The 70,440-nt window shown below is 47.3% G+C and overlaps 4 protein-coding genes across 7 annotated transcripts in view; all 4 read left to right on the top strand.

The window, feature by feature from the left end:
- ralyl (RALY RNA binding protein like) overlaps positions 1-13,454 on the top strand; it is a 61,144-nt gene extending 47,690 nt beyond the window's left edge. For 2 of the 3 annotated variants that reach the window (XM_049012375.1, XM_049012377.1), the window contains exons 6-9: positions 7,033-7,146; positions 7,604-7,761; positions 8,142-8,175; positions 11,101-13,454. In XM_049012375.1, the coding sequence (XP_048868332.1) occupies positions 7,033-7,146; positions 7,604-7,761; positions 8,142-8,174 (305 nt within the window). In that variant the 3' untranslated portion in view covers position 8,175; positions 11,101-13,454. Of the gene's footprint in view, positions 1-7,032; positions 7,147-7,603; positions 7,770-8,141; positions 8,176-11,100 lie in introns of all 3 variants that reach the window. The other variant, XM_049012376.1, reaches the window with a different exon arrangement.
- A 4,689-nt stretch (positions 13,455-18,143) lies between these two features.
- On the top strand, positions 18,144-28,379 carry lrrcc1 (leucine rich repeat and coiled-coil centrosomal protein 1). 2 transcript variants are annotated; one of them, XM_049010650.1, is made up of 20 exons: positions 18,144-18,242; positions 18,599-18,712; positions 18,831-19,036; positions 19,117-19,182; positions 19,328-19,495; positions 19,683-19,849; positions 20,609-20,779; positions 20,903-21,114; positions 22,492-22,669; positions 23,187-23,329; positions 24,194-24,377; positions 24,700-24,839; positions 24,922-25,123; positions 25,273-25,458; positions 26,070-26,244; positions 26,723-26,886; positions 26,993-27,201; positions 27,373-27,510; positions 27,598-27,733; positions 27,975-28,379. In XM_049010650.1, the coding sequence occupies exons 2-20, from the start codon at positions 18,669-18,671 to the stop codon at positions 28,083-28,085; spliced, it is 3,000 nt and encodes a 999-aa protein (XP_048866607.1). In that variant the 5' UTR covers positions 18,144-18,242; positions 18,599-18,668; the 3' UTR covers positions 28,086-28,379. The 2 variants fall into 2 exon arrangements, with proteins under 2 accessions (XP_048866607.1, XP_048866608.1); XM_049010651.1 differs by having other exon boundaries at positions 18,147-18,242; positions 18,635-18,712.
- A 699-nt stretch (positions 28,380-29,078) lies between these two features.
- e2f5 (E2F transcription factor 5) lies at positions 29,079-33,389 on the top strand. The gene is made up of 9 exons (XM_049010652.1): positions 29,079-29,224; positions 29,811-29,920; positions 30,041-30,204; positions 30,496-30,537; positions 30,912-30,976; positions 31,251-31,518; positions 31,932-32,006; positions 32,132-32,170; positions 32,247-33,389. Exons 1-9 carry the CDS (start codon positions 29,099-29,101, stop codon positions 32,354-32,356), a joined length of 999 nt encoding a protein of 332 aa, XP_048866609.1. The 5' UTR covers positions 29,079-29,098; the 3' UTR covers positions 32,357-33,389.
- A 2,575-nt stretch (positions 33,390-35,964) lies between these two features.
- Positions 35,965-43,518, top strand: LOC125740014 (carbonic anhydrase-like). The gene is made up of 7 exons (XM_049010653.1): positions 35,965-36,273; positions 36,611-36,808; positions 38,044-38,162; positions 38,279-38,371; positions 38,739-38,801; positions 39,421-39,576; positions 43,350-43,518. The coding sequence occupies exons 1-7, from the start codon at positions 36,240-36,242 to the stop codon at positions 43,467-43,469; spliced, it is 783 nt and encodes a 260-aa protein (XP_048866610.1). The 5' UTR covers positions 35,965-36,239; the 3' UTR covers positions 43,470-43,518.
- Positions 43,519-70,440: the final 26,922 nt, after the last annotated feature.

Below are 70,440 nucleotides of genomic sequence, written 5' to 3'. Positions count from 1 at the left end.
AGTTTGCAGAGCCAAATTCTGTATCAAATCAATTAATTTTGTCTGGCTGCACAACAACTGTTTACAGAATTTATACATTTGTGTTCATGTATAATATATCCATCCATCCGTCTACTAACAGTTCATCCGGGTCAGGGGGGGTTGGGAGCCTATTCCAGTCAGCACAGGGCAGGGCTGGTCTAGCTATCAGCGAAATAGTTGCCTTTGGCTCCTGAATCACCTGCGTTGCAGAAGCAGTGAAATGACCATCGTTTTTCCTGGGGCTGGGGTACGCCCCGAATAGGGAGCATGCGTAATAAAGACAGCATTAGCACCAGGGGTTTTGCGGTTCATCGGATGTGTGCTTATCACCGGCGGGATGGGGGTCCACCGGGTGATTTCACAGACAGTGAGAAGGGCCCCGGCGTTCTTAAGATGCGGTTCTATCCGAGAAAAAACACGAGATGTTTATTTTACGAAATGAATCAAACAGCTGAGGATTTTTTTTTCTCCTTCCCAGTCCGCTCACATCCTGCTCTTTCTCCCTATTATTACATCGTCTTCTTTTGAAAGATTATATTTTATATTTTTTTGGTGAGTTTTATCTGTGATTTGTAATATAATAAACACTGGCTGATTTGTGTGTTCAACACTTATGTTCTTGCCTCCAGTAAGCATGTTTTGTTTATGGATGTGTGAATCAGTGTTTAATTAAATCTTCCGTGAGGATTTAGTCACCGCCTCCTCCGTGATAATTTTAGATGAAGAACATCTGACGGAGGGCAGGCAGTCAAGCAATACAGGCGAATAGCGACCATTACCAGATTTTATGTGCTTACGTTTCACTGAGGCTAAAATACTATAGAAAGCTCCGGTTCTCATCTGAAGGAGCAAGAACCTCCACATCCAACTGCATTCTCAGCCTTGAAAAAGACCGCAGTGGTGATCGTTCCTAATAAACAGGATATATTTCCCACTGCAACCCACACATGTACATACGTAAATCTATTCTGTAACTCTCATCCTACCTCCTCTTACTGCCAATTTTGCACACCATGGAAATTTATAATTGTTTAATCACTACTGTCTGTAGGTGCCCTGCGATGGGTTCCCTGCTTTGCATCCATAGCCCCCAGCATAGGCTCCGGACCTCATATGACCCTGAACAGGGCAAGCAGTTTCAGAAAATGGATGGATGGATGGACAGATGGATGGACAGATGGATGGACGGACGAATGGATGGATAATGTTTGTTATTACGTTATGTTTGTGATAACACTTTCATACTAGAAACAGTGAGATCATAAGTGGTATGTTAGATGCAGGTCTAAAGGTTATGATGATCCTGAGCCTTGGGTGTATAAACCATAATGAGATGTCTGTTACTTTTTGGGTACATTTTCAGGAAATATTAAAAGCTTGGCTGTAATTCCATCCATCCATTATCTGTAAGTGCACATCAACCAGAATCTCTCTTTAGCCTCATTAGACAGTAAGACAGCTTCAGTCATGAAAAGTTAGTCACCTGTCTGCGGATTTCCCCCAAAATGCTTTTCTAGTAGTCATTCTGAAATCAGAAATTGTGAGCGGTGGTTCCCAGGGTGGAGTTTCTGCTTTGGAGGTCGCCAGCTGTCGTCCGCGGATTGCTCCAACAATCTGTTTCAATAGGGGGGAGTGTGATGGCGCCCTCTACCTGGCGGGATGTCCACTGCACATATGGCCCTGTGTTTAATTAATTATCGCCGCAACATTGGAGTGCTGTGAATTTAACTCAATGTGATTTTTTTTCCATTTTCTGGCCTGAGGGGCCAATGACCTTTTCAAATTGCTGGCCAAACAACATACAGTCGCTCCCTTTAGCATGCTGTTTTTACCGATTACAGTACATCGCAAAAGTCTAGCTTAGTACTGTTTTGCTTGCTGTTTTTTTTTTTTATTTATTTATGAAGGATGTATATCATCACCGTCCAATGAAAAACCCGTACTGTATCTTCAAAACTCCATTATTTCAGGAGTGTGGAAAAAATGCATTTTCTCAGAAGCTACTTTACAAAATAAACCTAAAACAACGTAATGAGACACCCTTAGCGCCACAAATAGAAACCTACTACAGCCATAAGTGAACAGTCTACTGTTTTAAATGGACTTTTGTGGATTGTTACCAGAGAGGGAGATCAATGTCAACAAGATACAAAGAAATCTCACTTTATAATTTACAATTAGCAATGATAATAGTTAGCTAGTTATCTAGCTATCAACGTTAAGTTGTTAGAAATACCAATATAAGGTAATGAATGCAAACAACCATCATGAATATAAATATAAATGTTAATAACCACAAAAGAATCTTATTGGATAGATGACTTCATAAAACATCTTTTCGATGGTCACTTACATGTCGAATGCTATCAGTAGACAGAGGTGGATGGGCGTATTGCATCTATAGTAAAAAGTCATCTTCAAAAAGATCAGAGAGTGACAGTATAGAGGTAGAGGGTGATATTGTCACGGGACGAGGTGAGCGATCGCGAGCAGAGCGGCGATCGTGCGGGAAAGGAGCAGGCAGGCAACAGTATACGGGAAAACGGGGGTTTATTCTGGCTTCGGGGAGCCGGGAACACTGGACGCAGACTGACTTCAACTGACATTAATGACAGACAACGGGTTAGTACAAAACAGGAACTTAAATACATGGAACAAGGCAGCAGGAAACAAGACACGACTGGGCACGATCAGGAAATCACACGTGGGTAATTAGGGGGCGTGGCACACACGAGGAGCGGACGGAGCGGGTGTCACAGAACCCCCCCCCAAAGGCGCGCTACACCGGGCGCGCCCAGGAAGGGGGCGACGGACGGGACGAGGGAGAACAGGACCTGAAAGACAAGAGCAAAAATCAATGGGGAACCGGGAACAAGACAGACAGGCAAAACTGACACAGAGGCAGGAGCCAGGACAGGACACTACACAAGACAGGAAAGGCCGACAGACAGACCAGGAAGGGAGAAACAGCGGGAACAGGAGGAACAAAAGGACCAGGAGTGAACGAAGGGAACAGAGGAGGACGAGGAGCAGAGACGGGAGGAACAAATCGAGGGGGAGCAGAGACAGGCGGGACAAAGAAAGGGGAAGCAAACGAAGGAGGGACCAGGGCAGGAGAGAAGGGAGAGAAGGCGGGGGAACAAAAGGGAGCCCGTGGGAGCCCCAGCGGGCGACGGGCGGCAGCCGGAGGGGCCGCAGACGGCCGGGACCTCGGAGGGGCCGAGGAGGAAGCAGGAGGGAGCACCGGGGAAGGGGACGAGGGAGCAGGAGGGGCCCACGGCGAAGGCCCGGAGGGGGGAGCCGCAGCAGGCGGCGACGTCCGGTGGAGGGCCGGAGGTAGGGGCCCCGCAGGCAACCGAGGAGCCGCCGTCGGGGAGCCCGTAGGCGGCCGACCAGGCACCGGAGGGGGGAGCGAGGCGGGGCGACGAGGTACTGGAGGGGAACCCGCAGGCGACAGCCGACCCGGAGGGCCAGGACCCGCAGGCGCCAACCGAGCCAGAGCGCAGGCGAGGGAGGGCGAGCCAGGGGGCAGGGCGGGAGGGACCCCAGTCCGACGTCTGTGTCCCCTCCCTCTGCGGGACACAGACATACCGACCCCCGGTCGGGGTCGATGTCGCCGGGGTGAGGGTGAAGGAGTCACTAGTGTGGTCCCCGAGGGGTCCCATTCAAGCTCCTCCACCTCCGAAGAGGGAGGAGCCACGATGGAGTCCTCCGGGACCACCTCAGGGACCAGGGCGACAGGACTTGGAGCTGCTGCAGGCGGAGGGGGCGCCTCTGGAGCTGCAGCAGGGGGAGGGGGCGCCTCTGGAGCTGCTGCAGGCGGAGGGGGCGCCTGCCCGGGAGCTGCAGCAGGCGGCTGCAGAGGGGGCGCCTGCCCGGGAGCTGCAGCAGGCGGCTGCAGAGGGGGCGCCTGCCCGGGAGCTGCAGCAGGCGGCTGCAGAGGGGGCGCCTCTGCAGGAACAGGAGCACGGTCAGGAACAGGAGCACGGTCAGGAACAGGAGCACGGTCAGGAACAGGAGCACGGTCAGGAACAGGAGCACGGTCAGGAACAGGAGCTGGCTGCAGTGGGGGCGCCTGCCCGGGAGCTGCAGCAGGCGGCTGCAGAGGGGGCGCCTGCCCGGGAGCTGCAGCAGGCGGCTGCAGAGGGGGCGCCTGCCCGGGAGCTGCAGCAGGCGGCTGCAGAGGGGGCGCCTCTGCAGGAACAGGAGCACGGTCAGGAACAGGAGCACGGTCAGGAACAGGAGCACGGTCAGGAACAGGAGCACGGTCAGGAACAGGAGCTGGCTGCAGTGGGGGCGCCTGCCCGGGAGCTGCAGCAGGCGGCTGCAGTGGGGGCGCCTGCCCGGGAGCTGCAGCAGGCGGCTGCAGAGGGGGCGCCTGCCCGGGAGCTGCAGCAGGCGGCTGCAGAGGGGGCGCCTGCCCGGGAGCTGCAGCAGGCGGCTGCAGAGGGGGCGCCTGCCCGGGAGCTGCAGCAGGCGGCTGCAGAGGGGGCGCCTCTGCAGGAACAGGAGCACGGTCAGGAACAGGAGCTGGCTGCAGTGGGGGCGCCTGCCCGGGAGCTGCAGCAGGCGGCTGCAGTGGGGGCGCCTGCCCGGGAGCTGCAGCAGGCGGCTGCAGTGGGGGCGCCTGCCCGGGAGCTGCAGCAGGCGGCTGCAGTGGGGGCGCCTGCCCGGGAGCTGCAGCAGGCGGCTGCAGTGGGGGCGCCTGCCCTGGAGCTGCAGCAGGCGGCTGCAGTGGGGGCGCCTGCCCTGGAGCTGCAGCAGGCGAAGGCGGCTGCGCAGGCAGCGAAGGCGGCTGCGCAGGCGGCTGCACGGGAGCGGGGTCCGCCGGTAATGGCGGCTGCACGGGAGCGGGGTCCGCCGGCAATGGCGGCTGCTGCTCGGGCTGAGCAGGGGCTGCAGGCACAGGAGGCGGCTGCTCGGGCTGAGCAGGGGCTGCAGGCACAGGAGGCGGCTGCTCGGGCTGAGCAGGGGCTGCAGGCACAGGAGGCGGCTGCTCGGGCTGAGCAGGGGCTGCAGGCACAGGAGGCGGCTGCTCGGGCTGAGCAGGGGCTGCAGGCACAGGAGGCGGCTGCTCGGGCTGAGCAGGGGCTGCAGGCGGCGGGACCGGCAGGTCCCGTGCGGGCAAGACGGACGTGGTCCCTTTAAGTGCCCGGGGCACACGCGGGATAGCGTCCCGCACCGCGCGGGCCCCCTTGTTGGCCAGCCGCTCCGGCCGGAAGTAGTACCGCTCGAGGGGCGGTAGCAGCTCAGCGGCGGCTGGGTGCTCTCCCCGGACTGGGGAAGCTGCCAGCGCAGGCAGCTTAGCTGCGGTGATGACGTCGAGGTCAGCCGGGGAGTCCTCCAATTCCCCGGTTAGGAGAGAAGCGGGGATGAGCGCGCACGCTCCCAAAACGATTGCAGGGGCGATCGCGTGCTTCTTCTTCTTCTTCTTCTTCCTCCTCTTTGTCACGGTGTCCGCGGGAGGCTGCTCCACGTCCGACAGGACGGACGGCTGGGGAACAACCTCCGGGACGCACCGTGCGTCCAGCCCCAACCTCCGCGCTGTTAGGCGCTGAACCAGCTGGTTGAGGTGGGAGCGCACCTCTCCTAGACGATGCCCGCCCTCCGATGGGGACATCGCCAGCAGGAGATCGCAGCTGTCGGTGGCCAATTGCAGCGCGACGGGGTCCTCCTGGACGTCGGGCTGGTTCAGCCAGTAATGTACCTCTTGCAGCAGACCGAGACGTTGGCTCTCGGTCTGCTGCTGTGCCTTGTTGAGTGGGTCTGTCATTCTGTCACGGGACGAGGTGAGCGATCGCGAGCAGAGCGGCGATCGTGCGGGAAAGGAGCAGGCAGGCAACAGTATACGGGAAAACGGGGGTTTATTCTGGCTTCGGGGAGCCGGGAACACTGGACGCAGACTGACTTCAACTGACATTAATGACAGACAACGGGTTAGTACAAAACAGGAACTTAAATACATGGAACAAGGCAGCAGGAAACAAGACACGACTGGGCACGATCAGGAAATCACACGTGGGTAATTAGGGGGCGTGGCACACACGAGGAGCGGACGGAGCGGGTGTCACAGATATAATGATGCAAATTAATTTAAGGGGGAATTCACCTTCGAAGTTTTACTTATGAAGATGAGAATCTGCTCGGTTTCATCCCAAATTAGGATGGACCGGCGCTGTCGCGGTTCCCTCTAAGCACCCGTCCAGGATGTGCTGTAGACGGATTCTCCATAGGAGCCAAATCAGGGAGTCTCTTTCATGCCTTCAGCACCTGGTTCATCCTGAACGTCTGCTTCATCCTCAAAGGCTCCCTGGAGTTTAGGCAGCCAGACTGATCACACCATTCCGCTGCTGTGACATTACATGTGACACGTGACACGCGTGCGTCACCTCGCAGGTGTCATCGGCTGTCATGTCAGGTGTCATGCCGACGTACCAATATCCTGAAATAAAGAAGTATTATCATTGTTTAACAAGAGTAAATCAAATAAGAAAAGTCAGTGTTTAATAATCCAAAGTGCACGGTTCCGTTACCTGCTTTTGTTGAATTAATAACAGGATTATTAATTGATCAGAACTGAGGTTCTCAAACCCTGACAGAGTGGAGGTTCTGGTCCACTGCCGGTATAGCAGTGGAGTTTTGCAAAGGGATTGGTTAATTTCCAAAAATTAAACTCTACATTTTCATGTTTTATGACCCCTCACGTTTCTGTCTGTTCGGAAATGTTATATTACGAAATTGTTGATCGGTCTGCCATTCCCCTAAGGTTAGGAAACGGTAAATTAGAGCAGTTGAGGATCCATGCTGTCCTGACATGTCGGTCATGTGACTGTCCTCACATGTGGGTCATGTGATGCAGAAAGCTTATAAAAATGGTGGCCCAGGGGCCTGGGCATTGATTTGTGTCTTTATTAGTTCAGTTTTTCTTATCAATCACTTAACCCTGAAATCTCCTTGGTGTTTTGATAACCGCGCCCTCGGAGTGTCTAAGCACTTGCGGTCTGTCTGCAGTGAAGACGGGCCAGCTGCAGACGATCAAGCGGGAGATGACGCAGATCAAGACCAAGATCGACTCGCTGCTCAGCCGGCTGGATAAGATCGAGAAGCAGCAGAGAGTCGAGTGTGGTAAGGGGAGGGGGCACACACTACGATTGGTCTTTCTGACAGCGTCGGAGATAAGGGTCCACGGTGCTCAGTCACTGGACACCCAAACGTGTCTGTCGGGGCTGGGGGGCGTGGAGGACCATTTAAAAAGAGAATTAAGGCAGCGGGGGGCATTAACAGAGGAGGAGATTGTCCACTCCAGACTGGCAGAAAATGAGTCAGTCATATATAGTCTAGACTCTTATCATGGGACAGCTTTGGGGATCAGATTACACTCCCCACACTCCCCAGATAAGCTGCCCCGTTGGCTGGCCAGTCGCCTGTCAGGTGTTACTGGGAAAGTTCCGTGGACATGCAGAGCGGCCCATTTGCGGGAGAATTCGTTATGACCAATCAGAGGAGGCAACATCCCAAAACGGTAATTACAGACATGTGGCCCCGCCCCCTTGTGGGGCGACTTCCTTACCCCTCCATTTAGAGGCTCAGAGGAAGTACAAGGACAGCTATGAGTCCCTGCAGGAGGAGTCGGTCTCGGAGACGGCGGACAACTCGGGCGAGGAGGCCGCAGAAGGAGCGGCCGGGGAGGTCACGGACGGCGGCGAGGATGACTTCGAGGACGAAGGCGGCAGCGATATGGTGATGAGGCAGGCGCAGAGAAATTGACAAAGGGCTGGTGCGAGAGTGCAGAAAGCATTCGATTCAGTTTACATTTATATAGCGCCTTTCACAGCAGAGTGGGACCAAGGCGCTTTACATGGGCGTGTTGTGATACATTACTACATCATACACACAGAATAATCCAAAAAACAGGGACGATAGGGAGAGTACAGCTATTATGTCTGTATTTGCAGATAAGGCAGAAAAGCAGCACAAATGTACAAGATTCAGTATCATCCATATGTGATGAGAAGCACCTTTAATTAATTGGATATTATATACTGTTAAAGGGATTTCTACAGGCTTCCCTGACTCTGAGCACTTTAGTAAAGTCTGGAGTGTTTTTACTTGTGTTTCAGATAGAGAACCACGCGTCAGACATCGACAACTGAGGTAAGGTTCTGTAAATGTCAGGCTTTGAGTGACAGAGACCTGTAGTATTGACACAAAGTCTCCTTGTCGTTATCTGTGTGTCATACGCTGAGATGAAAATCCATCGTGCAAGAAAAACTGTAAACAGAATATGAATATGAGAATAAAAGACATTTTAAACACTGATAATCTGACAGTTTGAACTTGATATAATGTACACGTAGCGAATTGACCTGCAGTGAATGTTTGTCTAATTAAGAATATTCAGATTGTTTTTGCCGTGCAAGTATATACGCGGGTCACCTGATTCCACGACAGGCAGAGGTGCAAAACAGCTGTGATTTAATGCCTTTTTATCTGAAGTAAAAAGGAACGTACAGCTCCTGCTGACTGATGCCCTGTCCGTCCCCGATTGCGAGTAATCGCTTTGATTTTCACTTCTCCTTGACCGAGAAGAAAAACCTATTACTTCGCTCTCATTCTTGCCAAGGGTGGGTCTTTGCTGAAATGGCCACTGCACTGTGCCGCTGATGACAACACGGAGATTATTCTGAACGCCCCCGAAAGTGCCCCCGTCAAGGAGGGAGGCAGCGAGCCCGCAGGAGAATTCGTCACGACCAACGAAGCGACCGAATGAATCAGAATTTCTGACAGCGTCAGAAATTTATCAGACCAATTTCTGATTCGTTCGGTAGCTTGTATGTGTTTGTTATATAGAAAAAGTGAGCGCTACATTCCCTTTATATATTTCTCTGCTGTGGAGCAGGGGTCAGTTGTTACCAGCAAGCTGCTTTTTAATAAGCCGCTTTTCGGCTACATCGATCTGTTTTTCCTTTTAATTCTGGCAACTTGGCCTTTTGAACACCAGACTTTTTATTTTTTCGCCGTATGGGTTTGGTTATGGTAGTAATACAGAGTCGTACTTCAAACGCGATTGTTCCTGCTGGAAAGCTGCAGAATAATCGTACCATTAAGTTGGTCCTGTGAAGTAGGTGAAACGTGACTGGAATTTTATTTAAACATGTGAGAATGTAAGATTCCTTAATTATTCCTGCGAAATGGTTTCCTTGTGATAAACTAATATAATTACCACACCGAGAACATTATCCAAATTAGTATAAATAATTGGCTAAAAGTTTAGCTTTTGATTTTCAAAAGGTTTACTGTGGGCAACATGTTAAAGACAAAAGAGATATATAACGCTTACAAAAGTCACCATAACATGCCATTAAACTGGCCAATTTCTGGTGCATAGGGACCTGGAATCTCATTAATACCTAGAGAATAAGCTCTTCCATTACTTCTTGAAAATGACTTTTGGATTTACTGAAATAAATGCAGATGAAACTGGCTGATTCTCAGTGGTGAAGGATCGGTTTTCACATACATCCAGTCCAGCACGTGCAGGGTTTGGCCAGTGTTGGGATCCTTGTACCGTGAGCTGCGGGGTTTGGCTGGTGTTCGGGATCTTGGTCCTGTAAGCTGCAGGGTTTGGCCAGTGTTGGGATCCTTGTACCGTGAGCTGCGGGGTTTGGCTGGTCTTCAGGGTGCTGGACCTGTAAGCCACAGGGTTTGGCCAGTGTTGGGATCCTTGTACCGTGAGCTGCGGGGTTTGGCTGGTGTTCAGGGTCCTGGACCTGTAAGCTGCAGGGTTTTGCCAGTGTTGGGATCCTTGTACCGTGACCTGCGGGGTTTGGCTGGTGTTCAGGGTGCTGGACCTGTAAGCCACAGGGTTTGGCCAGTGTTGGGATCCTTGTACCGTGAGCTGCGGGGTTTGGCTGGTGTTCAGGGTCCTGGACCTGTAAGCTGCAGGGTTTTGCCAGTGTTGGGATCCTTGTACCGTGAGCTGCGGGGTTTGGCTGGTGTTCGGGGTCCTGGTCCTGTAAGCCACAGGGTTTGGCCAGTGTTGGGATCCTTGTACCGTGAGCTGCGGGGTTTGGCTGGTGTTTGGGGTCCTGGACCTGTAAGCTGCAGGGTTTGGCCAGTGTTGGGATCCTTGTACCGTGAGCTGCGGGGTTTGGCCAGCTGGAGCTGAGCTGAACCTTGGTGATAGTGGCTGACTCTCGGACCCCCTGACTGAGCCAGCGAGAGCACGCACACCACGTGAAGCTAATTAAATTGCAGATGGCGGTCTGGTTGCCGTGGCCACCGGATGAGTCCACCCTAGCTCAGCATCCCGTAGCTAAGGCTAGATAAGCGGGAGGTTTGACCGCAGGCCTGTACGGGGCTCCTCTCGAATTATTTATGAAGCTAAAGACGGTGCTTTGAAGCTGTCAGCGTGCGCTGATCACTCAGGCCGTTTGGATTAAAGGCAGAGGAGTCTTACTCTATACTGACTTGTAGGGCTGTCTGTAATTTCCTACCTAAGAGTCACATTTTCTGCTATTTCGTCACCGTGTTTGCAAATGTATGACGGCATCATGACATCTACCACAAGCCTGCACTGGGTAGTACGGAGGATGGATGGATGGATGGATGTAAGATATTGAAATTGAGGTTTTGTTCCAGAATGAACATTAAATCAGTGAATCGGTTGGCTTCCCCAATCAGTCACAAACCATTGGATGAGAACGTAAGAAATTTACACATTAGAGGCCATTTGGCCGTCAAACTCGTTTGGGGAGATACTTACCTTAAAGTCCTTAAAATGTTATCTAACTCTGATTTAAAGGAACCCTATGTTTTAGCTTGCGCTACACTAGCAGGAAGACTATTCCATACTCTAAATACACGCTGTGGAAAGAAGTGCTTCCTCAAATCCAGTTTAAAATGTTCTCCCGCTAATTTCCACCTATGGCCACGAGTTCTTGTATATGACCTAATATTGAATTAACTATTTGGTTGGACAACATCTTCACCTCTTAGAATCTTAATACCTGGATTCTGTCCCCCCCCCCCCCCATGAAGTCTGAATTTTGCGAATAAAACCCGCTATCTTCTTTACAGGACTCGTTAGCTGAGGGTCAACACTGGCTGTTGGAGAAGGATATGACAGGTCTTATTGCAGAAGGACTCCACAATGTCTGAGGAACAGGACAAAAACAGAACCACCCGTTTACTGCCCCCCCCACCCCCCCCCCCCCACATCAACAGCCCCATACAGGACTGCAAATCCAACTTCCAGAGAGAACTTGGTGTAATCAGGTGTCGTGAGCAACTGGTGCTGTGTTCAGTAATAGTGTTCATCTATGTTAGTGTTTCAGTCTGAAGAAGCTTCTGGAATTTGGCTGCCAACTTTGGTTCTCCGAATATTTTGGAAGGAAATCGGAATGTGGAGTTTAATTATTCAGTTGTTTTGAAAATTCACAAAACCACCTGAAGTCTATATTTTGCTGTTGTTAATTCCATTTAATGGTGAAGTACATTGTCATTGTTTGTATATGATTTGCCACCTCAATAAAATGGTATGTATTATACAAATGTGGAAGTAAAAATAAATATATGCAGTCTGAAAGTCCAACGCTGATCAGGAGCCGAGGCGAAGCGGGGGACGTGGTGAATGTGACGGATGAATGCTGTCGCTGCGACCAGCACTGCTCGTTCCTGATTGGATGCAGTGAAACTGCAACGAATAAAAAATGAAGTCGGTGCATTGACTCATTAATTTAAACATATTCAAAGGGCCAGGTCTGCAAAAAGGTTACAGAACAAAATTGATGCATGTGTGCCGTCCTGGGCGTGCATGTGTGAGAGAAAAAGAAGGCAATGTAGTTATCATTAATCTCTGTTTATCCACTTACAGAAAAGACAAAAGTATTATTGATGAGATTTAGGCCGGGATTTTCGTGAGTTATGTATGGCTCTTAACATCTCATCGTTCTTTATATCTTTATTAAATCCTGTGGTTGACCATATAACAAACACACACATCCTCAGAGACATCGCCACTGCCAGCCTGTGACGAGATGATTTCGGATAAGCCCCGCCCCCCAGTCGTTTACCACCAATCATCTGGCCACATTGCACCCATTGACACCCTCTATAACCCTTATCACTCCATTGGGGGTAGTTTGTGGTTCAACAGGTTTGGATTCTGTGTCTGTAATCAGAAGACTGCCAGTTCAAATTCCAGGTCCAGCAGAGTGACTTCCCTGCTGCCCCCCTTTACGCCCAGTTGTTCCAGGGACTGACAAACACTGCTTTTTTGGGGAAAAAAAGCATCGGCTAAATGCTTCAGTGAAAACTTAACAGTGTTTCTCAAACTAGCCTTTGCTCCCCCCCCCCCCCCCCCGCCTCGCCACATAGCCAAGATTTTGGGAGCTGGGAGGGAGAAAAAACATGGGGCCCCAAGGACCGGGTTGGGAGACCAGTATGTTTGTCTGCAAGATGAGACCAATGCACATCTTTCACCGTTAACAACAACTTGATTAATTTCCTTTGTTTCATGTCGATAATAACTGCCTTGATAGCCTAGTTTTTTTTTGAAGAGCCCCACAAATGTATTTGTGAAGGCTGAGAATGATACTCTTGGCTCTTTATTTTTATATAGTGAAACATTGTACCTTTGGACACAAGTGTGCTGGTGGATCTACCCCAGAACATTCCTGTTTGGTATTATGCTATAGAGCAGTATTTCCCAACCCAGTCTTCAGGAACCCCCAGACAGTCCACGTTTTTGCTCCCTTCCAGCTCCTGGTAGGGATCACAAATGTGGACTGTCTGGCAGGGAGCTGGGAGGGAGCAAAAATGTGGACTGTCTGGAAGGGAGCAAAAATGTGGACTGTCTGGCAGGGAGCTGGAAGGGAGCAAAAATGTGGACTGTCTGGAAGGGAGCAAAAATGTGGACTGTCTGGCAGGGAGCTGGAAGGGAGCAAAAATGTGGACTGGCTGGGGGGTCCTGAAGACTGGATTGGGAAACAGTGCTTTAGAGCAACAACTCATGTTAAAAAATAATGTATAAACAGAGTGAATATTTCAAATATATGTATGTGTCAGCTATGGTAATGATGTATGTTTTTTTAACAGTAATACACATAGTACAATATAAGTTTTAATGTTTATTTTCATGTATTTATGCAGATTTTGTTTTGCCAATGTGTTGCTTATCGAAATACTTCATACATAAACATATTCAGATACCATTCAGTAAATAATTAATGACAAAGGGATTTAAAACCAGTAATACATTTCCAGCGTTTTTCCAAAATACACTTGTACAGAAATGTAAACATTTTGTAAAGCTATTTTTATGATAAGCATGTTGTTAATTGTTGTTATAATGCATTTTTGTTTACATTTGTTGTATGGTTATTGATTCAGTTACATAGGAAATAGGATGAATTAAATTGTCATAATTTATATACTGGCCTTTCTCATTACATCCCATCATGTCCAAAAATTCTTTTTCTCTTAACGAATACAAGAATATGTTTGATTTTATTACAAGGGTGACCAAAGACTAACTGCAAGATAAAGTATAAATGTAAGTGCTGTAGAAATATCGTGGAGTAGGGTAGAGGAAACTGGGTTCCGCAATTCTCCCCATTAAAAAAAATGCTTGAACAGACTTAATGCATCTTTAGTATACTGTACCACAGTTATAATTGTGATGGGGCCTGCAATGTGAATCACAGCATGTGTACATGGAGAACAAAGAACGTAATGAACAAGCTTCATAATATGAACAAATTACTCTCAATCTTGGCTAGCATGAATCCTCTTTCGTTATTGTAGTTACACCAACGTGGACCGATTTGTCTTTGTTTAACCAGAGTAAAACAAATGACTCAGTGTGCACATGGCATATATACTCCATGTACTGTTTCTATTTAATTTATATATTACAGGGGAAATATGCATTTTATCAACGTATGTAAGAGAGTGTCTTTTATATTCCAGAGTGATTTAAGTCTTTGTTAGGTGAGAAATAGCGAGTGGGAGCAGGTTGGGCGATATAGTTACGTTCAATCTCTATTACTGACCTTGTACAGCTGTCATTAACGACAGCTGACAGTGTTCAGCAGAGGTGCAGAAAGTCCTTCCCCAGAACAGGACTATAGAAAGGCAGTGTAGCGGCAACAGATGGCGGAGCTAATTCGCCCAATTAATCAGCACCAGAATATAATGTTCTAAGGTTAATGAGGGCCAGTGGCTGCACTGGAGGTAATTGGCTAAATCGATTTTGTCTGAAAGCCAAGATTGCAAAACCAATTATGCAGCTGCTCTGGTATAACCAATATTTTATGCCATGTGGCAAATATAAATCCTGATTGTGTATCGTAGATTTAAATTACTATCACAATGACGGGCAAATATGAAGAACGTAATTGTGTTGAGAATTTTTTTTAATGAATGGCCTTTGCAAACTTGTTTTAAAGGATCAAACATGATTTATCTGATCGCCGATCCGTTAGACAAGTTAAATACCTTTAGTCTGTCATCCGGTCACCCAAGTAACCTCTCCACCCCTTTTGGTTTACTCCGTATTTCACTAGTATCCTTCCTGACTGGTTAGTGGTTAGTTACACAGTGTGCCAAGCTGCACATGTTACTGTTAATTAAAATTAAAACGAAATAGGACAAGGAAAATTGTATATAGCCATGTGACACTAAATGTAACAAAAACAGTTGTTTCTACTTTGTTTTCAGTATTATTGCATCATATACATTATATGGACGAAACATCGAGACACCTGGCCATTACACCTACAGGAACTTCTATGACATCCCATTCTAAATCCATAGGCATCGATATGGAGTTGGTCCCTCCTCTGCAGCTATAACAGCGGCCACTCTTCTGGGAAGCCTTTCCACAAGATATTGGAGTGTTTCTGTGGAAGTATTTGCTCATTCATACGTAAGAGTATTTGTGAGGTCAGGCACTGATGTTCGACGTGAAGGCCTGGCTCGCAGTCTCCGTTCTAGTTCATCCCAAAGATGTTTGATGGGGTTGAGGTCAGGGCTCTGTGAAGCCAGTCAAGTTCTTCCACAGCAAAATCACCCAACTATGTCTTTATGGACCTTGGTTTGTACACAGGGGCACAGTCATGCTGGAACAGAAAAGGGCTCTTCCCCAAACTGTTCCCACAAAGTTTTAAGCATAAAATTGTCCATAATGTCCTGATATGCTAAAGCATTTTGAGTTCCCTTCACTGGAACTAAGGGGGCTAACCCAACCCCTGAAAAACACCCCCATACCATTATCCCTCCTCCACCAAACCTTACAGTTGGCACAATGCAGTCAGGCAGGTAACGTTCTCCTGGCATCTGCCAAACCCAGACTTGTCCATCAGACAGAGAAGCGTGATTCGTCACTCCACGGCAGTGTTTCTCAAACCAGTCTTCAGGGACCCCCCTGGTGGTCTACATTTTTGCTCTCAATTCCCCGGGGGTCTCCAAGGACTGGGAGTCCCCGAGCACTGGTCCGAGAAACGCTACTCTATGAACGTTTCCACTGCTCCAGAGTCCAGTGTCGGCGTGCTTTACACCTCTCCATCCGACGCTTGGCATTGTGCTTGGTGATGTGAGGCGTGCATGTAGGCGTTCAGCTATGGAAGTCCATTCCATAAAGCTCAATGGTACACAGTGTTTCTGGTGGAGTTAATGCCAGAGGAAGTTTGGAATTCTGCAGCTACTGAGTCATCGAGAGTGTTGGTGACTTTTACACAATGTGTGCCTCAGCACTCAGCAACTCTACTCTGTTACTTTGTGTGGTCTGCCACTTTGTGGCCGAGTTTCTGTTGTTCCTAAACACTTCCACTTTGCAATAATACCACTTACAGTTGACTGTAGAATATCTAGAAGGGAGGACATTTCATGAATTGATTTATTGCAAGAGTGGCATCCGATGACAGAACCATGCTTGAATTCATTGAGCTCTACAGAATGACCCATTCTTTCATAAATGTTTGTGAACCTGACTGTATGGCCGAGTGCTTGATTTTATACACCTGTGGCAATGAGTCTGAATGAAACACCTGAATTTAATGATTAAAAGGTGTATCCCAATACTTTTGTCTGGATAGTGTATGTAGATATACACATACCGATCAGCCAATATATTAAAACCACCTGCCAAATGTTGTGAAAGTGACCTTACTGCCACCAAGTCTTACCCATAAAGGCATGAACTCCACAAGATCTCTGAAGGTATCCTGTGGCATCTGGTACCAAGATGTTAGCAGCAGATCCTTTAAGTCCTGTAAGCTGCGAGGTGGAGCCTCCATGGATCGGGCTTGTTTGTCCAGCACATAATAATAATAATAATAACAATAATAATAACAATCCATCCATCCTCCAAACCGCTTATCCTACTGGGTCGCGGGGGGTCCGGAGCCTATCCCGGAAGCAATGGGCACGAGGCAGGGAACAACCCAGGATGGGGGGCCAGCCCATCACAGGGCACACTCACACACCAGTCACACCTATGGGCAATTTAGCAACTCCAATTAGCCTCAGCATGTTTTTGGACTGAGGGGGGAAACCGGAGTACCCGGAGGAAACCCCACGACGACATGGGGAGAACATGCAAACTCCGCACACATGTGACCCAGGCGAAGACTTGAACCCGGGTCCCAGAGGTATTAGGCAACAGTGCTAACCACTGCACCACCATGCCGCCCCTAACAATAATAATCCATCCATCCATCCATCCATTTTCCAAACCGCTTATCCTACTGGGTCGCGGGGGGTCCGGAGCTTGTCCCGGAAGCAATGGGCACGAGGCAGGGAACAACCCAGGATGGGGGGCCAGCCCATCGCAGGGCACACTCACACACCATTCACTGTCACATGCACACCTAAATAATAATAATAATAATAATAATAATAATAAGTTTTATTTATATAGCACCATTCATACATTCAATGACCCTTCATAAAAACACATTCCAGAGGTGCTTGATTGGATTGAAATCTGGGGATGTTGAAGGTCAAGTCAACACCTTGAACTCATGTTACTGAACCATTCCTCGAGAGGTTTCGCAGTGCGGCAGGGCGACCACGGCCTGCTTTCATCCCATAATGTGGAGTTCCACTGTTTCGGTCCTGCAAGGCCAGAATCCAACACGGTTTACAGATTTCTCTGTTCAAGTAACACTTACTCAAGCTGGTAATTAGCTGATAATGTGTTGAGTTTGGAAACCTGCAAAGACCGGAATTGGAGAGCCCTGCCATACTTCATCCTTGTGCCATCTCTCCCCCAGGTAAATGACACACACGTGCCCGGCTGTCTATATGATGTAACAGAAGACGTAACTTATCAGACCAGGCCACCTTCTTCCGCTGCTCCATGGTCCATTTCTGAAGCTCACATGCCTACTGTAGGCCTTTTCGGTGGCGGATAGGGGTCAGCATTGGCACTCTGACCGGTCTGCAGCTACGCAGCCCGATACGCAGCAACCTGAGATGCACTTTGTGTTCCGACACCTTTCTATCATAACCAGCATGAACCTTTTCAGTAATTTGTGATACAGCAGCTTTCTTGTGGGATCAGACCAGATGAGGCATCCTTCGCTCTACACGTACATCAGTGAGCCTTGGACACCCAAGACCTCGTTGCTGGTTCACCAACTGACCTGATCACTTTGTACTTGGCACTGACTACATACTGAGAACACCGGACAAGACCTGCCATTTTGGAGATGTGCTAACCCAGTTGTCAAACCATCACAGTTTGGCTCTTGTCAAAGTTGCTCAGATCCTTATACTTACCCATTTTTCCTACTTACAACTTTAAGAACTCACTGCCCACTTGCCTAATGTATAATGGCACCTTTAACAGATGCCTTTATAACAGATAAACAATGTTATTTACTTCACTTATTAGTGATATTTGGTTTTAATGTTATGGCTTGTATATGTGTGTGTGTGTGTGTGTGTGTGTGTGTGTGTGTGTGTGTATATATATATATATATATATATATATATATATATATATATATATATATATGCGTGCGTGTGTGTGTATATATATATATATATATATATATATTATCGGTATCCTTGGTAACGTATAGCCGCGTCCATATAACCAGAAGTTGGTGGGCGGGGCTGTGACGTAACCGGAAGGTAGCAGTCATGGCGGCTGGTTTGAGTGTCCGAGCTGAGCGGTTCTTCACGGAGCGATACCTGTCTTCCCTGTAGATCTGGTACCGGCGCTCACTCCTTGTTAGATTTTAAATTCACGTCTCTTGTATTCTGAAGATAGCAAAAGAAAAAATAAAAATCGTTTGGATGTCTATGGACAGCTGGTAGTAGGTAGCCTAGCTAGCTAGCATACGGCTCTTTTCAGTGAGTTTGTTTTGAATGTTTCAATAACGTTATGGGTGCGTTACTGCAAACCTTTACACCTTATATTAGTATGTGGAGAAAATTACGATATAAATGTACCTTATAAATGTACAATTTAAATGACGAATACAATGCCTCGTTACGTAATTTTGTGGCTTGGCCGTATTGTAAAAATAAACTTTTTTTGTGCTTTCTCAATCGAAACGCTTTAAAGTAAATTTTCCCTGGGTGACATTATAAATTATCAAAGCCACGACTGTACCAGCCCTTAAAATTCGCGGACGATGGCGGATGGGGAGCTTAGTCTGATTGACAAGAACATAAGAAGGTAACCGCTGAAACTCAATTACACTCGCTTCCCTAAGTCAATGTATGGTTGCATGTAAGGCGGCGTTTAAGTGAAATTACTTTTCAACGTATCCGTTTCTTTCATTTTATCTCCGTAGCTTACTGGAAATCCCAATTAGTCCGAAGGTCAGATCTCTAAACCTTCACTGCAACCGCATCTCTAAGATCGAGGGGCTGGCTTCTGCTTGGCATATACGGCAGTTGGACTTGTCCTCTAACCAGATCAGCCGCATCCAGGGACTGGACTCCTTAACCTCCCTACGGAGCCTCAACCTCTCCTGCAACCTCATATCCAGGGTCGAAGGCCAGTGTCCTGACTTCTCTTTTTTTCTATGACTCTCCTATGGTTTTTTTTATTGAATTTTTAACAGTTCTTTCCTCTAGGACTCCAAGGGCTTGTGAACTTGGTGAAGCTGGACTTGTCATATAATCAGATAGGTGACTTATCTGGTAAGCTGCATGCTTTTGTATTACCGTGTGATTTTTAGCATTACGGTGTACTGTTTATAGGTAAAATTCTCTAGTGCGCAGGCAGGCATGTATGTCTGCTTAAAGAGACATAGAGCGCTGGAAGATCATTTTCTAATGTGTGCAGGTTTACTTCACCTCCATGGGACACAATGCAAGCTGAAGCACCTTCTCCTCCAAAGCAATCATGTGAACAGCATGAGCCAGGTGCTGCAATGCCTGCTGGGATTACAGAGTTTAAGCAGCGTGGCGTTCTGCGCCGACGGTAGTGGGAATCCGGTCTGTGATGTTCCGGGTAGGTGATAATCCTGCTGAGCTTCTTCGGTTTAGACGTCTCTTTCCCATCTATTTCGTTATTCTGTGTTGTTATGCGATCGGCTTCTTTCAAAAAGGATATCATATTATGGAAAGCAGACATGAGCCTCACTCATCCACAGTCCCCCTACTCTACAAAACGTTGTTCCTCTGTTGGTCCCTCCAAGGCTACAGAGACCTGCTCCTGCAGTCCCTGCCGCAGCTGTCTTCCCTGGATGCAGTGGACCGGCAGGGTAACCCCTCCCCCTCTCTGGAAGAGTGTGCTGTCGACATCCCTGGGATAGAGGACTTTTCTGAGTTCCTGCTGTCAGACAGCAGCATCACCGACGAGAGGGTAAATGTCACGGAGAGGCGGGATGTGTAGAATCGCCGGGACCAGGTGCAGCATGAAACACAGCCTCTGCTGGGGAAACATTAATGCTTTCGCTCCTTCTTTCAAGCAACACTGATTTTGCTGCTTCTCCACAGATAACAAGGATATTCCTTAGCTGCAGATGGTCCCAATCTGGCAGATTCCGCTGAATATACGTCATTCAAATAGCATCTCCCTGCTTGTTTTCCTGGAGGATGTTCTGCTCTAAAGGATTGCAGTCGCATGCTGTCTTTTTCCCCAGCTGCATTCGGTCGATTGCGAATTGCATAACTCCCGCCGTGTTTCAGTGAATGCAAAGGGAGGGCCCTAGGCTTTAAAATAGAGCACATTTGAATGTATCTCAGCCAGGAATTATCAGCAGTGCATGAAAGATCAGTGAACTGATACAGCCGTTTATGCAAATACATTATCGGGAAGGAGTAAAACTTCTCCAAACAGAATAAATTAGTAATGGACTTATAGGATTTTAATTAATCCTACATTTTTCACAAGGTTATGCTTTAATGAGGTTATTTAAAAGTGTAGAAGGGAACCGGTGTAGAGCACATACTTAATATCTGGTAAATCCCAAAGCAACTTAATGCGATTAGCTTGACCAGATCCTTTTAACATCTGCGTTTGTTTGGGCCCCGATCCCGTCTTCGCTTTGCGGCCTGGACAGTCAGCGTGGAGGCCGCATGCTGACCTTTTGGCCCCATCTCGTCCTCCACCGACCCACAGGCTGATGCGGATGCCCCACAGCCGATGCCATCCGTCGATGATGCGCTGACCAGCTTTCGCCAGCGGATGGGCATTCTAGGGGCCATCGGAGTAAGGGAGGGCTCACCCTGCGGCCCTCGGAGCGCGGGCCCCGGAATTCACAGGCCTCAGACTTCCCAGCTGTTCCCGGAGGTGTGTGCTGTCTTGGAGCGGTTCCGGGGAATCTGGTCCTGTGTGACCCTGACTGATTCTTGTTTGGAAATAAAACTGGCAATACGAATATGATGATGTGCTGATCCCCCCCCTGTCCCCCAGACTCCCAGCACCCCCACCTCCATCTCCACCCCCTCCCCCGTCTGTAAACCTCGCAGAGACACGGACCGCACCTCTGACAGCGAGTGCGATAACAGGGAGGAGTGCTGTCCCAAGGGAGGGGGGCAGAAGTCCCGGGTCCCCGCTGGGCGAAGGGGCCCAGTGGCCCCCAGGAAGAGGAACTCTGGGGAGCTAAAGGGTCAGAGGTCACACAGGTGCGCTCACATTTTAAACAAGAGTGTGTGTGTGTGTTAGATAGGAATGGAGGACTGATGCAGCATCGAATCCTTTTGTGTGTGAGATCAATTTGCTTAATTCTGCATTAAAGCAAAACAACATTTTATATAAATAGGATTTAGTGAAAAGGTTTCAGTATGACAGATGCGGCTTTCTGTAGCTGTTCCACCTGCATTACTGATCGAGTGGCTCGTAAATTCTCTAATGTTTTTAAAGCTGACGTGAATAGTCTGCGCCCAGTGGCCACTTTAGGGAGAACACCTGCATGCCAGCAACCCGCTCCTCCAATCAGCCAATCATGGGCCGAATACATACAGCTCACAGACGGGGTCAAGAGGCTCACTTACTGTTCAGCTGAGGGTTACAATGGCTGAGAAGTGATTTTGAATGTGGTGTGATTGTCAGTTACTGGAGGTGGTGGTTCCGACATCTCAGAAAAAGGCGCCTTCCTGGGATTTTCACACCCTACAGTGTGTAGGGTTTACAGAGGGAGGTGTGACGACCAAAAACCATGCAGTCTGTGGCAGTTCTGAAGCTGAAAACTGCCTCTTATACAGACAGATCAAAGGGGAATAGCCAGAATTTTTACAGGAGGCCCCAAGTGCAAGAATTACAGCTCGGTACAACTGGCTTCTACTCATAAACCCTAGAAGCGGTTCTGGAGATTAAAAGGGCTCCTGCCCTGCACTAGCTAGGTGTAGCTAAGAAAGTAGCCACTGTTGTTTGCGTGGTGATCATCATTCTCCTTCTTGGCTTTAGAGAAAAACGTGGGTGAGAGTAAGAAAAAAAAAATACTCATGCAGTATTAAAGGACAGAATGGCTTATTGATCGGCGGCGCTCCCAAGTTCAGATGAGGCTGCTGCTCGTCAGTAAAGGAGCCCCTCGCTGCCGCCGCCGTCTGCAGCCTGCTCTGCACACGCGACCCTGGGGGTGCTGACGTGGGAGGATGGGGTGTCTATTCTGTATTTTCTAACTGTTCTAACATACCTAGTGTCATTAACGTCATGTTCTGAAGCGGAAAACTTGACTCTTTACATAGGAGGCAATATTCACTTTCATTCCCCACTTTTACATTTTGCTTGGCTCTTATTTTATCTAATTATTCCATTATCCATCCATCCATCCATCATACTGATTACCTAGTATGAGTCCGTGGAGACTATTTGCAGAAGTACAGGGTACACATTTGGGGTACATTCTGTATGGGATGCCAGTTTATACCTGGGAATAGACTTGGCAGACAGTGATGTTACAGACAGGATCTGTTGTCTTGTCTTGTGAGGTTTCAGTACTATTACTGGCGTAGAGTTCGTATGGCAAATACTGTTTTTTTTTTTTTTTTTTTGTTCCCTAGCACTTCAGAAAGTGCCGTCTCAGACAGCAAGTCGGCAGCCTCCTCGGGAAAGAAAGTGCCCCCCTGCTCATCTTCCCAGCGCGTGGAGACAGGGAGGGCGGAGAAAACAGGCCTGAAGGATGCGGAGAGTCTTCCGGAGGAGCTGGCTGCCCGGGAGAGAGAGGAGGAGAGCTTCAGGGTGGGTGTGAGGCGCCGGGGATCAAGGCATCGTCTCCTTCCGATCCTCCTTTCCCAATTCGGCTCCCGCTGCTCTGATCGTCGCTGCATCGGCTGCGGTGCCGCCGTCCGCCGCCATTATCCTGGAGCCTTGGGAATGCCGTCACGCTGGGCAGTAATCCGGCTTTTGGAAATATTATGTATGCAGAACTGGGGGCTCTGAAAGACCAGTTTTCAGGAGCTACAGGCGCGGATTTTCCAGTGGTTTTCACATGTAAATAAAGTTATTTATATAGAATTCCTACACTCCACTGCGGAACAGGCCACACGCTGGCCTAGAGAGATGTTGAACCCGGTCGGACCGTTTGCCGGGCCCAGCTATGCTGTCGGAGCCCGTTTATCGCGTTAATGTCGCGTACAAAGGATGCATCAGCAGTGCTGAGCGCCGTAAGTCCGTGAAGGGTGCGTGTGTTCGCAGCACCTGTGCTGTGCGCGTTACGGAGCAGGGGGTGGCATTCTCGCGATCGCTCTGTTCGCAGGTGGTGGTGGAGGAGCGTGACCAGGAGAGGCGCTGGAAAGCCGAGCAGGCCGTCCGGAAGCTGACGGAGCAGCTGAGCAGCTTGGAGAGGAAGGCCAGCCAGGAGCGGGACATCCAGAGCATGGCGCTGCACACGTCTGACCGGTGAGGCCACCCTGCTGGTGTCAGCGTGCGTGTCGGTGATCCGGCGGGTTAGCCTCCGCGTCACCTTTGCGCTCTCGCTCGTGAAACCCTCAGCTGGTATTTAAAGTGACGGGCAGGTCTCCTCCCCGTGGCCGAATCAGCTGTGAGGCTGACGTCACATGCCAGTCACATGACCGAGCCCGGCACTTCCTGAATCCTGCATCCAACTGTTTCAAACGTGCAGGGTTACCGAGTTACCGGTAACCAAGGAGATTCCCCGGGATTTTCCGGAAGGGAGATGTTAATTGGTGTGCTCAGTATGTATCGTTTAGTGTCCTGCCGAGGGCCATGCGGTTCTGAACACGGGTAAACATCTTCTTTTTTTTTTTTTTTTACGTGTGACTGTTTAGCAGCTTTTGCTAATCAAGGTGAGACCACGCTGCCTGGCTCTCTCCCAAATGAAAGGATCATCGCTATCTTTGAACCGAGAGAGAAGCAACACCGGAGATCATCTTCAGATCTGGGGGATGTGGTCAGCCAGAGATGCGGGACCCCTTCGTGTAAAGCGGTGTGAATTGGCAATGATTGTAGTTTTGTCCCTTGCAGATTCCTTTATGTATAATTTGTTTTTTATGTTTGTGTGTAGCCAGAGGCTAGAGGGTGTAGCTCAGCATCAGAATGTTAGGTTGGAAACCCGCCGTTAAGGGTTTAAATGGCTGACCATTCTACAGGGGTTAGAGTAAGGAAGGATACAAGTATCAGGGTGATGTGGCCATGTGTGCTTGTGTGGGGAGGAATGAATGCAGTGCTCATTTTGTTTGTGTGTCTGTGGGGGGGGGGGGGGAGCGCTCTTCCGCGATTGACACTATGTATGAATGGGTGTAGGCTGAAAGAGGTCCTCCTGAAGGAGCGCGCTGCACGAGTGGAGCTGCAGCAGCAGGTGGAGGAGCTGAGGGAGGAGCTGGCCCAGGCCCATGGGCGGGAGGACCGCCAGCAGGGGGCGCTGCGCAGCCTCCAGGACACCGCGGCCCGGGATGAAGCTCTGAGAGCCCAGCAGCGTGCTGATGAGGTACAGCTGGGCCAAAAGTGCTAGCAGCTTATAAATATTATATATACATTCTAGCACTTAATATTTATGAAGTACGTGTAACTGTCAGCTTAGCCCAGTGTTTCTCAAATCGGTCCTCGGAGACTCCCAGACAGTCCATGTTTTTGCTCCCAAAACTGTGGACTGTCTGTCAGGGAGCTGGGAGGGAGTGAATACATGGACTGCTTAGGGGTCCCTGAGGACCAGGTTGAGAAACACTGGCTTAGTCAAACACCGGCTCGCTGTAGAGCAGCCTGCTGCCTCAAGCCATTTGTGAGACCTGGGATCTTCTGTGCCCGGTCAGGCAAGGAGGACCCAGGAGCTGGAAAACACAGTGTCTGCCCTGAAGAGGGAGCTGGAGATCCTACGGGCATCTGCACGGCAACATAAGGATAAGCTACAGCAGCTGCATGAGCTGCTGACCTCCCGCGAGCAGGAGCACAGGTACGTCTGCCGTGTGGCCCCAGGACCCGAGGAGCCCGTCTGGGCCCCATGTGACCGGGCCCCTCGGACCCGTCTCTCCCAGGAAGGAGCTGGAGGCGCGGCTGCTCCCGGGCAGCCCGGAGTTCCAGGAGGCAGTGTCGCGTGCGGTGGCCCCCGTGGAGCGGGGCCACGCCCAGCAGTTGGCCGACCTGCGGGAGAAGGTGAACGCCGCGCAGGCGAGATACGCCGAGCTGGAGGACGAGTTCCGCGCGGGGCTCACCATCGAGGCTAGTCGCTTTTCCGAGGTGAGCCGACCACTAGGGGGCGCCAGCTGCCACAAATCTCGTTAAGTAATCCTTCACACTTGCTTCATTTCTTTGAAAGGGATGGCTACCATTGAAATGGCACAAAGTGCTCGTCTGTGAGTGCCTCTGCTCTGTGCTGCCCCCTGCAGGTGAAAACGGCCCTGGAACTCGAGGCGGCAGAGTTGGCGGAATGCAGGGCCAAACTGTCCAGGTCTCAGCAGAGGGAGCGTGAGTCAGGAGCCCTGGTGCAGGAGCTCACTAGCATGGTGAAGGAGCAGAAGGCACGCATCGGCGAGCTGGTGAGATCTAAGCGGGAGGTTGTCACGGAGTTAAAGGTAGGTGGCGCTGTGTGTGACACATAAAGGAGACGCCGTGTGTGTGTGTGTGAGATGGGGAGGCAGGGTAATCGCTTTTCAAATCGCTGATGCTTTTGTATCGCGAGGTTCCTTCCTTAAGCGGTGACCTTCGCATCAAAGGAACCGCAGAAGGTCACACCGACTCCATTCACACTCTCCGGGGAATGTGGGCCAGGAGAGTGCCGCCGTTGTCAGCGTGAGACACGTGTGGAGATGTTCCCGTTCCCTGTCTGTGTGCGATCCTCCGAGAAAATGCAGAATCCCACTCGGATTATATTAAGAATCATGATGCAAAATGTTTTAAACTGTGAATTTAGGTAGAATTGTGTGTATTATTTGTAGGGGAATGTTTCTGAATTTAAGAGTGTGAAGATATTATATGAGCTCAGTGTGTAAGTAGGTGTCTTCCTCTATCATCTGGCTGACAGGAGTGAGGTGGATGGACATTTTTCGGCAGATTAATCGTTATTGCCCTTTAAATGGCTGTCTGCCCGGACGGGAGGTCTTCCGGTCTCTCTGAATGGCGGCCGCTCAGGATGTCCGAGCGGCCTGGTGTCCTGGTACCGCCCTCATCATGGCCTCTCTTCCAGGCTCGCCTGCGGTCCCTGGAGGCCACTGCAGAGGAGGACAAGCGCCAGGCCGTCCAGGTGGAGCTGCTGAAGCAGGAGAAGTCCAAGCTGCTGTCCCAGCTGGCCGCCCAGGAGTCCGTCATCGAGGGCCTGCGGGCCGAGCGCAAGCTCTGGGGCCAGGAGCTGGCACAGCAGGGTAGGCGGAGCCACGGCACGATGCCGGGGAGGCTTATTGGACGAGCCTCGCCGGACCTAACCTATAGAGGAGGACCGGGAGTCTGTTACCCTGTAGCACCACCCAGTGGCCATTTTTTTACACACACTGTCTACAGTGTAATGTAAATGTCGGCTGTAATACTTAGGCTGTGCTTGTGTTTTGATAAAGCATTTTGAAGAAATATTTTCATGAATAATTTTTTTTTTTTATTTTTTTTTTATCTTATAAGGAAAAATATGAGTAATTGCAGCATGGTGTTAATTATTGTTGATGATAATTCATGTTTTTAAGTAACCAAAAAGCATGTCATCGAATGACATCTTAAGGGGATCATTCTGATTGAACTCCGCACTCTAGCTCACGATCTCTCAGGCCCGGTCAGAATGGCGAGCCGGGCTCTCTCTCATTGTTTGTCACCGGGCTGCCTCGCCCTGATGGTCCGGTTCTGCTTCCGCAGGGGCCTCCCTGGCCCAGGACCGGGGCCGCTTGGAGGCCCGAATTGAGGTGCTGAATGCAGAGCTACAGAGTCTGAAGAAACAGAGCGAGAGCGACTGTAGCTCACTCAGGATCAAAGCCAAGATTGTGGACGACCAGACGGAGACCATCCGCAAGCTGAAGGAGGTGCGAGCCGGAGCCCAGCCGAGATCTAAGAGCAGGACCTCCTGGAGCCACAGCGAGCGAGGAATTGCCTCCCTGCCATCACTGTCTCTCTCGCTCGTGCCCCCAGGGCCTGCAGGAGCGGGATGAGCAGACCCGACGCCTCCGCGAGGAGACCCTACAGGCCCAACGGCAGTTCGAGGCACGACTAGAGGAGGAGACTGCTCCACTGAGAGAGCAGAAGGAGCACCTGGATCAACTCAGCTCCCGTAGGGAGGAGCTGGAGCAGCTGCTGGAGGACAGGGAGGCCGAGCTGGAGGAGGTGAAAAGGGAGCACAGGTGAGGAGGAGATATAGATGGGATACCTGAATGGTATGTTGCGGGAAATGATTCTGATCCGGAATGTTCTGCCTCTTTGGATCACGGATCGCCCCATTTCCATTTAACCTGCCTGTTCTTATGAGCGTCGGCGTCCACTCTGAGTTATAAATGCCCCCCCCCACCCAACAGCACCATGAGCAGGAAGTGGCAGGACAAGGCGGAGCTGCTGACCCGCTTGGAGTCACAGGTCAGGCGCATGAAGGAGAACTTTGACACCAAGGAGAAGGTGCTCATGGAGGAGAAAGAGAGAGCCCAGCTGGAGCACAAGTAAGGTGCCCCCCCCCCCCGGGGACTGGGGCCATGCTGCGTGACCTCCTGCTGTTTAATTTACCGCGTGTGTGCATACGTGCCCAGGGCCGCGGTGGAGAAGCTGCGCAGCATGGACGACGCCTTCCGCAGGCAGATGGAGGCGGTGCAGGTGTCCCACCAGGCGGAACTACTGCAGCTCGCCAGCGACAAGCAGAAAGAGGTGGAGCAGGCGAAGCAGAGGGTAACCGTAGCAACCGGCCATGTCGTCTTTAGTGTGGGGAGGTGGGCTCCCCTGTTAATGCAGGTTACGGTGGCGTGTTTGCAGTTTATAATCCTTGAATAAGCAGTTAGTTTGGTAATGTGCTGCCGATTCGGTGGGGGCATCAGTAATCACCTTCAGGGAGGGTGTTTTGTAGTCGCTTTGTGTGGGGGGGGGGTCTTTCCAGCTGGGCGTAGTTCCAGCTGCTCTACGTCACACACAGGTGCTGCAGGTGGAGGAGGAGATGCGGCAGCTACTGGAAGAGACCGAATCGAGGAGGAGGACGATGGACGAGAAGATGAGGCTGCTGACGAGTGTGCTGAAGGACTTTTAACCCGTCTGCCATTGTACTCATTCCTCACGGGACTGTAAACATGTCGAGCTTCTTTTATTAATGCGTGTCAAACCACAGCTCGTTTTATACACGAGGCAAAAGGCAATTTTAGTGAAATTTCTCCTTAAATGATAGATTTTTTAATTTATGGTTTTTAGTGTTTTCTGTACAGTGGAAAGGCAAATGCAATGCCGATACATTTTATTTCCAGTGTTCCTGTTGTAATTATTTATACGTATTTTTAAATATAACCATGTACTGCAACACAAAATTAAAATGCTTTTGGGGGAAAAATGTTGGCAAAGTGCATTTGCTATTTACTGACAGATTTCTGTCTTCCTTCGAATACTAAGCTGACGTTTCAGACGATAGATTTAAGCTGTAGTCCTCCAGGTGTTTCCGTTGCAGCCTTAACAGGATCAGTCAGGTATTTTCTCAGTGTTCTACATTTATTGTAGTGTATACGGAGTTTTACTGTTTATGTAAGGAGCTATTGTGAACAAAAAAAAAAAAGTTAATGGTGTCTATCAGGTCGTCCGGAATCGGGGATGTTTCGTGCTTTGTGAAATGGAGGAGTTCCGGGCTTCACGGCCAAAATGCAAAATAAAAATAAATTCTGTAATCAAAAGCAGTCCGATGGTCAGAAAATGTAATAAAATCCTTGGTGGGCATTTAATACATTTGAAATATATAAATATAGATGGGTACGTAAGAAACAAAAACTTACGTTCTTTGTTCCGAAGTAGAAGTAAAGTTTATCCCAGGCTGATCCTCTCAAGTTTCTCCATGCAAACTAATTACGGGCTTGAGCCAAAGATGTGCGAAGGTCCGTGGGCAGGAGGCAGGTGCGCCGGTCGCTTAGGCGACGGTAATCCAACGTCACTTCCTGCGATTTAAAAACCTCGCACGGGGGCCGGTGGGGTGGCCGAAGTGTGGGTTCGGTCCTCTCTGGATGGGATCGCGGTGAACAGTGTGTAGGGGAGAGGAGGCGACCTGAGGTGGCTCTCGCCGTCATGGCCGGAGCTTTGAGCTGTGTTCCGGTCGGAACGAGTCGCCACGAGAAAAGTTTGGGTTTGCTCACCATCAAGTTCGTGTCGCTGCTGCAGGAGGCGGAGGGCGGCGTGCTGGACCTCAAAGCGGTGCGTCCCGGCTTTCCGCACCTCCCAGACAAAGAAGCCGACCCGTTTCAGCACCGATACCGTAAACCGTGCATGGAGTTCGGGCGCCGTTTTCTGGTTCGAATATGAAATCACATTTTCTGCCGCGTTCAGTAAAGGTGTGGAAGTGATCCAGGTTCTCTTGCGCTTCCAGCCTGGATAATGCTGATGTTTCCAGGTTCAGAAATGGGTGTGTTACAGCGGCGTTTTCATTCCTGTCTTATACTAAAGCTGCAAACACAGTTCGCAGCATGGCGATGCCGTTTTCCTTTTTTTGTTTCGTAACACGTGCAATATTGAATGGTTGTCTATTTAACATGATTTTACAAGTGTCCCCAGAAGCTCAGCCGCTACTTTTGTTCCAGCGGGACCCCATGCATCAGAAAACGTACATTTTGCAGATTCGTGTGTTCTGACACGTGGTGCACAAAGTGTTGTTCTTTGTGGCTTTCCTTAAGGTGGCCTCCCCACTGTGATTTCGTAACTGAATTTCCTCATAGTTTTGTGAGTTGAAGGACCCGCCTCCATTCAGAGCCCCGATCGAAGTGGCAGGTCTTTGTTTTGACAGGCTGCCGATACCCTGGCTGTGAGGCAGAAGAGGAGGATTTATGACATCACCAATGTTCTCGAGGGAGTCGGACTCATTGAGAAGAAGACCAAGAATATTATCCAGTGGAAGTAAGGCATTGGGGGGGTGAAAGGTTTACTTTGGGAATGTGCGCCTCCCAGGTTGTAGGTCTTCATCGATACTGCAAATGAAGCCTTCCGACTTTGGATTTTCTCATCCTGCTCTTGCAGGGGTGAGAACTCCGGTTGCCACAGCAAAGAAGCCCTGGACCAGGTCGAGCTTCTGAAGGCTCAGGTTGCGGAGCTGGTCCTGAAGGAGGAGGAACTTGACAGTCAGAAATCATGGGTGCAACAGAGCATCAACTACCTGAGTGACGATCCTGTGAATAGCAAATATCCTTCCGAGGGGCCCAGAAACGCATGGCTGCTGGCTGGGCCCAGAAAGGCTCAGAACAGTGTCCTACAATTGAATTACTCAATCTGCACGAATGGATAATGACTTAATAGAGCATTTTGATGGGGAAAGGATTTCGCTTTCTAATGTAAACAGTGCATCTTTGAATATTAACTGTGTTCAAACACGACTGCAGACGGGGGTGTTGGTATAAGCCTGTGTTTACCTCATCTTCCCTGGACCAATATTTGGCTCAGAGGAACGCCGACAGTTTCCTTAACATTGCTCACATTTAAATATGTCACTCATGAGGACATGTGCAACGCCTTTAACGGTAAGTACACCTCAAGATGTTCAACTTCCTGGTCCACGTGCTTTCCCATCCACTGTTAAAGCAACTGCCCTCTTTGGTCTTGAGAGCAGTGGCAGCTGATTTAAACACCTAGACTCAAGATTTGCCTGACTGAGAGTGTCTAATGTGGCAGGAAGTTACTATTCAGAAGAATCGGTATTGCTGTTATCAGGGCCTTCATCATCTTGGGGGCCCAAATAAGGTCCCCCTGCAGGCCTGGAAGTCTAGATCATGACACGTTAGAAAAGTCTATGATTGATTTTCTTTTTTCCACACCTCTGGTTTTGTTGAACTTCCTGGGTGATCTTGTTTAGCTGTAGTATAATCAGTTTAAACCATTGTCTTTTGTGGGACAGGGGACACCTTGCTGGCTGTCATTGCACCATCTGGGACACAGTTGGAGGTCCCCATGCCAGAGATGGTATGTCGCAGTTCGTTCCAAATTCTCGTTCAGCAGATGGTCACAGTCTCTGGAGAGTCTCGCTGTAATACACTGCCTGCCTGCCTGTGTGTGTGTGTGCGCGTCTGTGTGTGCATTACTTTCCTCTGGTTTAATTTTGCAACCAGAACTCTACAAGTACAGTGATTCTGAAAGTCCCTGAGAAACAGTGGGCATTTTAAATTTGTAATTGACATAACGGAATTTTCCGGAATGTATTTCAGATGTTCTGACACAAATGGTTGTGTTGCCTCAGGGTCATAATGGCCAAAAGAAGTACCAGGTGAATCTGCGGAGTTCGTCGGCGCCCATCCATGTCATGCTGATCAACCGCGAGACGAGCTCCTCCAAGCCTGTGGTCTTCTCTGTCCCTCCCCCTGACGACATCTCCGCTGTTCCCACTCCTCCTGACACGCCAGCCAGCTTATTGAAATCTTCGGTGGATCTACGCACGGTGTCGGACCGCAAGGTCTCTCTGGCGGACCCCCAGCTCACAAGTGCTCCCGCAGCCGACGTGCATATCGGTGAGTGCACACCTGAGAGCGAAAAGGCCCCTCTGGGAGGGTGGCGTGTGGCTCAGCGGATTAGGACACCATGACTATGATCAGAAGGTCATCAGGTCAAATCCCACAGTCGGCAGAGCTATTTATACCTTTGTGTCCCTGAGCAAGGCCCTTAACCCCCAATTGCTCCAGGGATTGTCTTAGCCTGTTTTCTCAAAAATGTACATTGTTTTGCATTAAAGCACTTGCAAAAAAAAAATAAAAATTGTCATATTACTGACCTTTGACCTTGAGGTTGTTGGTCTCACATTAATGATTCAGTAGGACAGTTTTACAAATGACTTAGCTTGGCTGACTCCTAATGTTCTGAAGAGTGGCTCTGATGGGTGTGTTAAGTCCCCGTTTCACAATCCTGACATGTTCATGCTACCCAGACTGCACCCCCCAGTCTCCTGTATGCCCGCTGATGCCCGAACCCATGACCTGTGCTGGGGTTGTTGCAGAGACCGGTAAGGATAAATGCCAGTGTTTGTCTAAGCTCGGGGGCCGTGGGGAGCTCTTCAGTGTGTGTTAGTGGGTGGGGGGTTGGCTTTGAGTTCAGCGTGCATATGTAATTACTGAGCTTGCCCTGCAGGGGTCGCCGACCTGATAGATGAGTTAATGTCTTCAGATGGTGAGTCTGCTTCTTCCTGTCCTTCAGCATTTTCTCCTTCTCGCGGTTCTTCACTAACGACCTCTTCTTCACGCAGTGTTCCCTTTACTGCGGCTGTCTCCCGCACCGGCCGTGGATTACAACTTCAACCTGGATGATAACGAGGGCGTCTGCGATCTGTTCGACGTTCAGATTCTTAATTACTGAGATGAACCTGTGACAGAAGCTACCGTCAGCCTACCTCTGGCTCTCCCAGCATCCCTCTGTACCCCCCCCCCCCCCCCATCCCCATTTTTTCTGCCTTAATGCCACTGTTCCTCCTCCGAAGCCTGGTGTCACTGCCATGTATGTATCCTAACAACCCCAGTGCTGAGATGGGAGGCAAAATTCATTCAACTTGCTTAAAAGTTGGTTAAAAAGTGCCTAAGTGTTCAGGAAGCCCCAAACCCTGCATGAGGGCGGAGATTGGCTCCCTACCTGCTACCTGGAAGGGGATGTCTTGGTCAGTCTGGTTACTATGGCTTCAGTTTAACGCTCAGTACTCCCGGCCCCCTCGTCCTCACCGCCCTGTACTCGGGCTGCGGACTGTGCTTGGCACAGACTGGTAATTACCGAAACCAAAATGCCGGGAGCATAATATCGCACTGAATCTGTTTCGCCAACCTCAGGGCTCTTGTTACAGTAACAGGGTGAAAAGCCTTAAGCTATAATGCTGTTCTTGCAAGAATGTGGGAAACCCAGCTCCTAAGGTTCTTTGGAAGTGCTGTTTTTTTGTTGAACACCAGCTCGTATTTTTTTGGAGCTGTTTAAACATTAACTCTAAGCTTGGAACCCTAACCCTGTGTTCCGTGTGGTTTCACCTGAGCAGTGTTCGCTGCGCGATTTGAGCCATTGCGAATCAGTAAAGCAGCTTCCAGTGATTGTGGAAGACCCCCTGATCTGATTTGTAGTAAACATCAATGTTCTTCCTTAACCAAATGTTGACACTGCCCTATTTCACAGCTTATTTTAACAAATGGACATACTTCTGCTTGCTTAGGCTTAAGAAAAGGCGTACTTAAGTGTAGTTTCTGTCTGTTTAGCTCTGCTTTGCCTTGCAATGATGCGTCTCTAAATTCACTGACCAAATGGTGCCTTTTTTTCCCCCAACACTTCAATATTTTCTTAAGTTTTTTTTTCCCATTTGTATTTGCACATTTTTCTGTTGAACCAAAGTTTAATACAAAAAGCGTCCTGCTGACTTTGTGCTGTTGGTGTCTCTGTGGGCTGAAAGACCCGGAACCTTCTGCTGGTCGCGCTGTTCCGTCAAAGCCTCTGCCAGCCGTCGCCCGCACACGTGCTCTGTGGAATGCGCGGTTTCCAAAGCGTGCCATGACCAATGACTGCAGATTCATGGATCCACCGCATGGGAACCGAAACCTGCCCTTTCAAGACCGTGCTGATTTGTAAACGGCCCCTGGAAACCGTTCAGGTTAAAAGTACCATTCGCAAAATTCCCACAGCTCGGAGAAGGTGCGGCTCTGAAGAAGCACCCCCTCCAGCGGTTGGTGTGTGTGAGCCTGTCTGCCGGGCTTGGCAGACATCGCTGGCCTGCTTTACCCCTTTAATAAGGCACCTGCCGTATGGACTAGAGCCCGACTCTTTAATGTGTGTGCCAGTCGCCCGTCCTTTGCTACGCTGCGTGCAGTTGGTCACCTAAGTCCCTAAACAATTTTGCTTTTCCTTGGAAATAATTTCCCCCCAGCGTTTATTTCGTGGATTTAATTAAATTCCTTTCCATTTTTATTCTACCTTAATTCTTTTCAGTAATTTAGAGACTAGGCTACTTATAGCTACTTATGTGCATTGATCCTAATTTAGAAAAATTCGAATTTGGGATACTGGTTACGAATGAGATCCGCTCCATAATTATATCTTTAAATCGAATTTATGGCTAAGTCTGAACAATAATAGCACAAAACACAATATAGGCCTAGTACGTAATAACGCCGTAATATGAAAGTGACTACATACGGATTAGTACTGTACTTCGAGAAGACGAAGCTGCGCAATGTTTTCATGAGCATTACGAAATAATGCGTGCGTTCCTTATTACGAGCGATTGTATTTACCCGAATTTTTAATATATGTTTTATTGCAGAATGTTCGTAAGTAGGCGTTGTGCGTCTGTCGAATGTTCTTATCTCGCTTGTATTCAAAGCCCCATGGCGAAATGTCTAAAACGGTTCTATTTAGATTAACAAAACACATATTTCTGTTGGTTTTGTTGAATGGGATCTAGATCAGAAATTATTACAATACGTTTTTACTGTAATATGTTGTCAGGTATTTGTTTTTTCTGTTGTTACTTTTGTGTTGGCAAACAAAAGGTTCTGTTATTTCAATTACAGCATCAGCCCTCTTGAACAGTCATCACTGTTTGTGGGAAGTTGACATGTGGTATTTCAGGGTGTGTGTGACAGACTGGTTTGGCTTGAACTCGGATCGGACAGCCCTGGGGCACACTCCAAAAAAGCTCATCGTTCTCCCGCTCAAATGTAAACAGGTTTCATGCTATCTAAACTGCGAATTAGTTCAAAAAGTACTGGGAAACGTGTGAATGCGCTTCCTTCCCGAATAGGTTTATACAGAATAAGCCAGATTCTAAAATACAGAAACGATTTATTTACGATCTTTTTCTCTTCATATAACAAATAAATTTCCGCATGATGTCGCTACTGAGCTGGGTTTTTTTTCCGGATTCCGCTCATGTTACTAGTTTGTTAATATATTTACACTTTAATGTGTAAAAATATACCCTGAATATATTGAGGGCGGGAAAACCTCGGGAAACTCAGACTGGCATCAGGAAACTAAAATTTAAATTTAGTTTCACAAGCTTGAACAAAACATTCTATTATTAAATAAAATACAAAAATATACAAATGTGTTATAAATAATAAAGATACGGCTGTCTGCACAACTACTCTGAAGAATATAGTGAGAATTAAACTCATATTCAAAGGCTTGCATCAGCTAGCCATTACTATTGTACAAAATTTATTACCGCGTATAATTTTTATTTTCACGTCCACAGCAACTTGCAGAAGGTGTGTACATCTTCATTTGCGGTGAATGTACGAATTTATGATGCAGACAAATTTAATGGTGCACATTTTAGTCGCCAGAATACAATTTTGGGAAATTGCGGGGGGGAAAACGTGACCCGCAAAGGTGATTAGAAAGTGGATTTAGCAAGCAAATGTAGAAATGAGTGATGATGGACATGCTTTGCATTTAATACGGTGTTCGCACAGTTTCTAATAAAGTAAACATCGTTCGGGAAAGTCTGAATGTTGGGATGTTATATCATGAGGAGACGTTTGCATTGTATTGTAACTGTATTCCGGATGCAGGTGCATGTAATGTAAAGCACATGATTTGAGTTTCGTCTTCTTTGGCATGTAGCGGCCCCTTTAAAAGTGTATGGAGGGTCGCGACCAGCTACGCACAGAGTGCATTTTAACCTCCTTTCACTTCTATTTTGGAAACTGTAATTGCTGTAAATTTCTTTACATTTTTAAGGACTGCAGCAGAGCTGGCCGTCGTTCTGTCCTGTCTCATTATAAGTTGGCATGGTCCGATGATAAGCATTTTACACCGGAACCCACAGCCTGAGTATGCAATTTTTTCTGACAATGGTGAGAACGACCATTACAAATGAGACGGTGTAAACACGTCCCAGCAGCCAACACCATATAAGCACCAAGAAAGCAGATACTATTTTTACAGGAGAGCAAATAGACATAGACACACTCTTCTTCTCTCCTCGACTTGCCCTGAAGGAATTGTCCGTGAGGACAACTCTTTAAAAATCATCCCGATGGAGGAACTTGGCTTTGGGCAGCCCAAGGACTGATGTAACCCTTTTTAACTCCACCTGCGACCGCAGAAGATGACTGAGATCATGTGGCCAAACCCATCAGATTGCGATACATAGCAGCTGAGCGTATAAAAAGCGCGTCGCCGGTCCGCCGGGGTTGTCAGTCAGTCACAGAGCTGCTGCTTTTCCTCGGGGATTTAAGACTCATTAAGATCATATTTCATAAGTATGTCTCACAGTTGGGGATACGGTCCCAAAAATGGTGAGCTTTTCATATTATTATTATTATTATTATTATTATTATTATTATTATTATTATTATTATTATTTATTGCATTCGGACACCAGTTATCCAGTTATTCCAGGAATTGCAAGTATCATCAACATTTTCATGCATTAACTAACTGTCGTGTCTGTCTGTGTTGCTCATCCACTCGGTGTGTGCTTTTTGGTTCATATTTAACAGGGGGCAAAAAAGTCAAGCGATCTTTAAGGGGGAGAAATAGTATTAAAAAAAACTTGCTTGTGGAGCACAGCCACGTTGGATTGTTGCCGTAAAAAGCCGGCTTTTATATGGAGATTGCCGGCTTGTGTTGCAGGACCCGCCGAGTGGCACCATGAGTTTCCTATTGCCAAAGGTAACCGGCAGTCCCCCATCGACATCGTCCCCAGCCAGGCGCACCACGACCCGGGGCTGAAGCCGCTCAGCCTCCAGTACGACCCCAAGACCGCCGTAGACATTCTCAACAACGGGCATTCCTTCCAGGTGGACTTCGCTGATAGCGCTGACAGCTCAAGTGGGTCACCAAAGTGATACTTATGTTTTTTAAAAAAAGTTGCTATATTGTCATTTATGTATCATGCGTCGACCGATCATTTTTATTTGAGACTGATCAAAGCCACTCATACTTCTTAACCTACATCTAATATACATGTAGTTTAATATTTTTATACGCAGGGGCGCTTCTAGCTATCGAAAAGTTTTCCTGGGGCTTACCTTTCTTTTTTTGAAGGAAGATTGGTATCGGGGCTGAAATACTCGGGGGTATCGTTATAACCCCGAGTGATCGGACCTAACGACGCCCGTGCATATATATTTAATGTACATGTAGTTTTACCCTTGTCTTTGTTGGTAGTTAATAATTAACGGCTAGTTTTACTGCTGTTCATTGCGTTCCCACGGGTGACTGGCTAAGTCCTATCATTCCTTTAAAAGTCCAGCCAAAATAAATGTCAAACTGCATCAGCATTTTGCTTTGGGAGCCGCTTTGAATTAGTTGCTTCTTTTGGATTAATTCGGCTTGTTTTGCTCTTAGATTTCCATTTTCTTACAGTTATTATTTTTTGTCACTTATTTTGAAGAAACTAGGTAATGCTATTTTGTTTCACCAAAGTGTTATTACTGTTTGACTTCGCCGTAAGGGCACATCCAATGTATTTATAAAATTTGCAACATGGTAAACGGGCTTTGCCATCCTGACACACAGAGTTTTTTGGATAACTCAGAAGATGTAAGGGATAGTACCGCTCGGCAATTATGCCTGGGGGGACGAAGGGAACTAAAAGGCAGCGTTAACATCAGAGCGGCCCCCCAGCCCTGCCACTTCATACACGGCCTTATATTAACACACCTATCTAGGGAGTTCTGACAACGAGTCGTTACTAATTGCAAGCGCGTAAGAATTGAAGGAGGAGCCGCCATTGTCTGCTGGGTGACACTGAGCTTTCTCTCGCGTGCATGCGTGTGAGTGTGCGTGCGTGCATGTGCATGCGTGTGTGTGCATATGTGTGTGCATAGAAGTGAATGAGTGGCCCCCATAAGGATAGGTATACCCTACATGTGCGTGCGTGTGTGTGTGTATGTGTGTGTGCGTGCGGGTGCGTGTGTGTATGTGTGTGTGTGTGACTGTCTTTTGTGGACCTTTTGTGAACCCATGTGCCTGTGCCCAAGAATTTGGTAAGGGAGGGGGGGACCTGGCCCGGGGAGGGGGGCTATAAGGCCTGCTCTCATGCTGCATACTCTGACCTGCAGCTCTGAAGGGGGGACCTGTCTCTGGGACATACCGGCTCCGCCAGTTCCACTTCCACTGGGGGCCCAGTGATCACAAAGGATCTGAGCACACAGTGGCCGGGAAAAAGTACGCCTCTGAGGTAAGTTGGGGTTGCGCCCCCTTTATCCCTGAAAATGAAAGCAGGCAGATGGAAGGACGCCTCGCGAGGAACCAGTGCTGGTCCATGTCACCTCCCTACTGTCTCCTTATCTCCAGCTCCACCTGGTGCACTGGAACACCAAATACCCCAGCTTCGCGGATGCTGTCACCAAGCCTGACGGACTGGCTGTGGTGGGAGTCTTCCTCAAGGTATAATTATCATTATTGTTTTCATGACTTTTATGGTGACATATATCTTTATGAGCCTTTATGTTTTCTTTGTTCTCTTCAGTTAATTGCTTAACTAGTTCCTAACTAAAGGTGGGAAGACGCTGGTCTCAGAGATGTCAGACAGCGGGCGGCTGCCCGGCGCCCCGATGGGCGGACAGGGGCGTGGGAAGGCTGGCAGTGTTGTGTAAAGAATGCATGAGATGGAAAGATGGTTCAAGCGGTTGCCTTTTGATCACACTAACCGAAACCACGTCGTGTTCAGGCGCATCCGGTATCGCGTCGATCTAGAGAGAAGCTCGCGCTTGGGTGGAAATGCTGAGCAGGCATCTGTGTGTTTGTGTTTCAGATCGGTGCCCCCAACCAGCATCTCCAGAAAGTTCTGGATGCTCTGAGTGCCATCAGACTCAAGGTGAGGTTTCATAACCCCCCCCCCCCCCCATTACAAAAATGAGTCTTCTGAGGGCATGACCCTGCAGAAGAGCACCTAAGAAGAAGGTTCAGCGGTGTCTTAAAAGGCCATCATCACACTGTATAATTAAGTCATGCACTGTGCTGAACTTACATAGTTATGGTTTTGTGCAGAAACACTTTCTATGGACAGAGGTATTAACAGTTGATCTTTGTAGACATTTCTAATGGCGGTTACATTTCATAAGGTTTGTATCAGACTTATGCCACAGATAAAAACTGAGGTACATGCAGGCTCATGTAGGATGGCCTACTGTTAGGACGTCTCCATGACACTTGCTATTCCTGTTTTGTTTCTGTCAATCGGAGACCGTCATACAGGGGTGGAGGAGTGGGCTGACAACGAGGGTGGGGGTGGGGTCTGACGACAGGGGGAGTCCTCCTTGGTAAAATTTTCCAACCCGGGGGGGACGGAGGGCTCTTCGTAAATTGTTGCAAATTTTGCATGATCTCTTGTTATCGAAAGGGGCTCTGTGTAAAATTTGTACCCCCCCCGCCTCCTCTTCTAATGCCGCCAAGCATGTTTTGACTGGTACCTTTCTATCTGTCCTTGACATCAGAACAACCAGACCGCATTCTCCAACTTTGATCCCAAAATACTGCTTCCTGGCTCTCTGGACTTCTGGACCTATGAGGGGTCCTTGACCACGCCCCCCTTGTATGAGAGCGTCACATGGATCGTCCTGAAGGAGCCAATCACCGTGAGCTCCAGCCAGGTAAAGCGAATTCCTCAGCCCACGCACCTCCGCCTGAGTCCGTTGCGGTTTTGCGCGCTGGAGCTGTCAGTCGCTGTCGGATCTGGTTCCTTCACTCGTCACTCAACACCTCTGGAGTTCTGCCCGGGTTTAATTGTTTTCATTTGAGGTATTTCTGTCGTAATCTCAGCCACAACTGCACCAATAACGGCTGCATTACATGTCATCTACAACTTGGTGCTTGTTGAGAAATTCGATGTTTGACTGCGACAGTACTCAGTGGGTTGGATGTCAGTTCATGACAGGGGAATCTGGCCATTTCAAAAGATATGAATACCATAATAATTAAAAATAAACATCACAGCAAAACAGTCTGACAAATGGCTTAGTGACTGATCCTTTTGCATCACACCCCCAGGGTTGAGGATTTGTCCTGCGGTTGATTATCTCTCTCCGAGTCAGAACTCGGATAAAAATGTCATGAAAAATGTCACGTCCCGTTGGAAACACGCCTCCTTTCCAACGCGGAAGTTGGACATAATTTTCTTGTCCGAGTTTCCCCCGTGACGTCATTTCAACATGGCGACTTACACGGTCAACAGTAATTCTATTTCATAAATATTTAAAAATGTATATTTTATTAAATGTATTAATAGTTATAAATGTAATTGCACGTGTTCGATTTAGAGAATACCATATCGTGACCGTAAACAGATTCCTATCAGCGATATCAGATATTTACCAGACTTGTTAGTGTCTTTTGTTTGTTCGAAGTTTGTTTGCCTCTTGAAAAAAGAATGTCGCTCTGAATCTACTAAAACGTTATAAAGGTTTTCATGTGGATTGACCAGTTCTTATTTCTTGTTTGTTTGTCTCTCGGAAAAAAGAATCTCACTACAAATCTGCTAAAATATTAAGCAACAACACACAGCGGCGTGTTCACGGAGGCAGCCATGTTTGTCCCGAGATGTTGTAGCTCGAACGGGAGATTGTCGGACGTGATGCCACTCACCTCGGAATTTACGACTCCGGAGAGATAATCGAACGCACCACTGAATTTTGTCTCCACTCTGGGTGTGTGGAGTATGCATGTTCTCTCCATGTCGTGTGGGTCTTCTCCAGCTACTCCAGTATTCCCTTGCATTCCGAAGACATGCAGTTAGACTAACTGGTATCTCTAAATTGCTTGTTGTGTGTGTGTGTGTGTGTGTGTGTGCCCTGTGGTGGACTGGTGTCCCATTCAAAGTTGTACCCAAGTCTATCTTGTCTAAGGCAGGCTGACCAGACTAAGCGTATTGAACAGAGTTACTAAAACTGGAGGGCACGGACAAGTAGGGTGAGTGAAAACAAAATAGAGGACTGTGTGAGGGCTTTCAGTTGGAGGGAGACCTATTTTCAAATTGCGAGCTTTAGATATTTAAAAAATCATTGGAACGAATTATATTCCTACACACAGTATGTGGCGCTAACAAATTAAAATAATTCAAATGTGTAAAATAGACATGCACCATGTCAGTGTGTGTGGGAGGAGGGGATCAAGTCAAATATATCAGCCCTAGGGGGCCCCTGCTAGAAAGTAAGTTTGAATACCACTGGGCTAGAGGAGGGATTTACTACAGCAAACATCAAAGGCTGCTGCCTCTCGGGCTGTTTGTGTCACCAGCTACTCGCCACGTTTGGCTGCTTGGCCTGTTTCTGAAAAACAGGTTTTTTTTTCCCTGACGTTTGAAACCCATCCAGCAATTTCACCTTGACCTAACATGCAATTTCGTACTAATTGTTAGTCTGGGTTACATCACAGCAAGACTGACTCTTTTTTAACTACTGACCGCAGATATATAAAAAACAAAAAAACGAACAAAAAAGGAAACAGTCGGTAAATACAGTAATCTTTGACCGTAGAGTGCGGATCTGGATGAGAAGGGAATACGTGTCACGCTATTCCCCATGACTGTCTGGTTTCCAGTTCTGCTTTTGGCCTGACGTCTGTAACTGTCCCATGCAAAAAACCCTGCTATCGCACATCACATCTGAATACCTGCCGTAGGTGCTGCACAGAGACCGAACGGCCTGGTGGATTAGTCACAATCGCCGTGCTGAGTAATGGCATTGTCTTTTCATGCTTAGTTTTTATAAAAAGACAAGGTGATCACGCCCCTGCCAAAAGAGCCAAACACCATTTATTTAGGCCTATTTTATACCTTACAGTGTGGTTCAGATTTATTGTGTTAACCATGACGACGGCTTACGATTTACAGTGTTAAAAAAAACATGAAGGAATACAGAAGGCATCCAGTTATCCCTGAATATGAATTTCATTCGGAGTTTTAATAGTAAAAAATAAAGTCTCGGCCTCAACAGGAACAGTGTTGGGTAGTTCAGGTCCTGAAGCTACAAATCCAGACCAAGATTTTGTTTCTACCAACCCAGTTGAGTACTCAGTGACTGTGACTCTTCATGCATTCACTGACAGTCACATGTCTGTGGGCCCTTGAGCAAGGCCTTTAACGCCCAGCTCCAGGGGTGTCGCGCATTAGCCGACCCTGTGCTGTGACCTTCGAGCTGTGGAGAGCAAGCTGGGGTCAGTGAAGAGAAGCATTCCAGTGTACCTGTATCCCTACTCCTTCCAAGGTCAAATAAAGCATGTTTGTTTTGTTTTGCTGTTTCAACTCATTTGGTAGAAGCTAAGTCTTGGTCTGGATTTGCAGCTTCCGGAGCTGAAATTCCCAAACACTGAGCAGGAGATCGTGGAAGGAGCCGACTACTAACTTTAAGTTTGCAGGTAGAGCCATGAATCGGGGCCAGACAAGCATCTGAGAAGCTCTGTAGATGGTCTCTCTCAGGGCTCCTTGTGGGCTTGTATCTCCTGCTCGCTGGCAGGCGTGCAAACATCACAAGAGATAAGGTCTCAGTTTTCACACTTTGTCCGACGCTCCTGTTTCCTCAGAGTAGTACTCTAATAGCAGGTAGTCTGCTTACGCCACTTCAGAACGAATTTCTGACTTATCTCACAACTCGAGTGGGACTTTATCTTGATCGCTGATCTTTGTTTTTTTTTATTTGCTTGTGTTTGTTTAGCTATCATTTTATTACCCTTTTCATCCTGACTAGATCTGATAGCATGGATGTCCCATAAGGTGGAGAAAACATGACAGCTTAATGTAGAAGGCGTTACATCCGACACCTGCTATTAGCAGAGCTGCGTTTTAACCATCTGACTGACGCCGTCTGTTCTGTTCCTGTGTCCTGCACTCTCACGCACTTCCTTCCACGCACTTATCATGCATTCCTGTACGTACATTTTACACGCGGTAACACTGCTATGCGCACACGCACACACCGAGTGGCTGCAGAACCATAGCTAGATGACCGTAGGATGCTGGGACCGGGGATGAGGCTGGCGTGGGATGTGTTACCTCGTTCACCATAGGATGCAGCTGGGAAACTACCTGTTACTCTGTTTATTCCTGTCTCAAAGTGTTTTGTTGCCAGCTTGATATATGACGTGTAGAGTCATTCACTGAGCTGGTATGTCATTCTCACTGGTCGTAGTGCAAATGGAAATGAAAAATAAGTAAAAAAAAAATGGACTATAAATACTAAGACGTAAACAGACCTGCCATTTGATGACATGACATTAGACGGATAGGTGTGAGTGACCACCTGATTGGTGGGGAACAAACTGCCTCTTTGCCCCTCCTTCCTGCACTTTTTCCTCTGTGTCCAGAGGATCTCTTCCTTCCTTTCCCCTCCTCCTTTCTCCAGTCTTCACCCCGTTCCATCTCTCCCCGCAGATCGCAAACTTCCGGAGCCTTCACTCCAACGCCGAGGGAGAGCCATCCTGCTGCATGGTGGAGAATTTCCGCCCCCCCCAGCCCCTCAAGGGCCGCGTGGTCCGCGCCTCCTTCAAGTGAACACACCGTCTGCCACCAGCCTGACCTCCCCCCCCCGCTGCTCCCACCCCCCCCCCCCTCCCCCGACCCAGAAGTACACAAACTACTCAGCCTGTCCATTATAAGTAACAAAAAAAGCAAAACTAGTGTCACACTTGCTCGTCTTCATGATTCCCAGTCTGCAGACCAAGCTCCCCTTCTCGCTTCTCAGGGTCTTAGTTTTCAGAGCGAATGCTACTAGTTGGCATCAAATGGCAGCTTCGGTGAAGGAAATTGTAATGTGTGGATTGATTCTAAAATCATGCTCACTATCGCTTATGTCAGCTCGAGTTCTGTGGGGCTTCCTATGTAACACAGCTTGCTGCTCCGTGTGTTTGAAGCATAACTTTTGAAAATGCAAATGTATAGATTATATAGAGTACAGAAATATTTTTCATGTCGGTTTTTTGAAAATATTATAGTTTGTTTTTAAATAATGATGCTGATATTAAAGTCTTACCAAGTAACATTGTTGCACTGGGAGAGGAAGATTTCCAGTTTTGAGATGCTGGGAAAGCTGGGAGGATCAATCGGGTAAATAAAAGTATTTTAAGAAGACTGCTGTCTCCAGTGTGATTGGTTTTAGATATAAGTTTCAATATATGATCGCAGGAAACATGTAACACGATGAACAGTCACACTAAGTGGTAGAATTCCTCAGCTAGGACATTATCTATCTATCTATCTATCTATCTATCTATCTATCTATCTATCTGTCTGTCTGTCTGTCTGTCTGTCTGTCTGTCTGTCTGTCTGTCTGTCTGTCTGTCTGTCTGTCTGTCTGTCCGTCCGTCCGTCCGTCTAATTACAGAAACCAAACATTCTCATCCGATTCAAGTTCCATCTTATTAAACCTCAATCTCGAATGCTAACCCAAACTTTAGCTCCAACCCTAATGCTGATCCTATAACGCTACTCCACCATTTCTCCACTAAATGCACACAGCATGTGTCACCAATAACAATCCTGACGTTACTCGCACGGTCTCCACCCTCCCCCAAAGGTGTCTCCATAGAGACGGATACCTCTCCTTCTTACATTAACGCGAGTCGCTCGTCAGTCAGGATGCACCTGTTGCTTCTGGAAACTCCAGAATGAGTCACAGTCCGCTGTCCCAGAAGTGAAGTGCCCACGACAGGGGCATCGCCACAGAGACACAAACAGAACCCTGTTGCCATGAACTACTCACTTTATGTTCTCCCTGCCAGGGGCGAGTCACCATTAGATGTCTGTCCCCTTATCCAGTTCCGGGTCTGTTTATGCAATTATGCAAAACAAAAAAAATTTGCATGGCATGTGTGCATGCAGCTAACAAACCCATGAATTACTTCATCAATTCAATTCAAACTTTTTTATTTATTTATTTATTATAATTAATAAGGGATGAGAACTGAATTTTGGTTCAGTGTTTTGTTGTCAGCTCTTTTCACAAACATTTATTTAAGATCACAGTGTATGTTTACGCTCTGCCATTCCTCCCCATTCCAGTGACAGCACAGTAATATAGTTAGATGCTTGCAAAGATTCAGCTCTTTAAAATAGACCTAAATAAATGGCTTTTAGCAGAGGCCACTCTATGTTTTTTTTTTTTTTTAAATCTGCATCTTTAAATCCTGGTTTAATTCGGGTTTAATCCCGATCCTGTGGGCTACACTGGGAGGCTTCTAAGCTCAAAGTTTCTAAGACGGCAGTACACAAGATCAAGGTGAAGCAGGAGACACTGGCAATGACAAAACCCAGCCAGGTAGAGGGCAGGAGTAACTTTCTAATGCCAGAGACAACCATCAACTTATCCGGCAGTGCCTCATAAATCGGAGGATGATCTCAAGTGACCTTCTAAAAGAATGAGAAACATCAAGTGCAGGTGTGAAGTGCACTGCTAGGGCTATTCATAACAGGCTCCTACAAGCAGAACCGAAGGACCATAAAGCAAGGAAGAAGCCCTTCATTAATGAGAAACAGAGAGCCAGGCTGCAGTTTGCAAAAGATATATATTATTCACAGACACACACCCATAAATTGAGAAATGAGTGACACTGTGGTCTCTTCTTATTTTTTTCCCAGAGCTGTGTGTCTACAACAGAACCGCAATGGAATGATTTTGTAAGACACAGATGCTCTGTATGTTGCCATTACCCTGAGAGACGCAAAAGGGATGATGTCCAGTCCTCTGCAGGAGCTAAAAGCCCTGATGGATGAATAAGTGCCCCCCCCCACACACACACACACACCCCACCCCTCTAACAGCCCCTTCAGTCTCCTACCATCTGGGAGAAGGTACCAGCGCTCCGCCAGACTGAGGAATCGTTTCATCCACCAGGTTGTCAGACCCCTCTCTCCCCCCTCCCCCCACTGCCCCCTTAAAATCTGCACTGTAACCCCCCACCCAGCCAGCCGTAGCCACTTTATTACTTTACTTTGCTTGATTACTTACCTACAACATAGACGGAAAACGAATGAATGGCTGTTGTCTACATTTGCATTGCGAACGCACCATACATGGAACTGCCTTATTGTCTTTGGGACGAAGTACTTCATTTAAATTCATTTTCAATACTTGTATGTACTCAGATTGTATCTGTCATGCTTGTCTGTCTTGCCTGTCATTGTTAGTGCCCTCACCATGGGCTCGGACAGTAATGTAATTTCAATCCTCAGTGTGTTCTGTACATGTGGCAGAACTGACAATTAAGACTCGATTTCGGAGGGGGCCGCTAGCACAGATATGAACTTGAAGAAAAGAAGGTCAGTACGGCGAGTGGTTTCAGGGAGGAATCCTGGCGATGGACTGATGATGAAGAAACATCCAGCAAGGAGGTGGGAAAACTGACACGAGGGGGAGAAGAAGCGTCCGTTGTCGGTTCTTCTGTCCAAGGTGCAGCATCACTGCCGTGTCACTGAGCGCAACATTCAGCGTGAATTTACCCTGGCAGCGAGTGAGAGTCTGACCAGGGCAGACGATAATCATGAGGATAAGGTCTGTAATCTGGAGACTAGACAGAATCCCAGACACCCAGCTCATTCAACCTATAGTTTCCAAGCCTTCTAATATATAGGTTGTGACCCCTGGAGGGGTTGTGAAAGACCGTAGGAGGATGTGGTCATGAGACGATTTCCAGAACATGCTTACAAAATATAATAAAAGTAAAAAAATATGTCATTTTAACCGAAAGTGCAGCCCCTCCCTTCTGTTTGGTGACACTCCCCTACCAAAAAAAACAAAAACTGACCAAGGACAATCCCACCCCTCCACCCGATCAGCGAATTGGGGGTCGTAAGCTGAAAAAGTCCCCATGATATAAAGAAGGAATTTTTGCACAGTCCCAGAAGTCTGTGCAGAGTGAAAGGAGGAAGTAGGAGAGTCATGGTGTGGACCATGACCTGCCTCGCACCCTCCCACTGCTGGGCCACCCTAAGCATCTCGACCGCAATGCTACACTGTAGCGACATCAGTTAAAGAAAAGCGACATCACTCAGCTCCCCAAAGGAATGAATCACACAAACAGAGTCCTAATGCACACACTGCCCAATGTGTCTCCAGGGACACTGCGGCCTTAATGACATGGCTATTGATGGATGGATAGATGGATGGATGGAAATTTTGGGGTTGCACTCCTTTCTAGCTAAATGTGCATCATTTGCAACTAGGTCATTGAAGCCATAGTGTGTATAACTTTCATCTTGCTAATCTGAGGTCATACACAAATTAGGCATCGATCAGACATAGAGGTGACGTGCAGCTCCGCACAATGGGAGTGTGTCTGTGACTGGAAGGTTCCAATCTGCCTGTCGGCAGAATCGTTAAGTTGCCTTCGTGCCCTTTAGTGCACCTAAATGCCCATGAACAGATGGGAAACAAATATAATTTCATGTTTGAACAAACATCCAACATCGCACCACTGACAATCCCAAGCAGTGTCACCCGGGTCTGAGTACTGGTCCCGGGTGCTTCTGATTTTCATTCAGCTAAGGATTCCCCCTCCTTGAAGTAAATCACCCAGACCACGCTTGCTGGATGCACTGTGTTGGGGTTTGATAGTCAGGCAGTCACTTTTGGGGGTTATTTTGGCTGCCTGCAGGACATTACGCGGTACGTGTGGTTAAAAACTTCACCAGTTTCCGCGCATCCTGTCATGCACGGCTGCGAGCAATAAGGAGAGCGAGGCCCTGCCCACCGACACAGGCAGTACTGGGGAATGCCAGCTAGCACAGTGCCACAGAGGCAGAGGCGTGTCAGAGACCTCGTCCAATGGGATCTGCAGGGTCAGAAAGGGTCATCTGTCTCATCCAATGGGATCCACAAAATCTGAAAGGGTTAGCTGCTTCATCCAGTAGGATTCACGGGATCTGAAAGGGTTAGTTGCTTCATCTAGTGGGATTCACGGGATTTGAAAGGGTTAGTTGCTTCATCTAGTGGGATTCACGGGATTTGAAAGCGTTAGTTGTTTCATCCAGTGGGATTCATGGAATCTGAAAGGGTTAGCTGCTTCATCCAATGGCATTCATGGGATCTGAATGGGTTAGTCTGTCTCATCCAATGGAATCCAGGAAATCTCAAAGGGTCAGCTGCCTCTTCAAAGTGGGATTCACAGGGTCAGGAAAACTGCTTCATCCGCTTACACCCAGATACAGAAAACACTGCCTAATTATAACAACCAATCTGCTTCAGACACTGAACATCTGCGTCACATATCACATAAGCCAGCACGATGGGGACTGACACTTCATTACAATCCATTTTTCTGGGCTGCACATTAATAATAAACGTCATGCTTGTGTTTCTCAAACATGTGGGTTGGGATGCCAACCCCTTAGAGGCAGGAGTGTCCCAATCCCGGTCACTAGAATTTTCTGCCATTTTTACACATCCATCCAAAACAGTGAACAAGGCAAAAACAAACAAACCAACAAACAAACAAACAAGCAAACAAACAAACAAACCAACCAACCAACCAACCAACAAACAAACAAACAAACAAACCAACAAACAAAAACGAAACACTGAAAAATAGACTTTCCCTCAAATTCAGTTCTTGGAAAAACACACCACAGACAGAACAGACCTAAATACACACTGATAACTTAACAGCCAGTATCAGACGACTTCAGGATGACTCTGCTCTAGAAGTCAGTCGCATCGACTGAATCCCCCCCCCCCCCGATTCCCCCCTCATTCACCGCGATGTGTGTGTAGCAGTCATTGGGGCCCATTACCTTCCCTACACACCCTTATGTTATACTACTGCTATTATTTACATTTTGCACAAGACTTGCTCCTTGACTTTGCTCCTGACCCTATGGTCGGGTCCTCAGCGGGCCGCTTACCTTACTGTGCTTTTTAAGGACACAGGTCTGGGATCTGAGCTGGGAAGGAACGTTATTAAATGCCTGGAGTATTTTCGTAACACTGACGTTGATTAATTGTTTCAGAGTTAATCCCCCCACAAATTGCAGGCTGGAAAGAAAATAAAACAATACGGAACTTTTTCTAACACCTTGGTGTTCTACCTCCAACTGACGGTTCCCTGATAAACCAGCAACTCCTCTTACGACAATTATTTGCTCAGCAAACGTAATTTGAGACTCCAGACCCATGGACGTGATTTACGGCGCAGTCAGAGTTTCACTGCAAATATGTTTAAGAAAAGCAAAGAGATTAATGGGCCAAATGGGACACTTTCTGGGTGGCACGGGGGCCCCAGTGACAGCGCCGAATCCTCCGCTTCCAGAATCATAACGAGCTTGCTTCCCGCAATGCTCTTCCCAGCCTTGGATAAATGGGATATATTCCAGGCTCGCAGTGTATTGGCTAAGTGGTTATGGAAGATGAAAGACACACCTACATATACTACCTGGCCAAAAAAAAGTCACACACTTTAATATTTTTTTGAACCATCATTAGCCTTGATCACGGTGCACATGCGTCAATGCATTGTCTCCATCCTCCTTCAGCACATCATGAAGATTCTCAACGGGGTTTAAGTCAAGACTCGGTGGTGGCAAAATCACGTGTGAAAATGATTCCTCATGCCCCCTAAACCACTCTTTGAAAATTCGAGCCCGATGAATCTTGGCATTATCGTCCAGGAATCTGCCCTTGCCAACAGGGAAGCAAAAAAATCCACTGATGGCATAACCTGGCCGTTCAGTAGATTCAGATACTCAGCTGGCTTCACTTTATTGCTGCATAACGTTGCTGAGCAGAAATAATGACCAATAGTTGGTTTTAAGTACTTGCTTGATTTAAATTTAAATGGTGACCTTTTCTGCCCAGGCAGTGCACATCAAACTTCAAAATATCAGCGTAAAAATATTTTCAGGATTAATTCAAGCATGTATCAGCGGCTGCATGCTTCAGACTGGGTGCAGTAGACTGAGGCAAACCTGCATTTAGATGGTTAAAATATCACCAGTGTGGCGTTAACCTGTGGTCATTATACATGACTGGCCTGAAAATAATTAACTATCATGACGTTATTTTATCGGTCTTATTTATGCATATAAGACGGAAACAAAAACTTTCTGTTAAAGGTTGGTCTTTTCAGCACACATTTCCTGCAAAGTGTTTGAACACTGCTATCCAAAGAAACTCACCAGTTTGAAAAAATTGTATTGAACATAAACTGGGCTCTTGCAGTTTCCAAATATACAAATGAACTGAGCTACGTCAGACTGAGTAACCTCCAGCGGAAATGGGTCTCCTCTGAAGTAATTGTTAGTGTTGTATGTTAAATATACTGGGAGCCACGATTTAATCAATGTGACATATTGTGACAACAGGAAGAGACCACGACCGTCACAGACCCGGAGTCCATCTCACAGTGCCCCCCCCCCCCCCCCCCCACACACCCCCCATGCGATTCCTGTCCCCGAAATGCACACAGACATCAGGATTGTGAACTGCTGCTGTGATCACTGACAGAAGGAACAAACTGGCAAGCGCACATATTTCATCATGAAAGGATTATCGATTTGGCATGGGATGTGGCTTTCATGCCTTCTGCGAAAAACTGCACAATAGCTGTACACTACATTTACGCCAATGTGCTTTGATGTGAGTCTTATCCCTAAGAATCTGCTCAGAAAGGTTGTGTGGGCTGTATTTCTAGTCAGTGTCGCTTCACACACTTACAAATTTAACTGTCATCATTAAAAAAAACCCAAAAAAACTGGAATTTGACAGACACGTTTAAACACCGACTTCCAGTGGACGGAGAACACTCCGCAAACAAAGCAAGGTCATTACCATCTGAGGTCAAAGGTCAGCCGGTATAGAGCAGGCCGGAGGTCACCTGTGCTCTCCAAACGGCAAAAAAGTGAGCACATCTGAGGTCTGGAGGGATTTGCTGGCCTGAAGTGCCCCGTAGCAGGGCACAGATAGGGGCAGGGAGTGGTGGAGATAAGGGCTGGGTGTGTCCTGGGCGAGGCCCCTGTCCCCATTGGCACGACCCAGGCAGCGTAAGCCCCGCCCAGTTATATAGATACTACATGTATACTGAGCTCCGTACACTGTGCTATGGTTCATTGTGGTTTACTATTTTTGTTCAACTTAATCATTTAACTAAAAATCCATTATCTTGATTTACTTCATCTGAATGTATCAACTTTCACTGGTCCACGAACGTGTATCACAAAGAAGTAATTAGAGTGATTTAAGCATCCAGGCCAGGTGGCTTTTGACATTCATCACTTCAACGAGCATCTCAGCCCTCACTCCAGGCAGATCGCGGTTTTTATTGCTTTTTGTACCTTTTGAATAAAAACACATAGGATTAATGACATCAAAGGCAAAACTGACTCCAGGGGGAGGGTGAGTCAGGCTTTGTGTTGGAGGGCGAGGGCTCGTTTATTGGCTAGATACTGGGCGGTGGGGGACACCCGACACACCAATCACTGAACAAGATTAATATGAGGCGTACGTAAGGAAAGGTACTTGTACAATGACTTGGAGGACAGTGTACTGAATTCAGTGTCAGCTCCCTTGGTGGAAGTCAGTTCTCCATAATTTCTAAATTGCCGTTGATGTGTGTGTGTGTGTGTTTGTGTGTGTGTGTTTGTGTGCCAGAGTGCTTCCTGGTAAACTAGCACCCTCTCCACTGTTTAGATTTACCTGAGTCATTAGTATTCAATTAGTCAGTGACTTTCATCTTCGTATATTATTAAATGGAAGTGCAGGAAGTTGACGGGGATATGAACAGACTGCCTCTTACTGACTCTCCTCAAAGTAAATCATGTGATAAAGCAGAATCCTGCACAGTGGCACGGGGGGAGAGACCTGCCTGGGAGCAAAGTCGCCCCCCCCCCCCACACCCCCGTCAAGGAGGACGCTGGATATCAGGCCACGTGGCACCTTCTCTGAGACACTTCAGAAGTGAGAACTGCTGCTTACTGGAAAGCAGAACACAATTTCTGAGCAAATAAGTACATTGGCTACTCACGTCACAAAAAAAAAAACAAACAAATGTTTAGTTTCAGTATCTCTTTCAAGCTGAAGTACAATAACTATCTGATGGCAGTAATAGTTGTCAGCTGGAAGGGGGATTAATTATTCTCTCAGCATGCTGCAAGAGGGCATTGTCCGAGAAATATTTCGTAAACGTAAAATAAAAGAATGATTCCCTGCAAGCTGCCTGTGGTTGACCACTGGTACAGTGTATCTGGTATTCAGATATACAGCTGGGAGATTGCACTGTACACACAACTTAGCAGCAGTAGTATCATAAAACAGTCACTCCTGGTTTCAGGTTCAAAAGCACTTTGCGGTTTTGTATTTGGTTAGGGTGGGAGTTCACTACTATAAACCTACTGTGCACATTTCCGGGCTGTAAGGGTAAGTGTCAGTTCTGTGAAAGGCGTAACTGGGTGTCGTTTTGTCTTATTTTCAAGCCAATTTATAACCCATAATACTCTTACACAATATTTTATTTCTCTTATCTTTAAAATATCAAACATAGTTCACGCAGCAACATATCATCCATCCATTTTCTCCGGCCATATATTCTTTGCAGAGTCATGGCAGCAACAAATCCAAGGTGAGGAATTATAACAATAAAAAATTGCATTAAAATATAAAAATTGTTTATCAATAAAAACAAAAAAGGCAACTGTCAGCGTACAGGCTGCATTTAAAAACTTGCCCGGTCAGTGTGTGCTCTGATTGGCTGTGTGATTTGCTGTCAGCTTATTAGTTCCTATCTCTCACCATGGGAATGGATAAACACGCAGGCCGTGGGTCTCAGGCTCGCATGCCTTTTGCAGGCGCTGGAAGAGCAGGTCTTTCAGGGAAGTCCACTGCCGGCACGTCCTTGGGCGGGCGGGGGGGGGGGGGGGGGGGGGGGGATGTTGCTTGAGGCCCGTCTTGGCTGTGCTTCCTGCCCATCACAGACATCCCTGAACTGTAATCTCCCTGCTGACGCGCTCTGGCCATCCCCGATAAGTGCTTCTCCAGTAAACAGCTTATCAGCCGATGACTGCTACAAAACCTAGGGGGTCCCCATAAAAAGCAAAAAGAAAAGGAAAAAAAAAAAAAAAAACATATGGGCTCTATGCTGACCCCTGCTGGAGGTTCATATGCATCGCAGCCTGAGCAGACACAGCAATTACAGACACAGAAATAATTCCTAGAGTCACACCTACAGTGAAATGCTAACCTCAAAGTCAATAGACAGAGCCATGCCGGTTTATATATTAGTGATTCTATGTCTGAAAAGTCAAGAGGAGTGAAACATTCTGCTGTGGAACTAATATCAGCTGGTCTTACTTTGCAATGTGACTTCATATTTCACTGTTGTACACATATGGTGCATCACTTTTCATTCCTATACGCCCGTATAACTGGTCGGCAGATGTACCGCTGTGTGCTGAAGGTCACCTCCTGCTGTCAGATCCCACACAGCTCCACAGACTCGATGTGGCTGTGCGCAGATTGTTCACACCTGCCCACCTTCCGCAGCTCGATGGGAGTAAATGCTTAAGTGCTTCGCCGCAGAAGCTCTGCCACTAGAGGGCGTTCTTTCAGTACCTCCAGTTGAACTTTCCTTGAACTGCTATCTCCAGGTTATGGAGACATTTATACCTTGACACATATACAAGGCTCTGAGATAATGGATAGATTCTGGTCCGTTGGAGAGAGAGAGAGGGGATTACTTCCCTAAGCAAGAACACAAGAGGGCCGTCTCACTGCTCAGAGCCAATACAAACACTCTCATCCACTTGAAGTACTTGTACTTCCCTTTGGGTTCCGGGGTTTATGTGAATTTTGGTGGGGGAGGGGGGCGTACATCACTGACTCCATCACTAAAACATAAATGTTCTATCTGGTCTCTGATTATGAAAGGATCTGCATGCAGGGTCTGGAGGCCGTCTGAAGGAGCGCGTCCCGGGGCACGTCAGGACGCGGACGCCTGCCCACGAAGCCCAGCAGGGGCTCCAGGTGACCGTCTCCAGCTCCATGAAAGGCACCAGGCAGAGACCGGCACCCTGTGAGATAATCCGTGCGCCGCACACGAGCCATGGGAGCCATCAGAGTGAGATCAGGACAAACCAACAGTGGGGCCTGTTTGCCGAGGGCACAGTACGGGTTAGATCAGCGCATGGTGGGGGGGGGTGTGCTTAACGTCATCGAGATTGGCTGTGCGGGAGGTCATGTGACTGCATACAGACGGCTGCTTCATGCCTGTTTCTGACCTGGGAGGGTCACGTGAGAGGGGGTGTGTATCAGCACATTATATAATAACTTGACAAAAGAGTGAAATTTGTTACATATTGTGTTCAAGCTGTCTATTACAAAATGTGGGAGATTATTCCCAAATGTGGTGTTATTATCTATTACATAATGCATTGTTACAGGGTGTAACATTTCAATTTGTAATAGAGTCACGTGATCACGAGTGAGAGGAGCCAAAATTACAGACAATGGGAGCCACCCGGCAGGTAAGGCTGGGCTTAACTTGGATGTGATAACACTCTCGGTGCTGGTGTGAGGATTTCCTAAGCTGAGCTTCGGTTCACTGCAAATGGCCCACGGGGCATCACTTTGGGAAACACTGACTGCGGTTAGTGTCCCGTGTTAAAGGGGCTGTTGAAAGAGGCCCTCATTGTGGCACCATGATTCCCCCAGAATGCATCTGTGGGGCCACTTCACAGCGCGGGCATGAATGTGCCTACAATTCTGGGAATGGGCTAAGCGGCCCACCCTCCTGCTCTCTCTCTCCCCCAATCAATGTGCCTCCGCCGTTATTCCGGGGTCAGTGGAGGTGGTAGCCGTGGCAACAACACGCTGGTCTTTTATCACAGGCTAAAAAGAAATTAAGCAAATAATCCACAGCGGTCAATGCTACAGGACTGAAAAAGGGAGCGGAGGGTTTGCAGGGAGGGGGGCAGATTCCCCTCTGCTCTTGCCCTCCCCCCACCCCCCATGGTACATGTATGTTGTTATGTTTCTGTTTTATGATGCGTTTACAAAATGAGTCATGTGACCATCAAAAAAACAAACCTATCTACTCTTTTAAAGATGACTGACAGGCATGTCACTTAACCTGCATTGTGTACCCGTCATCCACGCTGCAGCAGGTAGAAAACGCAAACCGTCTTCTCGATACGTGATATTAAATGGAGACCATACCCATTTGGAGATGCACAGGATAATATCTTTTGTTTTAGTATTGTAATTTATTCGGCTTTTGGCTGCTAACTGAATGACAGCGCGTACGGTAGCAATAGCGACATTAGCCTAAGTGTTCCGTCTTTAGCGCATGCCGTTCGGTGCCACAAGGAAGGGGAAGGCGTATTTCACGCTAACAGCTGCTGTAACTCAAGCAGGCTTCAAGGAACTCTGTTTGTGTCATGTGACCCTACTGTTTAAAATGATCACACTAACGCATGGCACGCTACCCGTATCGAGTGGCCGATGTCTTTTTTAGTGATCCTGGTCCTCACCATGAGGACTGTACACAGGGCGGCCAACTCTCACGCATCTGGCGAGACTCTCACGCTCACGCGAGAAATCTTACGGCAAATCTGTATAATTCCGTTATAAACCTAGAATTAGCTACATCAAAAGCGGCGACGTAGTTTGCAAACCCTACATACTATTTGCAGAGTAACAAAACTTACAAATGTGTGTCCATACTTGTCTCAAATTGAAAATCTCACGCTAGCCAGCTGACTAAAGTTGGCAAAATATATAGTATATATAAAAGTAGACAGTTCTGTATTTGTTTACTGATGCCTTCAACTCGCCGTGACAGCTAACAGCATGTGGTACGTAGCCTAACTTGCTAAGAAACCCTGTCTTGACGCAATAGCATGTTGCTATGAACCATTTAGCGCCCGAGGTCACGTCTCTTCTATGTGAAGCGTTTTCCTTAGGGGTGCAAGAACAGCTGTGGCCAGATCTGCTGGCTGAGGTCAGGAGTCCTGCACGTCCTGCCCTGTTATTCCACCTTTTTGGGACCTCCCTAGTCTTCACTCGTTACATCGCCCTGACTGGAATCTCCGGTTCCCCCCTGTGCCGTAGCCAAGGCTGGCCGTGAGCTGAATGGAGAGGAGAGCGCAGCCTGACAGGACCGTGACCGGAATGCGGAGCGGCCTCCTCAGGCCCCCCGCTCCACAGTCTGCTCACAGCGGCCGGCGCGAGGCTTGTGAGAAACAGCGAAGGCCTCAGCTTGAGAAACAGCCTGTTTCCAACACAAAGGCACCTCTGCGATTTACGACTGAATCGCACTCGGGAGCCGTTTATCTCATATTTGCCCTGATTAAATTTGGCTGTGTTATAAATTATCGCTCTGAGGGCGCGGATTTAGACGGTGACCCACTTGACTTCACTTTAACAGCTTTGACGGCAAAGGGACCTCCGCGTATGAAAGGGGTGTACATTATCCTGGCATGTTTATGTGGCTACGCGGTGCTTAGGTCGTTTATATACTTCTCCTTTTACCGTTACGCGATTATTTCATTAATCTGGCCCAGGGTGGAACCTGTGAACTCTACCTATAAAGTTAACAGTCTCTCACACAAAGCCTTACGACACCAACTGCTATGTACTTTGTCCACAGGCCGATAAGTTACTATATGTCACATGATGACTCAGCCTAATTAAAACTGATTGCCAGTGACTGTATGACGAGGGAAGTTTGTGTACAGAGAGGTAGTATACTCAGACTATGGGAGAGATGATGGATGGGGCTGCCACAGTATTTAACATGCTAAAGCTCTTCAGTGCTCATAAGGGACTTGGAGAAGTGAAATTATTACAGGAATGAAAGACGCTGAAAGGAACAGAGCTGCCTGCTGATGGCCGGTCACGTTCACCGATCCACTCCCACGCGTTTCATGGTCAGCAGGGTATGCATGAAGAGCAGGCACCAGGCTGAGAGCACAATTCTGTTCCCTAGGCAACCCCGAGATAACGTAAGATGGCAACGCGCTTCGGACACGCTACGCACTGGAGGCTGTGCGGAAGCTCACGCCCGGCAAACAAACAGTTCACAGGAATGTGTCGCGTTTGTTAAGAATTTAGAATACAACAGACATGCAAATGTGTGTGATATATTCACAGGAGTCTATCCTGGAAGCTACGAGGCTACAAACAAGATGGCGTGCCCACCCACTGGAGGGAGCACTGGACCACACACACTGTGCGGAGACTCTAGCCCTGATCCCAGAACTGTGAGGCAACAGTGCTAACCACTGCACCACCCCTACAGTAAAAACCTTTAAAAAGTTATTCGTTTTTGATTGCAAAAAACGCCCAAGAACCCATCCATCATCCATAACCAAAAACCCAGCAGAGTGTTGTGGTGAGCCTGGAGCCGATCCCAATGAAGTAGACAGGGGGCGCCCTCTACAGGATGGCAGTCCATCCCAGAGCACAAACTGTGGATTATTTGGGTGTCTTTCGACTGCGGAAATGCAGGGAGAGGATTCAAACTCCACACACAGAGACTCGAACCCACAACCATCGGGTAAGGCTACAGTGCAAACCACTGCGTCACCAGAAGTTTTGCCGAGGCAGAAATTGTATTAGTGTGAAAGTCAGTGTGAGTCAACTGGAAAACAAAATATATCTGTAAACAGATCTCTACAAAAGCCACTGCTATATCTCTTAATGGAAAACGTATGGTATTTTTAGCATCTGCCGTTGAATAAGGAATCATCTGAATGTTATAACAGACGCCATATTGCAAGCAAACTGAAGCTGCTGCAAGGTTTTTAATATGCCTGCAGTTAAATATTCAGGAGCATGCTGCACGTGCGACTACTGACCTGTCCTCATGTTTCATTTCAGCGATCCTTCAGTACTACAGTAACTGCGGACCGTCACTGCAGCAGCAGGCAGACATTCAGATCTTTGATCTTCTCAAGGGGTTTCGCTCTGGTGGGTTCTAAAAAGATCAGTCGTGGCTAGAGGAGAGGGCAGGCCGGCTTTGGCGCAAATCACGCGGCGGCTGCGAGGTTTGAAGGCGAGCGCTCACCACTCTGATGCTAAGTGACATCTTTGAGGGCCTGAGGCCAGGCGAGGCCTTTGAACGGGACAGGCAGGCTGAAGATGAGCATGAAGAGGAGGAACCGTCGTGGAGATCACCCGGACGCCGCCTAAAATCCTACCCCACCCCCCCCCCACACCAGGAGGAGGCTTCAGTCCTGCACGGGATACCGATACTGAAAAAGTACAGCAGTACCGCATTTTTGAAAGCTGTTCGCTAATACATCTCTTTAGGTCCGATACTAATGATACTATTATAGACATTGCTAAAGCTATATTCCCAAGTAAATCCAAGTCACTAAATGTCATTAAATATAGTGCAGAATCCTGCTCGGTCACAAGAGGGCAAACAGATTGGCTACATTAACATCATCAAACTAGCATCTGTACCTACAGGTTATAATGCTTCACTGTATTTCAAGCAGCTATGCATATGCATATGCTGTGTAGGAAGTGCTTTTCCTGTGTTTACCGAGCAGATGTACGGAAGCGAGCAGAACAAACTGCCGTAACCTTTATGGTCGCTTATCTCATTACCAGCTCCCCATTTTTTTATGCTGTACTGGTTATGAGTTTGATAGCAGAAAAATGTTTCGCGGTTTTGCGTGCTCATGTGTTTTTTTCCATTCACCAGCGCAGCCCCCACTCAAAATCCATATAACCAGTCGCATCTATACTGATACCCCCCCCCCATACTCTCCTGTACCTGCATCTATGTATTTTTCTTGTTAGTTTCAATCTTGGAATTATGATCCTGTGATTTCTATGCATAGTCCTGTAAAACTCCTCTATCATTAAAAGAGTCTTTTAGTTTCAGCGATATGATTAAGTGACATAAGTGCATAAGTTACCATGAACGATTCTTGATTTTTTTTTTCTGCATTTGTATTGTGGCACCAGGGTGGCCAGCAGCGATATGGAGAACATCCTGCGTAAAGTCCAGAATGCACTGGAGGCATGCACTGGAGGCATGCACTGGAGGCATGCGCCGGAGTCTCTGCAGCAGACGAGGTTTAGTGGCTGGAGGACCCATTGCAGTGTTTATCTGCAGTGTTTATCTGGAATGCATTACTGTCATGCTGACCCCTTGATGTTCTACCCTCAAGACTGATGTTCCAGTGTAGCGGCTTCTCGATCTCACATTAGCATCATCAGCAGATATCAGCATGGTCTTCGGGGCTCTGATCATCTCATGAATAACCCTAGTAAGGCAGAGTTAGAGGGTGAGGACCTCGTTATTTTCCCAAAGGCAGGTATCCAAGGAGAGCAGAAGATCACTAACAGACTATAATAAAGTGAGTCGAGGATCACGAGGAAACGATAAACACATCAAACTTTCCCACCGTTCTCAGCCGACGGCCTGGTGGAGCTTAATTGATTTTTCTCTCCAGTAAACACAGACAGGACTAGTGGAAAGTGGCAGCTGACAGAACAGATTTATTTCTGAATGCCTGGAGGACTCGTCCAGCAAGAGGTGACAACAGAATTGACAGGATAGGGGACTGAGAGTCAAGTCAATCAGAAAGAGAGCTTGAGGGATCACTGGCTTTCTGTAGGGGGCGCTGTCGCGCAGGTGCCTTACAATAAAGAGAACTCCCCATCCACACCCCCCGGTCCCATGTTCATATCTACAACACTGTTGCCTATGAAAAGTAGTGCACTTTGCACGTGATGCACTCACAGTGAGACTGCAAGGACGCTGTTCACGGAGCCCATTAAAAATGCTCATCGCCGTAACTCGCACTCAGTGAGGCCGCGACTTTGTGATTGTGTACTGATGGAAAAACACGGGTCACTTTCAGGGGGAGGCGGCACAGTGGCCACTGTGTTGTGTCATTACGTAAGGCTGCGTATTGCCATTGGCCAGTCACAGTTACATAACAGTGTCACTATAAAACATCGGGAGAGCGTGAAATTAGACCTCCATCCTGATTATTACTGTGGGAAGAGAACACAGGGCTTCCTTCTGCAGGACTCGTAATAACGGTCATTTCATGGTTGGGCTTTTCATTTAGATCTCAGATACATTGTTTATGAGATGCACAAATTTCTATCCTGATAGCAGAATATGTCCCAGTCCAGAGGCACAGGACCGTAGCCTAGCCCCAGTGGTCCTGCTCCCTAGAGAACCTCGGAAGTCCACTTCCTAAGTTCCCCCAAGAAATCCACACCTTCCCGGTCATACGCTCTGCTCCTCGTCCTGCCTCCCCAGCCACGGCGCTTGTTTCCGATGTACGTACGTCTGATTTACACGCCATGCACCGTCTGACTGAGAGACCTGACTGGATTTGCAAAGCGGAAGACAAATGATGGGGCAATGCCTTGGAGGGTGGCGAGGAACGCTCACAGGCTTGCAGAGTGGGGTGGGACGCTGCCTGCTGCTGCTAGCCGCTGAATCGAAGGTCCTATGGAGAGGAGAAGGGGAGGGAAACAGAGGCTAATGAGGAATCACACAGTACTCAGCTTGTCATATTTCCTAAGACAAATAGCTATTGTAAATTAATATTGATAATTATTGTAGTTACCAGAAAGTGGCATTCACAGACAAGGGAGACAGAATACCTGTGATCCTATTTCACAGACATCTAATCACTATGTGAAAACCTGTAGTGAAGAGAACCACCCCCCCACCCCGAAAAATGCCCTTTAGATGTCACATTATGTGAAAGTAGAGATGTTAAATAATTCTGTCATTGGTAAAATCGTGCTGGTGCTCTACTGTCAGACAATAAGTTGCCCAGTGACACGAAACAAAACGACGCATGAAAGTGCTTCACTTACATTCTGCGGTGAGGTAATGTTTGGATGGATGGATGGACGGATGGGTGGAGAAGCAGATAAGTGCCCACCCCCAGTCCATACAGATCAAACACTGGCTCGGCGTTCATCTGCATGTGGAACGAGAGGGTCGACAGGGGCTAGAATACCCAGCATGCAAAGCAGGAGCTGCACAGTCTCACTATAAAAAAACTGAAGGGATACATAATCAGGTGACATGAAACAGAATCGAGGTTTTACCGCGGTGCTTTTCCCGTCATGTAAATGCAGACACATAGCAAAATATTAGATCAAAGTCTTCCAAGTGCATTTGTTAAAAAGATTACCTCAGGAATACGATTTGTACAGAGTATATTTACACTGATATATGCATAAACAGGCCAATGGCCTGCAGAAATGAGAGTATAGGTTTGGTTTTTGGGAAGTAAATATGTAATAGTGCACAAAAGTACCAGGAAAAACCCATAATTATGAAACTCTTTATTTAGCGTATATTTAGTATACTATACTGTACATGAACATATCATGTAAAAGTAACAAGGAAGAGGCTTAATTACTGAACGAGGGAAATGTTTTGTAGAGAGAATCGCAGACTGTGGGAACTTCTGCAAACCCTTAAATGACCTTGCTGCTCTTCTCCGACCACAGGCCTGATCCAGGGGCGTCACAGTGTAGATGTGACACATCTCAGGTCACAGGAACGCTCCAGAGACTTGGTACCACATGTCACTGTACTAATCGGGGCACCAGAACACTTAAGGGCTCCAGATTATTATCTGGGCAAGCAAACATTTTGAAGAGCTTATTACACTGACAAAGATCAAACTGCTCTCCACAGAAGATCATAAACAGTGCCCCGGTATGACCCTAAAATGGAATAAAACGGTAAACATTGTACTTATTTTCAGGGTAAGTGAGATATTGTGTTCATTAGCCAAGGGCCCTCTTGGTCTCTGCTGTTGTGTTGTTGGACAAAGTACTTCTCATCACATAGGTATCTGTATCGATCCATGATGCCGTGTAAAGCCCATTTAAGAAAAGCACCACCTTACAGTCCTACTGATACAGTGTGTTCATATTTTAGCTCTGTGTAAAGGCTTTGCATTCCTCTTACGTTCCCTTTGGTCCTGTTTATTGGTCTGTGGTTCTGTAAGCTCGTGGCATACATTTTTACTTGCATAAAAATGTTCTGAGGGCAGAAGGAAAAACAATTGGTTCAGAGAGATAACCAATGAGATTGTAGAGGAGGTGGGACCAAGACACCTGATTTGTTGGTCCTGCCTCCTCTAGTTACTTAGACTCATTTCCTCTACAATTTCATTGGTTAGCTCTCTGAACCAATCGTTTTTCCTTCTGCCCTCAGAACAGAAGCTTTCTGCTTGTACCTATTTAATTCTTTGTGGTTCTGTATGGCCCTGTTAGGTGCAATGCGGTTCTATATGGTGCCATTAGGTGCTGTGTGGTTCTATATGGTGCCGTTAGGTGCTGTGTGGTTCTATATGGTGCCATTAGGTGCTGTGTGGTTCTATATGATGCCGTCAGGTGCTGTGTGGTTCAGTTTGCTGCAGTGTAGTTCTCCCTAGTTCCATAAACCTGTAAATGATCACACCATTGTACGAGGTCTAACCAGAAAGTAAGGAAGTGAAGTAGGTTGGAAGGAAGTGAAGGAAGGGCCATGAATCATACTTTTATAGGAAAAAGATGCAGGTGCCTTTAAGCAAAGTCCTCCTGTTTTGTTAATTAATGTAGCAGACATAGTGTGCTGGGGTCACGGCAACCATTCAAGTTCTAAAGACCAGAGTAAAGTCACCAGGGACCTGTGACCAAAGTGGAGCTAAATGAAGGCCGCGACCCTTTGGGAAAAGAGCCTCAGTGTCTTTGTCGGCTTTTATTTTATAAATAAGAAAAAGGCTTATTTACGTGCTGAGAAGGTACTGGCCCAGACCATATCATCTCTTTCTTGCACACTGTTCACTGTTGCCTACAAATGCACCCTCTTGAAGCACTTCCCACACCAACAACATGACAATGACACACACACACACACACACACACACACACACACACACGTACGGTAACTGTGACAAACTACCTCAAACAGACGTAACGCCCATAAACAGGCTGCGGGGTAGATAAGGATGTCTCCAAGGAGAACTGAACCTCCCTCAAAGCCTGCATGTTGTGTGATGTCACTTCCTGTGAGTACAGTGCCTTCCTGTCTATACCAACCTCTGGCTTTTTCATGTGCGGTTTCGTGATTCCATCGCATTCTGTGACATCCTGTCCATGCGACATTCCGCCCTATGGACAGTGATATAATGGCGAGATGCTGGGCCTGCATGATATGCGACGTTTATATCGACACGGCATGTTATGCACACGCGATTCTCGAATCGTCGTTTTCTCAAAGTTTGATTTAGCAACAGTATGTTGTGGGTGCAACTCCTTGTTTTGTGAATATCGCAATATTTGTCGTAAATGCAATTTTTTTCCGAGTTTACCAGATACTCATCAGTATATATGGGATGGGTTCTGCTGCATGAAGAACATGAAAGGCGAAATGTGAGAAAATCCCTTTCATGTGAATCTGTATCAGGTCACAAATTATTTTTTTTCAGTCAACTCAAAAGCAATTTCTAAAGAGAAAAAAAAGATCAGCTATTGCAATAACATCTCCACTTCTTGAAATGACCTTTTTTCTACTGACTATAACATTTTTTTACCACTATATGAATTACTGCGCTGTCTGCATCCTGCATCACTGCCATTCTTCTTAATAACACTGTGGTCAGCCTGCCCTCCTGTACGATGTCGGGAGAGAAAGACTAGGTGCTTTCTGTGTGCAGCAGGGGATATAGAAGACAAACAAGCCCGCGGTTATTTGTTTAGTCGGTGGGGGCTGTGTCCTCCATGCACAGTCACCGTCTGGTCCTCACTATTGAGATGCGGGGGGGGGGGGGGGGGGGGGGGGGGGGGGGGGAACATGGCCCGCCTGGGTCCATCTGCGTAAACTGTTATGACTGATTCATCCACTGGTGAACAGGGAGGTTGGAGAAGCACAGACCCCAGTGACACCGCCAGAACAGTTGGGCCCCTAGCGACTGCGTGTGTGTCTATGCTGTGAAGGACATCCAGGATCTTCAGCAGAGTTCGGTCAGCGAATAATGATAACAAGTGCTACATTTGCTGTTATGAAAGCGGTGATTTTTAGTGGCTATGAACACAATGGATTGTAGAGCTTCACTAATATTCACAAAGCACCCACTGTTGGGACACCACTCTGAACTAATGTAGTATTGTACTGTATTATTGTACTGTAGAAAAAGGTTCCTAATTTAGGCCCCAGAACATTCTCTGTTGTTGTACCAAATAATTCCAGAGATATACAAGAGGTACATTTTTTAGCTTTTACAATAAAGACCAAAACGTAATCATGGCATATGACTGTAAAATATCCAGAAAGCTTCGTCTTTCTAGAGATGCACCATCGCAAAAATGTGGAGTGTAAACCCATTACCGGATGGCTCTGTACGTGAGTGACCTCAGATTCAGAGGATCATCAGCTTATCGGCCAAGGATGAGGGAAGTTAGGGTGGAAAAAACAATCAGATCTTACTCACAATGGGAAAAACAATCTTGCTGATGTGACAGTGGTCTTCCCTGAATCAGAAACCCTAGTTCCTGTCGCCCCTGATCTAATTATATCCCCCGAAAGGAAGGAAACATTTCGTAACAGCGACTTGACTGCATTCAAAGACATCTGTAGCACAGGCCGTATTACCTCGTATATGTTAAAAGGTGCACCAGTTCATCACCGGCAAAGTGTCCAAGCAGCCCAGCCGGACGGGAATACAGTGCATCGCAAATCCAGTGCAGCACGAATACAGTGCATCACGAATACAGTGCATCACCCATTATTTTTAAACCCTTCCCCCATCCGGCTGACTGTTAGCCTAAATACTCAGCCTTGCGATAAATCCACCCTGAAGGAATGTGACTAGATCCCACATCTGTTTCCCGGCGCGGGACCCTCACTGCGCTTACAGGTGACGGCGTTCCGAAAGCTCGTGACGTTAGCAGAAAGTTCAGAAAAACCTCATCCCCAACACGGGCAACAACTTCCAACTTAATTAGACAAAAGCAACAGTGCTACAGGAATGATAAAAGATTAGTAGCTGTAACTTTCATTGTGAGTGCGAATGGAGGGACAAGACCTCCCAGGGGAGAGAGAAGGAATGAGAGAGACATGGGCTTCGGTGCAAGACAAGCCAGCACAAACAAAGGGCACTTTGTAAGGGAGGGTTAGCTGTCCGCAATTAAACCTCAGGAGGGTAAAAGGATACATCCACCTGATTTAATCTGCCCCATACAGATCACCGTCGCTGGGCTGTGGGTGCCTGCACACTTTTCAGGGCCCTCTCCTGTTGTGAAGCCCCCAGAGGTCAGACCCAGTGTGCTGAATTCCATACCTCGGATGGCCTGCATCTATGAAGATATTTTAGTTCCTATTTATGGAAGTGGAAGGTTTAAGTATGATCAACAACCTTCCAGAGCCAGCCAACTACCCATCCATCAATCAACCGCTTATCCTGTCTACCCACAGGGCCTTCACAGAATGTTCACAAGCTTGAAAATAACCCCAACTTTCTGGCATTCTGCATTGACACTTGCGAAAACCCCCCACCCCCCCAAAAAAAAACAAATAACCTAAATTATGAGATCAATAAATATATGAAAATATATATTGATGATTAACTTGATTAGTTCACTGAAACATATAACCCTTTACCTGGAAAATGAATAATATTTGCCAGTCTAAACAGAATCTAGCTCACGCGAGTGAATGCTAAAGTCCTTTTGCACCCTCTGCTGGTCACAAAATGCAAAAAACATATTCAAACTTTCACGGATAAAACCCTGGCACAAATCAATTATGCCAAAATAATTAGGCTGAATTATTAAGAAAGGTTATATTTAAAACAACTTTAGTTACAGTAACAATATAAAAAATCTTGTAATTGGATGATTCAATAACACTTTTACTCCCAAACTATTTCTACTCCTTCCATTCAATAACCTCATTCTTGGGTTTGCTATTCCCTTTGTTACGATCCTCAGTCTAGGGTTGAGGACCGTCGGAAAGGTAAAGGGACAGGAGAGGGGAAAACGAGACAACCAGGGTATGGGAAAAGGGAACACGGGAAACAAAGGGATCTTTTTTTGTATTTTTTTATGTTTATTCACAAAGACTTTCACAAACAATAGGGTAACAGACTTCGGGAGTGACACAGCCAAAACAATAATCAAAACAGCACTACCGAACACGTCCCAAACTAAGCTAATCCTAAACGAAAAGAAAACGGAAAACAAAATAACAAACCTAGCTCTGACTCCCTCACCAAACAGTACAGTAAACCACACGCATAAACAGATGGGCAGTCACTCCTTACACATTTAACAGACACGAACATACAGGAAACACCAAAGCCGAAACACAGTATCCGAGGGGCGAGGCAAGAGAGGAGTCAGTAAGAAGACAAGAGATCACAACCAGAAAGCAGTCAAAACCGAAGGCAAAGGTACAGAAGGGCAAAGCAAGAGACGAAAACCAGAAAACCAAAACTGTCATACACCAATCAATCCAAAAGAACGCAAGCAAACCAACAACAAAACCAACGAAGAGCAGAGATGCTGCTAATTTCCCGCCACGGCTTTTTCAACACTAGATGCGGAAGCAGCGTCGAAGGTTGGGGCGTGGCCAGGTCCGGGAGGCGGAGTCGAAGGGAGCTGGGCAACAAGCAGGATCTGCAGGACAATCCCTCCCCTAACCTTACGGCACGTAACACCTTCCTTCCATTCACTAACCTCACTCTCAAGTTTGATACCTCCTTCCTTCAATTCAATAACCTCATTCTTGGGTTTGCTATTCCCTTCCTTCCATTCACTAACCTCATTCTTAGGTTTGCTATCCACTTCCTTCCATTCACTAACCTCATTCTCATGTTTCTATCCCCTTCCTACCATTTACCAACCTCATTCTCATGTTTGCTATCCCATTCCTTCCATTCACTAACCTCATTCTCAGGTTTGCTATCTCCTTCCTTCCATTCACTAACCTTATTCTCGGGTTTACTATGCCATTCCTTCTATCAACTATTCCCCTTTCTATCACTTCTCCTCCTATGTCAAAGTTCCCATTAGACCTAGCTGGTCTGAGTTATACACCACCTGAACAGAGCATGCAGACAAAAGGCACTTGATTCTTATAGGAGTCCAAGGATAAGTAACCTCAAATGTGGCACAAAGTACTAGAATCCCTGAAGTGAAGAGATGTGGACTTACGAGCAGCAAAGAGCAGCTGGTCATTACAGAACTGACCTGCCTATTCACTGTTAGTGTTATTTAATCCAGAGGGAATCCATTTTCAGACCAAATGAAACTATACTGCCATCACATTGACTTTGGTTCAAGATTGTATGTACTCTTATTTTCAAACACTAGAGGGTAGGATTTTACTGCAAATACGTTTTACTGTAGTTTTTTTTTTTAATTAGGAAAAATACATAACACGTGACTGAACCTGGATAATCGGTTACTATCGTCATTATTCAGTGTCGCATGGTGGTGCGGCGGTTAGTGCTGTCATCTGAGACTGGGGTTCAAGTCTCTGCCAGGGTTCCATGTGTTTGGAGTTCGCATGTTCTCCTGTGTCATCAGGGGGTCTCCTCCAGGTATTCTGGCCACAAGCATGCTGAGGTTAATTGGAGTTAGTAAATTACATATGTCAGTGTGCTCTGCAGTGCAGCAGAACGCCCAGAACTGCAGCTTTCGAGAACGGCGTAAGGAAAAAGCAGCAAAGATGTCATAATGTTCTTGATTGGTCATTCGAAGACAGACAGTGTCATCAAATTATGATCATGGGGCAAGACAGGGAGGGAACTGGAGTTCCTGTGTGGTATCACTAGGGTGACAAGGAAGTCACTGAATTAGCAGTGACCATAGAAGTGACTGAGTTACCATTTGCTCTTGAGGGAAGTCCTCGTCCTGTCCGGCCCCCTCCCTGTCTCCTCACACCCCAGGAGGTCACCCCTTATATGCAAATTCACACACTACACCGACACGCAGTACCCTGTCTCAGAGGATCTTGCGGGGCATAAAATGGGGTAGAAATCTGTCCTTAATTTGTATTTGAGCTGCCTTTTAGTACCCGGTGTACTTCCATACTGTATTACATTATATTTTTGCTGTTCAATAAACCATCGTTTTGCTGAAACGAGCTTCTGCAAGAGGATTCCTTACAACAGCATAGCTGACATATTTGCAGGGAAGATATGCAGCTGCTGTCGCCGATGCAGGATTTACATGCTGACGGTGTTCCTCTCGCTAAATAAGGTCGCACCCACCGCTGGTGTTAACAAACACTCCCGGCGATCAAGCTCTCGCCGATATCAAAGTGCGTTTCGGTCGCGGCGCAAGATGCACGGAAAGACAGAGATCAGGATCGCCAGGGGAAAGTCGCAGTGAATACGGACCTGTCTGATTACAGAGAAGGCAGCCGTCCGCCATCAGACACTGGGGGCAGCTGCGCTTTCAATATCGATTTGCAGCCTGTGGTCAGCAGCATTCCTCTATTACAAATTAGGCGTAGCATCCAAGTTAGCGGGTATGAAGGTGCAGCGGCCAGCCAAGCAGCAGGGCGGCCCACCTCCACACCACTGCGACAGAATACGATGCCCATCCATGTCCACATTGATCCGGGGCAGTTTTGCATGTTGAGTTAGGGGTATGGGGATGGCTAGATTATCCACAAAACAAATGGATTTTCCCATTTAATCTTCACAGCTTTTATCATGACTCTCCCATTGCCTCTTGGTAGGCTAATGGTAAGGATGCAGGTTCGGTATCAACATTGGTATGAACCAAATCAACCCCGAATCCCTTGCCCACCTAAACAGACACAGAACCTCCACAAAATTAGTAAGGACATGGTCCCTACCATCCATGCCCAAATCCACACCCTTGCCTAGTGGATACACAAGATACTGGCACTTCCCCCGCAGCATTCAAAGACTGTAAAGCAGAGAGCCATGTCAGATAATCATAACCAGTATTAATATAGCTCAGCTCTCAGCAACACCTTTGACATTGATAAATAAAAACTTCCAGTACAAACAGAATTAATTCAAACAAGCCAGCTTCACGATAAGAACTTAATAGTGTTTACTATCAGTTCATTAAGTCAACACGATGGTTTCCGGAACTGGCTGGGATGCGCTCAGAAATGCAGTGTCTGTAAGGCGCACGGAGCCCAATCGGGGCCGTTAAGGGCGTCGCATTCTCTGCAGCGACACAATGCTGCGAGGATGAGATAGGCTTGTTTTTGAGGGGCTCAAATGAAATGAAATTGTTTTGATCCATCGTGGAGATTGAATCGGCTGCTCTCACCCAAGACCACCGCGAGCCCTTTGAACCACATGACAGGCTCATGTGATTGTTTTTCATTCAGTCGTGGCCCCCATGTAACTTGAGGACCCTGTAATGCAGGAAAAACCAACAGGAAGTAAAGTATGGAAAAGCGACTCATTACAGTGATTTTCATGGTAGCAGAATAAGCTGATCTGCACGGGCAGAATCACGCATCAGCCTTGCGATTTCTTTGGCTTATTAACATGGCCCTTCGAGCTGTCTGGGCTCCCCCAAGCTGGATCCACACCAGCCTGCCACATTTGCAAAATGAAATTAGATTGCAATGCACCGCGTTAGTTCGCAGGATATTACAAATTTAAATTGTGCCAGGAATTGCGATTGTGTGTGATAATCTATCCATTATGTTTTGGGATGACGTCTCGCAATAAACTTTGGCTGTATTTTCCACGCTGGCTGAATGCGATTCTGACTCCGCATACATCGCATAGTTAACGAGTTATTTATTTCACCATTTTGAATGTTTTCCTGGCCATTGTATCATCTCTTGCAGAAGGATACAAGACATTTCTGTGGTAAACAGCAATTTACAGAAGTAACGAAACACAACTGGGTTTTTGTGAGGGAAAAAAGAAAACAGGATTTTCTAGCCAGCAAAGACATCAATCGTTATATTCCCTGCCATGTATCTTCGTAGGAGCTGCAGGGCTGCCAACTCTCACACATCTGGCGTGACACTCACGTTTCACACTCTCACGCAAGAAATCCTACGGCAAATTTATGTTATTCCATTATAAACCTAAAATTAGCTACATCAACGCGTTGTGGTAGTTTACAAGGTAATAAAATTGTTACACGCATGTAAATGTGTGTACACACTTATCTCGAATTGAAAACCTAACGCCAGCCATATGACCAACGCTGGCAGCTCGGCGACCTGTGAGTTGCCCCGTTTTCTTTCTCTTCCCAACCATGTAGGCTGACATCGCCCTCCTCTCACCCGGATCTCTAGGAACAGATGCTGGACTTCAAACAGACGTCAGATACGTGGGTATCTCAGACAGTAACTGAACCATTCAGTTCTGGAGCTGGTAAACAGGACACATCCACCCTGAAGGCCAAATAACACACACTCTACTTAATAATTATAATATAATTACACATCGCATTATACTGAGAGAACAAGGATCACAGTTTACGCGCGTTATCTTCATTCATTCATTCCCAAAGCGTTTTCCCTATATAGAATCAAATATAACACAAACT

The sequence above is a fragment of the Brienomyrus brachyistius genome, chromosome 4 (genome assembly GCF_023856365.1).
Source record: "Brienomyrus brachyistius isolate T26 chromosome 4, BBRACH_0.4, whole genome shotgun sequence".
Classification (NCBI taxonomy): Eukaryota; Metazoa; Chordata; class Actinopteri; order Osteoglossiformes; family Mormyridae; genus Brienomyrus; species Brienomyrus brachyistius.
Note: the sequence above shows the minus strand (reverse complement) of the source record. Positions and strands in the feature narration are given on the sequence as shown.

What these genes read in the sequence shown, in the direction of transcription:
- lrrcc1 (XM_049010650.1), top strand. Translation starts at nt 18,669, where the DNA reads ATGGCGGATGGGGAGCTTAGTCTGATTGACAAGAACATAAGAAG. An exon ending in TCCCGCGAGCAGGAGCACAG is followed by an intron (nt 24,840 to 24,921) that starts GTACGTCTGCCG and finishes CGTCTCTCCCAG; the next exon opens with GAAGGAGCTGGAGGCGCGGC. An exon ending in AGAGCCCAGCTGGAGCACAA is followed by an intron (nt 27,511 to 27,597) that starts GTAAGGTGCCCC and finishes ATACGTGCCCAG; the next exon opens with GGCCGCGGTGGAGAAGCTGC.
- LOC125740014 (XM_049010653.1), top strand. Translation starts at nt 36,240, where the DNA reads ATGTCTCACAGTTGGGGATACGGTCCCAAAAATG. An exon ending in TGGTGGGAGTCTTCCTCAAG is followed by an intron (nt 38,372 to 38,738) that starts GTATAATTATCA and finishes TTTGTGTTTCAG; the next exon opens with ATCGGTGCCCCCAACCAGCA. An exon ending in TCACCGTGAGCTCCAGCCAG is followed by an intron (nt 39,577 to 43,349) that starts GTAAAGCGAATT and finishes CTCTCCCCGCAG; the next exon opens with ATCGCAAACTTCCGGAGCCT.
- e2f5 (XM_049010652.1), top strand. Translation starts at nt 29,099, where the DNA reads ATGGCCGGAGCTTTGAGCTGTGTTCCGGTCGGAACGAGTCGCCACGAG. An exon ending in CGATCCTGTGAATAGCAAAT is followed by an intron (nt 30,205 to 30,495) that starts ATCCTTCCGAGG and finishes CATTGCTCACAT; the next exon opens with TTAAATATGTCACTCATGAG. An exon ending in TGGGGTTGTTGCAGAGACCG is followed by an intron (nt 32,007 to 32,131) that starts GTAAGGATAAAT and finishes CTTGCCCTGCAG; the next exon opens with GGGTCGCCGACCTGATAGAT.